The sequence below is a fragment of the Ascaphus truei genome, chromosome 3 (genome assembly GCF_040206685.1).
Source record: "Ascaphus truei isolate aAscTru1 chromosome 3, aAscTru1.hap1, whole genome shotgun sequence".
In the NCBI taxonomy this organism is placed as follows: Eukaryota; Metazoa; Chordata; class Amphibia; order Anura; family Ascaphidae; genus Ascaphus; species Ascaphus truei.
Genome location: NC_134485.1, coordinates 26049907 through 26121995, shown reverse-complemented (window position 1 = coordinate 26121995; position 72089 = coordinate 26049907). Strand labels below are relative to the sequence as shown.

The window sequence follows — 72089 nt, the reverse complement described above, 5'->3', positions numbered from 1 at the left end:
GTTTGTGACTGTTTTCTGCCCGAGTGCATTGAGGTATTTTCCAAGCAGGGATTGAAGCATTTTATTCCCGCTAGCTGCAATACTGCACAGTATATATATATATACTGCATTACAATTCATGAATTTATGCCATCTGGTAGACACGCGAAGCATTGCAGCCTATTAAATCCTAATCATTATCATTTAACAGATCAGCCGCCCATCAGCCAGGCATGAACCCAGGCTGGGAAGGCAAATGCAACGGGGCTTGTCAGAGGTGAGGAGCGGCGCATTCCAGGTATCTGCCAGGTACATACCGGGTATTTGCTCGAATAAAGTGTGTCGGTGCAGTAGGAACGATGATAGCAGGACATGAAGCCAAGTCATGGGAAAAGAACCCCATCAACCTGGTGTATGCACTGTGACATAGTCCAAAGATGTTAGGCAGCTTTCTGCCCCGTTTTAGGTCAGAAAGTGCAGGAATAGTTAAAAATGATCCATTCCACAGCTTCACATTAACTCAGCTTGCTGGTTGGAAAATCCAGACCACAGATTACAATGGGTCTAGTTCTCCCTCACCTGCTCTTCTAATCACTTGCACAGGTATTTAGAGCAGAGAGGTTTGCATTTCAGTCTCTCTCCTTAGAGCCTGGAGGCTGGGGGTATCGCTGCTCCCCAGTATCCAGTTTCGGGGTGGACGGCCCCTCCAAGTATCACAGTACCAGAGGATTTGCCTGGACACTTGGGACCGTGTTCCCACCACGAACAGATAAAACAAAACAAATGTTTATTGCTGTTGCTAAAAGACTGTGCTGTATCTAGTGACCCTAAATGAGAGGGCATTGTTTTAAGCTGGGGAACCAGGTTAGTTGGCCCAGTTAGTTCGCAGTTAGAGGCTGATTCTGATGTGTAGTTAGTTCCCTGAAAGGGATAGGATTTCTTTATATGATTTGGGTTTTTATTTCTTAAAAGTGACACTGTGTGAAATGCTATAACACTGATATGAGTAAACCGCTGAAGGTTAAATGTCTGAGTGCCTCCTGCCTACACATGTTAAAGCTGCAGTAACTTACTTGGATGAAAATAAAGCAGGCAGAAGCCTGAGTTAAGCAACGTAATACTTTGCATGTTCCTGTTTGTTGTATAAATAACCCTAGAAGACTGTGTCGGGAAGAATCCAGACAGACGTCAGCGCTACAAAAGAGGGGCGTTTGTCACAGCACATACATTACCCTAAATACCCAAGTGATACATGATATATAATAACTATGGCTTAGATTTATTCTACATATCCAAATTAGCCGGGATGAAATGAAGGATATGTTTGTTCTATAAATGTCCTTTATTTCCACACTGTCATACTGTATTTCAGGGGTGCGCAAACTTTCTGCACTGCGCCCCCTGCCTGCTGTCCCTCAGTGTCGCGCCCCCCCCCTTACCTTTAATCTGGCGTCAAAAGACGCAGTGGGGTTATGTGACATTATGTCACGTGACTCTGTGGCGTCATTTCACGCCGCGTTGCCATGGTGATGCGTCGCCCGAAGCCGGATTAATTCAAATAAGTGAGTTACAGAGGCCTCGCGCTGAAAAGCATGGGCCCTCTGTAACCACTGCACCCCCCCCCCAAGAAAAATCTTGCGCCCCCCAGTTTGCGCACCCCTGCTGTATATTAAAGAGGATGAAGAGATATAGGTACTACAGTGGTTTTTCAGAAGTCATACATTTATTACTGTGGGATCAATATCTTCATTCTCGATGATACTGGTGATTCCGCATCGTGTGGGACTATTACTGCTGTGCACCCGTGGCGTTTTTATCCTGGTACTGTGAGTCCACCTTTACTGGACTATCATACTATATATTTGTGGCAGGAGGGCCTGTAGGCAAGGTCAGATAATAGTCCTGTAGACGGACGTTCACAGAGGTACACACTTGGAGTAGTTTATAATGTGAAATTATAATAAGGCTTTATTGTGCCTTTTCCTTTTCATCAGGAAATTCAACCAAACACAGGGGGGGGGAACAAAGCTTCTATTCACTTGGGAGTATTTCTAGTGAAACACTATGCAATAATTTACATCTCCCTTAGTCAAGCAGTTCTCGCAGCCCCAAACACATAGCATGCAATATGCAGATATAAGCAGTCTTTTAAGAATGAAAGTCTTATCTGTTCCTTGTGGTTTGGAGGGAAAATCTTCACTGTTCCTGCTTCAGCTCCCTTGTCTCCAGGGTTGGTCAGCATACAGGTTTAGAAGTTTTCCCTGTGTCTTGTAAGCAGCTCTGCTGTTTCTTCTGGCAGACTCAAGACTGTTGTGAGAGTCAAAGACAATCTCTGCTCTCTCTCCCAAGTTCAGCTCTCAGTCACAGCTAAGGAGTTCTCACTTCCTGTTTCAAAAGACAGGCTTTCTAAGCCATCTAATCAGGCAGGTGGTGTTTTGTTAATTGACTACCAGCAGTTAACCACCACACTGCTGGATTAGAGGCACGTTACCTGAACAGGGATAAGTCCCCTGTTACATACCTCCCCTGTTTGTGGGAAGCTCGGGCTTATCACGGCCAAAGCCCATCCTTCCACTCTCATTCGAGATCTTTCTGTGACTTGAATGAGAGTGGATGGAGGAAGAGAACCCTCTGTCCCGCTGGGATTGGAGCCCTTTCTCCAGTTTATTTTTGTCTCCTCCCAAAGGTGCTTGAGATCAGCACTCCTCAGTCGCTCGAGGAGGACTTTTTCCACGTAAAGTCTTTTTATCTCGTGCGCGGTCATGAGATTTCTGTTGCGTCGGGCACTCCTCTTTTTGTAGACAAAGTGTATGGCAACAGTTGTAGGGCCGTTAGGACTAGCCCTTAGAGTTTTCTGCTCTTTAAGCGGTCTCGGTCTTTCTGCAGTTTCTCCACACCACGGAGTCGCCAGTTCAGCTTCTTTGGGACCGAGTTGCACCTCCACCTCCTTTTCCAGAGAACGTCCTATTTTTTCAGCTTCCTCAGCTAAGGACTCTTGTGGTTTTGATTCTGCACTCCTACCTCTGTTTGTTGCCTGTTGGGCAGCTGTAGGTTTGGCTAGTGCTTTCTTAGGTGGCTCAAACTTCGTAATTTTGTTTTGAAGTTGCATGGAGTCCCCAACTCTCACTGTACCCTTGTCCTCACGGGCATTAGTTACTGTGGGATACTGGTGCTTTCTCTGAGTCTGTATCAGAGTCTCCTTCATATTCTGGAGCTCTGTAATTTTTGTTGCCTTGTGGCGCACTATGAACTTCTTTGCTTGGGCCACAGTTACTTGTTTCAGTTTCTGGACCTTCTTGTGCTCCCTCGATTCTAAACTTGGCTTTTAGCGTTGCTTTGGTGATGCTCAGTGTAGCCTTCAGTTTCTCATGCTGCTTTGCGGGGACATACTGGGTCATCAGACGTTCCTGCAGCACTTGAATTTCTTTAGCAGCCTGCAGCTTTTCTTCCTGCAACGTTTGCTGCTTCTCCTCAACATACTGGAGGTGTGTACGCAGACCTTGCAGTTGGTTTTGCAGTCGGTGCTCTGCTTCAAATTTTTCCTTGACTTCTTCTGTCAACTGAAAATTTTCTTCTTTCAGTTTTAAGTTTTCTGTTTTTAATCTTGAATTTTCTCTTTTTTCAGTCTCTGTATTCTTCAGGGCTTCTTTGCAGTCCTCCTTCCATTTACGCACATCTGCTTTGAGAATGACACTCTCCTGGCGTGAGACTTCCTTCTCTAGGTTGAGGGTCTGAAGCTCCTTCTGAGAGACTTTGAGATCTGTATCAAGATTACCAATAGTTTCTTTAGCAATGTCCAGCTCCTCAGTGAGACTGTGTAGTTCCTTTCTGGAAACTTCCAGGTCTGTGCGGCAGCTGTTGGTCTCATGATGTGAGGCATCAAGTGCTCTGCGGAGTGTCTGAACCTCTTTCTGAGATACGTCCACTTCTATCCGGACACTGTTGACCTCCTGTTGTGAGGCATTCAGCTCTATACGAAGTGTGTGAACCTCTTGCTGGAAGACTGTCATCTGCTTCAGTGCCTCCTCATACTTCCGCTTTAGCGTAGCCACCATTTTATCAGATTGGCTCTGCTTTTCATCCATGGCGGAAATAGTAGCCTTTGCAGTATCTAGCTCAGTCTTGAGATCGTCCAATTCTGTCCGCGCCGCAGAGTAAATTGGGAGCACAGTCTTCTGTAGCTCAGCATTATTTTTTCTCTCCCTTTCCAATTCTTCACAGAGCAGATCACAGTCATGCCTGGCAATTTTTAGGGCGTCTTCAGGGCTGGTCAAGGGATCGTCACTCACTGGTTCCGGCTCCACTTCCCTGGGATGACTGGTTGAGGGTTCCTCACTGTTGGCACCGGACAGACACTTCTTTGGGGTACACGATTTCTGCCTTGGGCCCTCTGGATATTCGGTTAACCGTGGGACGAATTCTCCATTTTTTCTAGGCTGCAGGGCAATTCGGTCCCCCTTTTCCTCCACAGGATCTGTGGATGTATCTGTTACTTCCACGGTAAGTGAAGAACCGCTTTTCTTTTTCTTCCTTTTTGATTTGGATGACACCGTGCCTTCAGGGATATTGGGGTCTCCATCTTGGTTTGAAATTTTAGCAGCTTCATTATATACGCCAGGCTTTTCTTGCAGCTGCTTTAGCTGACAGAAATATTCGGTGATCCACTGCTCCCGCTCTTTCTCCTGCTGATCATATTGGTCATCAAAGGGAGCGGTCTTTTCTGTTCGTGCCGAGTTCAGGCACCCCCGCCATTCTTGGGGTGTTTTGTGGGTGTGACTCGGTTCGGGTTCCCCGTAAGAGATGTCTTCCTCTTTATTGGACTGGAAGGGCCACTCTTCCGTGGGGTAGGGTTCATTACAGGAACGCTGCATCTTGTCCTCCATTTTTAGGCTATCAGGTGTAATTTTCTTCCTGACCTCAGGAGGCGTTATTGCAGCTGTTGCCACTGTATTTGCTAGAACCCCCAATTGTGGTAGTCCTACAGATGGGCATATTTTGCTTGTAGAGGTCGTAGCTCTCACAGGCATCTCTGTAGACTTTTCTTTCTTGGATAATTTTTTTCAATATCACCAGTACTATGCATGCATTTTCTTTTATCAGGTATAGAAGTTGTGCAGTTGCTAGGTAAAAAAAAGTCTATTTGCTATACACCATTTACTTGCTGGGTGCAATCCCTCCGCTTCAGCAACATAATTTGGTTTTCTGCCTGAGTTCAGTCATTTTCAGTCTCATCTTTGGGTATTATGGCATTCACACTTCACTCTTTGGGTGTCTGTTTTGCTCCCAAGATAATAGGCATACTTTTTTACTTGCAGAAAAAAAACATTCTTTGCAGTGGACTATTTCTTTCATTCCCGGCAGGGTGACTCAACACTCAGCAATTGGCTTTGAAAAACCTTTTTCCTTTATAGGGCAATTTTACTCTCAGCATTTGTTTGCTAAAAATTCCCCTGCTTCAGCACAGTCTTTGTATCAATTTTCACACTTTTCTGCATATACTCCATTCACAGCTGGTAGCCCTATGCGGTGTGGCAACCTTGATTTGCAAAATCAGTACCCCTCATGGGTCACCATCTGTATTCACTGCTTCAGCGAAACTTTTGGAAACAACAAACACCTATCCCTTTTCAAGAGCTGACTCACTTCTTGAACCCTGACTATGGCTGGAAGGCAAAACCCCTATTTCAATGACCGTATTACACTTTGTGATAGGCAATTAAAGGTTTACCTGCTTCAGCATTCTCTTGGGATTGGGGAAAAGAGTCCATCCGTGGTTTTTGTAAGTCTCAGTGCAGTGTAAGTTTCAGTGGTGTGTACCCCTTTAACTCTGCCTCTGCTGCATGAGAGGTTTTTTTATTTTATTTTTTTCAAGTTGTTTAGACTGTTTGTAGGCAAAAAGCATAACAAAAAATTTCACATAAAAACTCCGGTCCTTTTTAACTACAAAGACACCTCTTGTCCCACCTCGGACACCAAATGTAGACGGACGTTCACAGAGGTACACACTTGGAGTCGTTTATAATGTGAAATTATAATAAGGCTTTATTGTGCCTTTTCCTTTTCATCAGGAAATTCATCCAAACACAGAGGGGGGAACAAAGCTTCTATTCACTTGGGAGTATTTCTAGTGAAACACTATGCAATAATTCACATCTCCCTTAGTTAAGCAGTTCTCGCAGCCCCAAACACATAGCATGCAATATGCAGATATAAGCAGTCTTTTAAGAATGAAAGTCTTATCTGTTCCTCGTGGTTTGGAGGGAAAATCTTCCCTGTTCCTGCTTCAGCTCCCTTGTCTCCAGGGTTGGTCAGCATACAGGTTTAGAAGTTTTCCCTGTGTCTTGTAAGCAGCTCTGCTGTTTCTTCTGGCAGGCTCAAGACTGTTGTGAGAGTCAAAGACAATCTCTGCTCTCTCTCCCAAGTTCAGCTCTCAGTCACAGCTAAGGAGTTCTCACTTCCTGTTTCAAAAGACAGGCTTTCTAAGCCATCTAATCAGGCAGGTGGTGTTTTGTTAATTGACTACCAGCAGTTAACCACCACACTGGTGGATTAGAGGCATATTACCTGAACAGGGATAAGTCCCCTGTTACAAGTCCACACGTGTAGTTTCAGGTTAAAGCAAATATTACGTGGTTTTATTTCTTCACCGCAGAACTAAACATTTGGCACACTTTCCATTTAAGGCAATATAAAACCCATAGGAAACATTGTAGCAAAATAACACCTACTCCACATTGGGAGAACTTACTAACAATCCAAACAGTCAGGAAACAATATTAGAGTTCTTACTGTGTTTTAAACAGAGGGTTGGAACTCCATCTGGCTAGCAGCTTGCATACGACAGCTCTGCAGTCTGAGACAGCCACCTTCCACTAGCATCACATTCCTTATCAAGGGTGCCTGTCAGCTGTCTCTGCTTACTTCCTGATTACCCAACCATTCTTCCTGGGTTAACCCTCTGAGTGCTGGATGAAGGACTCAGATGTAAGTTTCCCAGGCATAACTATTATTAGTACCTGACTTCACCCTGTCACAATATTAAATACATTTTTACGTTTTACTATTGCACATTTTAGGCCTAATTCACAAAAGCAGTGCTAACTTGAGGACAACCCCATTGAAGCGAGTGGGCTTGTCCCTGCCAGCAGTACAGGAGAGTGACCGCCTTTGCATGGGGCTTTCTCTAGACGAAATTAACCTTCATGGTCCTTTTCGTTGGCACTGAACAAATCCCTTGTCACGGATTATGTCATTTTACCTTTCACTGACGGCGAACAGTAATCAGCCATGCTGTTCATACTTGCAGTGTGTTTGGTAATGTTTAAAACAAACACTTATAAGCACTGATAACCTTGAAGTTCTCCTTATTCAGCACTTAAAGTACGTCGTTGCCACACTGTCTTGCAAACAGCTTGGAAAGCATATAGCAAATGAAAGAGTGGCTGTATTAAAAACACATGTAAAGCTTCTGCTTTTCAATCTCTTGTAGAGGAACCTTGCAATTACTGTATGTTCTACAGACAAAACACAGTGATCACAAGAACTGTGCCCTCTAACTGTATAACTCAGTTCAATAGAATATTTAATTATTGGGGTCCAAAGCCCTGATTGGTTTTAAAAGTTTCTAAAATCAAACCTAGCTCATATATTGATCCTTATCAACAAATGTGTCTATTCATTGTAGCACTCCTTGCCTTCACTCCTTGGACATGCCTTCTATGGGGGCAGAACAAAGAAATAGCAGTGGTTCCCAAAGTAGCTGGTTGTCTCCATACTTTGAGGTGAGCAACCTCCGGAAGATGTTGTTGCAGCCACTGACTTTCCTTTATTTCTTCTCTACATGTGCTTTGAAGGAAAATATTCAGCCCAATGTCACCGCCAAGTAGACAGGGCTTGGATGATTACCCAGTGGAATTCCATCGCAGGTGACGTTTAGTTTCTGCATGGCTTTTTGATGGCATAGGTGAAGGGCCGTCACCTGTGTCTTGGTCGGGTTGGCACAAAGCTGGTTCTTATTGTAGATGGTGCTCAGTTGATTATATATGTTGAAAATTGTTGGTGCTAGCATGCTGCCCTGTGGGAGTCCCTTGCATTGTCTCATGCAACTCCTTTTCTTGCAGAGTTTTATGCAAAAATGTTTGTTTTCCAGAAGAGATCAGATGAGTTGTATTACATGGTAGTCATGCTTCACATTGTAGGGTTTGGCAATCAGGACTGTGTTGTAAGCCGCAGATAGGTCTATAAACACAGCAGCTGTTATCATCACTCCCTGAAATCCATCTTCTATATGTGGGATGATATTTAGTATCTGGTCCGTGTAGGACTTTCCTGGTCTAAATGTGACTTGCTCCAGTATTCGATGTTGTTCAAAATGAGGTGAGAGGCGATCGAGCATGAGTTTTTTGGGGTCAAAGGCATCCTTACCTTTTTTGGAGGTTAGTGGCTCCTCCCACCCAGGGTTTAAAGCTCGCCCCTCCCCACTGTCCAAGTATGCAGGTTTTCTTTTCATGCAGCTGGTTGCGACAGGTTCAATGACAGGACCATCCTTCCTCTAATTATAGAGGTAAATAAGGATTTTAATCAGTTAGTGTTAGGACCTGCGATATTATGGTCATGCCTTGAAAGTGTCTCGCAGGCGTATACCCTTTGGCCAAAGGGTTAACTAAATGACCCTTTTTTGAAGAGATATACTGTATAGGTTTTTCACTGTGTATTTTTGTCACATTGGATGTTGCTCTGGACGTCTTTGTTTCTTGTTTTATTAAAGACATCCTTCCCTGGCTTCAAAAGATCCATATAATGGGCTTGTCGCCATAATTTAGGTATTCCATGAGTTAATGAGCAATTGTTAACAAGATGTATTACCCATAACAAAATGAGGTTACATTATAGATGTGCAAATCATCGCAAACTGTTGTGTGTATGGATGGGAATTGGAGTGTACTGGGCTGCCTAAGACATACTGTTTTGCAGACAGCTGGTGCTTGTAGCTGCCATGCTGAGCATCAATTATACCCAGTATGACTGTCTGTAATCATATCTATAACATCAAGATAAAGGACACGCAGGTGCACTGTATGAAGCACAGTTTTATATACAGTTCCTGCCTCACAGGTCAGCATGGGGCTGATGATCATCTCTGAAATCATTAAAGCGGAAATCCCCAGCTTTTTATTGGCTGCCAGATAGATGCTGACGCTGGTGGCCATATTGTTTTTCTGGGACAAGAATTTTCGTCAAGCAATTTGAAAATTAAATATTTCTGGAACTGGGTTCTCCCTGTTGCTTGGGGTATTGCTGTTGAGTTTCGGGGATCTGTTTTTTCAAAAAAGGTAAGAAAACAATACAGGCATACCTCGGTTTAAGGACACTCACTTTAAGTACACTCGCGAGTAAGTACATATCGCTCAATATGAAAATGGCAGATCACGCATGCGCCTGTCAGCACGTCCTGAACAGCAATACCTGCTCCCTACCTGTACTGAAGCTGTGCCCAAGCGGGGAGACTATAGAGCCTGTTACAAATGCATTATTTACATCAGTTATGCACGTATATGACGATTGCAGTACAGTACATGCATCGATAAGTGGAAAAAAGGTAGTGCTTCACTTTAAGTACATTTTCGCTTTACATACATGCTCCGGTCCCATTGTGTACGTTAATGCGGGGTATGCCTGTATATACTGTATGTAAAAAAAAAAATCAAAAGGCTAGCAGCGTAAATTGCTGTTTTAACACATTGTCGAGGAGAATCCTGAACAACAAGCATCATCCTCTCTGAGTGTGCAACAGGCCTCATCCTCGCTGGGTGTGCAACAGGCCTCATCCTCGCTGGGTGTGCAACAGGCCTCATCCTTGCTGAGTGTGCAACAGGCCTCATCCTCGCTGAGTGTGCAACAGGCCTCATCCTCGCTGAGTGTGCAACAGGCCTCATCCTCGCTGAGTGTGCAACAGGCCCCATCCTCTCTGAATGTGCAACATGCTTCATCCCCTCTGAGTGTGCAACAGGCCTCATCTCGCTGAGTGTGCAACAGGCCTCATCCTCTCTGAGTGTGCAACATGCCTCATCCTCTCTGAGTGTGCAACAGGCTTCATCCCCTCTGAGTGTGCAACAGGCCTCATCCTCTCTGAGTGTGCAACAGGCCTCACCCTCTCTGAGTGTGCAATGGGCCTCATCCCTCTGATTGCCCAAGCCGGGCTGATCGGGCCTTGCTACTTCTACCCAGTACTTGTCCATTCTACTATTAGGTTTGTAGCATTGGAGGAGGCGAATCCTGTACAACAGGCCCTCAGCCCCTCTAAGTGCAATGGTACTAGAGTACGCAAAGGATAGTCCAGCACCACCTGTTACACTTACAGGGTGTCTGAGAGAACCATCAGAACCCTCCAGCATTGCAGACAGGGATAGTTGCTGAGCAGGGATACTACAGTATAGGGTCATATTTGCAAACGTTTGGCAAAAATCGCAAACGGGAGAACATTTTTTGCTTTATAAATCTTCGCAAACACTTTCGCAAATATGCAAATGTATTGAAAATAGAAACAAAGATTTTGTTAAAGCTCTCGCTCTTGTTCTGCTTACATACAGTACATGTTGTATGAAATTAGGTCCACAGAGCACTGACCCAATGTTTAAGAAACGTAGATTTTATTTTAAAATGAGGCCACGTACCCCTGTTTCTTCGAGCTAATTCCACCTCTGTTTTCTTATGTGCATGTTCAGCGGTGTATCTAACCACACGTACAGCTACTCTGTATCTTTTATACAGACCGTACCATTCAGGAGACGGGAATACATGAAGGTTGCTCCGTCTGTGCCTCAAATATTGCAATGGAACTGCATGTGAACAAAATGTGACCGCTGGAATATCGCTGTAATAGAAAGGCACAAATGTAAATGTTATGTCGACTTGCCCATAGCAACTGAACATGTTCTGATAACCTGCCTATAGCAAAATAATTTCACAAGATATTATCTCACATCGGCATAACATTTTTAAATATACCTATTGTATCACCAGAGGATTCTTTAACAGGGCTCTAATATGATATATGATGTGTGATGTTGTGTTTTATTGTAATAATAAGCATTTTGTCACTTTTTTATTTTATGTGTAGCGCACTTTCCCCCACCCCCTGGGAGATGTGGCGGCTACTGTGTGTGGTGCGTTACCTGTGGCTCACAGGAGGCCTGAACCTCCGCAGCTGGGAGCCTGGGGTGTACCTGATCCGTCTGGTGAAAGCGCCTCCACTCTGCGCATGCGCAAGGTGCACCAAGATGGCCGCCGCAACATAGAACCTGCACTGCGCATGCACGACTGTACTGTGCATGCGCGGCCACAATGCAGATGGCGGCACCCTGCAAAGGGAGCCGCTGGGAACCTCCGGCGATGCAGTCGTGCGTGGCTAGGAGGTGTGGCTATGATGTCAGAGTGTTAAGCCGCATTGTAATTGGCTCACAGCATCACGTGGCGCAGCAACAGCGCAAAAATACAAATTTCTTGTATTTCCTCAGAGCTGCCGCTCCAACGCTCACGGCCGTGCGCGCGCATCTCCAATATAGCAACGTCAGGCTCACACAAGCAATTATCATTGATGTGCGTGTGCACAGTAGCGCATGTGTGTGCACTATATTACATTATAGTGCATATAATCCATTATCCGTTTATTAGATTGCGCCGGAAAAAAAATTCTATATACAGTATGTATGTATGTCTTTATTTATATAGCGCGATTAATGTACATAGCAGTATTCTGACTCCTGCACGCTGTGGTAAGTGGTAGAGGCAGGTAGTTCACTCACTCCCTTTAGATGTACACTGAGTCCTTCTTTCTTTCTGTTCTTTATTGTAAAGGCAAAACAATATTAACAAATGAGGGGAACGGTGGGTAAGTGGCATAAGTGGGGGAGAGGTGAATTAACATGGATTCTACCAGGAGATGGGATACAGACTAATGGCTGCTGGCTCCAAAAGCAAGCACACTTTTCTGTGGGCAGGCAGGAAGAAGCAGAGGACTAATGAACTGTCAAAATATAACAGGGGAGTAAAGCCAAACCAAGATAGGTTTGTTTTTACTTTTTTTTTTAGCACTGGGGGGGCAGTTGCCAGGGAAACAGGCTGGGAGCAATGGGAGAAAGCAACAATGTTGCAACTTACACTGAGGAACTATGGCTGCCTCAGAACAGGGAAACTGAACATGCAGAGAGGTTCCAGGACATACAGGGTGTACTGGACACTGCTAGCGCTATCTACTGTATAAGAAAAACATTATTAGTTTATTGATGTCCTGGGTTGGTTTCCCTAATTTCCTCACTTGAATACTTCATATGACAGAGGATAATTTGATACATGTTTTTAGTGACCTCAGGCTCTATTGCAGTCTCTCTTCATCAAAACCTGCACTAGGTCTTGGGTTGCCATCTATTGTTACCTACTAGGCATGGGCGGAACAGTCCGAATCCGTTCCCTGGATATTTTAGGCCAAATCCGTCCCCCCCACCAAAAACCGCCCACGAATTTGACATAAAAAAAATCCGAGCAGATTATTAATAATCCGGACTGACTCGAAAATCCTGTAAAAATATATATATATATGTTTGAAGCAGGGGGTCTTCGGACCTGAACCCTATTAATTTCAGCTCCGGGAGCCACTGCTTCCTGAGATACAGACCTCGGAGGTAGGGGGTGCTGTTATCTCTCTTCAGTTTAAATGTCCTGTTCACGTGGGCCAATAGAAACCGTGACAGGGACATTTAAGCTGCAGAGATACCAGCAGCCCACATGGAGGTCTGTATCTTCGAAAGCAGGGGGTCCCCAGAGCTGAAATTAATGGGGTTCAGCAATGGAGACCCCCTGCTCCAAATCTATTTTTTTTTTAAGTTTGATATTTTATCACTTAGTCCAGACTGGCATAGCCCTGTCTTTTATTTTTTATATATTGGGATATATAAAGGTGTCACATTGGAAGTAGCTTTGGGCATTTCTGTTTTTTGTTGTGTACCTCTGGTAGCAACACCTGGGATGTTGTCTGGGGCTAGGTATTTAGGATATATAATGGTAAGAAATCTACAGTATTTCAAATGTAAATAATGATACCTAATGTTATTATTCCTTCTATCTATCTATCTATCTATCTATCTATCTATCTATCTATCTATCTATCTATCTATCTATCTATCTATCTATCTATCTATCTGCTTCTGTGAAATATTCTCCTACAATGACAAATGGGGAGAGAGGGAAGTTGAAGGATAAAGTGACTGAGGGTAAATTCCCTAATGTTATCAATATTGTTGTTGGGTGATTTTCTGATGATGACCCAATGTGTTAAAGAGATGTCCCAGTTTAGTGCCTGGCAGCAGATTATTTGTTTTCAAGCCAAAATGATTTAAAAAAACAAAACAAAAACAAAACCAGGATATTGGCAAAGTAATCGGATAGTAACTGGCTACCTTTGATCTCTGATGGTAACTCGCCACATGCAGTAGGTTATGTTTTCAGGGTAACCCACCATCTGCAAAACCTGGACTATTCTCTGATGGTAATAACAAAAGTTTACCTAAAACTGAAAACTTATCATATATAGGAAGGATTATCCCTGAAGAGACAGCTCTGTGTGACTTTCAGAAAATTACTCCATCTCCCTATGTCTCAGATACTAAAATCTGGAAGTATGTCAAGATACAGCGTCAGTGTATGTTAGTGCATATATTATTACAGCTGCAAGTGCTATCAAGAAAAAAAAAATCAAAACGGTGATGGGATTCATTTTTTCCACACCACTTAGATTGTAAGCTCTTCGGGGCAGGGACTCCCTTTCCTTATGTTACTTTTATGTCTGAAGCGCTTATTCCCATTACGCGTTCTATTATTATGTCATGTGTATTACCGCTTTGAAGCGCTATGTACATGGATGGCGCTGTATATATATATATACAGTGGTTGACAAATCACCAAAAAATCTACTCGCCACACAAAAAAATCTACTCGCCACCTAGTACCAAACGTGGGGCGAGCAAATGTATAACGTGGGGCGAGCAAATGTACACCATGTGATCAACAATACAATATATTGAAATAGTAAAAACAATCTACTTCTCCAATCAAATGGATTAATGCTTATCAGGTGTTTTTGAAATGACCTACAGCACAGTATATGGAGAGACATAGAATTCCTCTCTTAACTTGTGGTACCAGTAGGAGGGGACAGAGCAGGGTGTGGTGAGCTCCCTGCAGGATACTGAAGTTGGGGTTGGGGAAGTAAATTGGCTGAGGAAAAGAACAGAGCCAAGCACAGAACTGCACAGACTTAGAGGATTTGGCTTTGGAGTTAACGTGCAGAGAGCTCTGACTGAAAAGCACTAATCCTTCACTTATCCAGGTCGTCGTCGCCATAGTCACTGGGGGGAAGCAGACAGGCACAGGACGCTGGTGACAGCAAAGCGTTTTAGTTAGGGGGGGAAAAGACAAGAAAACTGTTACATTTGTCTTGACACATAGAGGGAGAAGCATGGCAGAGACAGCAGGTGAGCAGCTTGGAGTGACAGTGATAGAGGAAAAGGCTGTGGGAGACATAGAGAGTGCCAAACAAGTGGAGGAGGAAAAGACCCCCCTGGCAGAAGGGACACAAATAGAGGAGGGAAAAGGAGAGGGGGAGAAAAACAAGGAGACCAACAATACTGGGTTAAACCCTGAACAATCTGAGGCAGCAGCAGGTGAAATGGGAGGAAATCCCACAGAGAGTGAAGAGGCTGCAGGAATAAACCCTGAGGTGAAAAAAGACGAAGAGGAAGAGACTGATGTGCTAAGCCCTGGTGTACAAAAGGAAGAAGAAGCAGCAGCAGCAGCAGCAGAGAGGACGCCAGACCCTGAAAGGGATGAGGGACTTGCAGAGTCCCAACCTAAGGAAGCAGGTATGGAGCAGGAAGATCCAGAGACTGGGGGTTGTGCTAGTAAAATTACCCAAGAGGAAGCCAAGGAAAAAGAAGGGGGGAAGGATTCCAGTAGTGAGAGTAGTGGGGACAGTGAGAGCAGTGAAGGGTCCAGCAGCGATGAGGAGGAGGAGGTGAAGGCAGAGGGGGGAGAGAAAGCTGAAAAGCGGGAAGGGGCAGATGAAGAAGACGCAGGTGAAAGTCAAGAAGTGGGGCACAAAGAGGAAGAGGAGGGCACCGGTGAGCAGGTGAAACCAGACAATGGTGATGGAAAGGGGGCAAGTGCTGAAGAAGCTGATGGGAACCCAGAAGCAAAAGAGGAAGTCAAAGACAGCCAGGTGGAAAAAGCTGGAGGCGAAGGAGAGGATAACTTGGAAGGAAACCACACTGGGGGAAAAGAGGGAAGTGTGGAGAGAAAGACAGAGGAGGGTGAAAGCAAGGAGGTGAATGTGGAAGAGCCACCCCAAGCCAGAGAACATATTGCAGATGCTCCACAGGATGAAAATGTGAAAGTGGAAGGATCCTGTGAAGAAAGTGCAAATACTGCAGATGTCCCATCAAAGAGAAGTGAGAGGATGGAAGAAAGTGCTGCTGAGGTGGAAGGAACATCTGCAGGAACATCTGGGGAGGACACTGTCAGGACTGAGGAGAGCATAGGAGAGGAAGAAGCTGCCCTGACATTTGAAGAAACAGTGGGAAGTGAAAGCAGTGCTGAGAAGAGCCTGGAGAGCGGTCCTCAGCCTGATGGAGAAGCCGAGGAGGCAGGAGAAATTATTCAGGAAAATGGCATGGAGAAGGAAGACATGGAGAGTCCCATCACCAGCCCAGAGACACCATTAGAGTCCACTGAAGTGCTTCAAGAACATGACATATCACTATTTATCAAGGTAGGACTGTTGCTGATTATCTTTATACTAGCATTTTCTGCCACTGAGAGTTTACAAATGACGCCGTGATGCCAATTTTTTTTGTTAATCCGTGGTCTAAGTGTAATGGTATTGATGTCAGGTCCATTACATTTTATTTATGTTAGTACCGCTACTTTATTTATTTAACCCATTCGCTGCCGGTTGGTGCAATGCATCGTGGCACCCTCTAGCAGCGAAAGAATTCAGCATTTATGTATTTAAATACATCCAAATTTATATACACATATATACATATACACGTTTTGTATATGTTTTTAAAATTGAATTACCTAACTGAATGAATAATTTTGCATCAAAATAGTGTCAGCATTTAATAGCTCGGGACAGTAGTATGTATAACGTAATTTACTATAGTCTTTCAGCCCTAAACTCACATTACTGCCCTTCTCTTATCTTCGGTTAAGTATGAGGTGATAGGAGAAGCATTAGGTATATTAGTAGAAGCATTAGGTACAGATATTGTAGCATGCAGCCAATGTCACCTCACCTTTGAGAGCACTTCAGGTAGTTATAATATATATATATATATATATATTGATAGATAGATATATCTATATCTATCTATCTATCTATCTATATCTATATCAGAAAGTGAATCCCTGCACTTTCCTATTGGGCTAACAATATCTGGTGAAAATATATACAGGCGGTCTTGAAACGTTGTAAAGTAAGTCCCATGTTAATTTTCGGTGTTGAAAAACTGCCTATTGGGTTGCATTGTAAAGCGTTGGATATGCCATTCTTTGTAAAGTGAAACGTTGGATAGGGAGGACTACCTGTACATAGTGAAACCTAAGGGCTTGACCCCGCTGCCTACTACAGCGTCCGCTGTGGCGGACGCTGCACGCACGAGAGCCCTCCCCTCAATGGCGCCGGGCCCGCTGCGAGGGGGGGCCGCAGCGCTGAGGCGAGAGCTGCTGCTACTCTCAATAGAATTGAGAGCAGGACTCGCGTCGAGCGATACGGCACGCCCCCCGGCGGTTCAGCCAATGAGGGCGAACCTGCCGGGTGACGTCATGGCCGCGCCCCCGTCACTCCCCCGCCACGCCTCCCGCGGTCTCTCTTCCTGCAGCTCCCTGCAGACCAGGTAATCGACTGCACGCGCCGCCAATCTCGCGGGCGCGCGTTGCAGCTGATTTACCGGGGCCTTAGCCTAAGGCTGCGGTCCCGCTGCATCCGACGGCGGCCGCGTGCGCGTCACTCACCTGCTCATGACTTCCTCCCGAGTCAGCCCCAGTTTCTCCTCACTGTAAGGCTCACTACGCGCTGTGACGCGTCAGCCAGCAGGGGATTCAACAGGGCTGTGTTCCCGTGAGGCGACGCGTCACATGGTGCGCGAGGGAGCCAATCACAGACTGGATCCCATCAACCAATGATAAGCTAGCTAGTGCTAGCAAATGGGAGTACCCCCGACCCGTTTTGGCCACGCCCCCCCACGCCTTAAAAAATGCTCCCTACGGACCGCAGATAGAGGGGAAGTGCCTCTCCACGCGCCGCCTGTATGCAGTGCGGGCGCGCTGTCGGATGCAGTGGGGCCTCGGCCTGTCTGTATGACAAAGGAGACTTTTGGTTGCATCTTTTGATCAAATCATGACAAGTCTGCTAACCAAGAGGGGATCTGGTAAGGGGGACTGCTGCTTTAAAGTAACAGCACATTGAAAGGGTTAAAGGGCTCTTAAAGCTCAGTATCGGTACTTACTAAATCACAGGCAAACATCTATGTGGATGACATCATGTTAATTAAGTGCAGCTTTTGACTGATCTAATGAGAAAAAAGAAGAAAGCAGACTCGCAAGGCGCTCAGTGATTCAACAACGTCCTCTCAGCTCTGTCCGCGTACTTATTTTATTGTTAATTTTACTATTGCGACTGCAGCAGGGTACCCTCCCTTGCCTCCTCCCTGGCAGTGGTCCCGTCGCGTGCGAGGGTATGAGTGAGCTGCGTCGACCATGTTGTGGTTGGCCACATACATAGGGGCTGTGTGCAAGGCAGCGTCCATCTTGAGTTTGGCGCTGCAGGAAGAGGAGGTTCTGTCGTTCAGGATTTCCTCCGCGGACTGCAGGCGGCGTGTTCAGTCCTGACGAAGCCGGCGAAGGGAGAAGTAGTGTCCGGGGAGCTAGTCAAGCCCCCTGGACTAGACCAGACCCGTAGGCCCCAGCTAGTTTCCCCGACACCGTAGTGGAGTACTGTAGGGCTGGCCAATAGTATGGGACTTGCCCCTTAGTGTGCGGAAGATCTAGTGGAGCAGATGGAACCGCAGTGGGGATTCCCCAGGCCTGGTGGAACGGCCGCGCTGTGCTACCGGACGTAAGGCGAGAAGGGATTGTGCCAGAGGCCCTGCATTGTGGGATCACGGATGCAGCTTGTCTGAGCATACCCTGGTGTACCAGAGTACTCAGGAAGGTAACCACATGCACCAACACCACACGGGGAGGATAGCGCTGCCCTTACATATATCCCTGGGTGAGATTGTTCTGCCGGACACCGGATTCTAGGTGCCCAGGGCACCCTCAGTACTTTTGGGGGGGACAATTGGGTTGTTGTTACCTACTGGAGATTGTTTGTGTGTATATTGCAGTGATTCCCAACCTTTTTTTGTTTGGAGGAGCCCTTGAAGTATTTTGAAAAACCTCGGGGAACCCCTATCTGGCTGACACATTAGGCCGCGCTAATAATGCTGGCGACGTCGCGTCAAAACAAATGTATTGACGCCGTCGCTTGCGCTTATAGTAGGAGCGACAGGACGGCGCAACGGCTTGGTCGCGATCACTGGAAGTCACTTCAATTTGATTTTTCCTGCAACCGCAGCATGACGTCAGTGTCGCCGCACTATAAGCGCGGCCTTAGGTTAATTTCACACCTCAGGAGCCCCCTCTATTTCCCACCATCTACCCATGTATTTCTCTCTCCCCTCAGTCTCACTCACTCTCCCCCCTCCCGCCTCGCATGTATTTATCTCACCTGCATCTCACTCTTACTCCCTCTTTTCCTCACTCACTCCCCCCCCTCCTCTCACTCGCCACTACCTTCCGTCAATTACCCCACTCACTCAATCCACCCAACAAAAAACATACCAAAAAACCCAACATACATGTAACCCCACCCGCGATGCATAATAAAAATACCCGCCCCGCCAATACATATTAAAAAGACCCGAGCCGCCCCTATACATTTTTAAATTGACCCCGCCGCCCCAATACATTTTAAAAAGACCCCCACCACCTCACTACATTTTAAAAGACCCCCACCACTTCAGTATATTTTTAAAAGACCCCCATCCCACCCACCCCCCCAATATATATATATATATATATATATATATTTAAAAAAATCGGGCCGCACGGGTAAAATCATCATCATATCTCCCCAGTACCCCTCATCATCATTCTCATATCTCCCCCAGCACCTCTCATCATCATCTTCATATCTCCCCCACACCCTTCATCATCATTCTCATATCTCCCCCAGCACCCCTCATCATCATCTTCATATCTCCCCCACACCCTTCATCATCCTCATATATCTCCCCCAGCACCCATCATCATCCTCATATCTCCCCCACCACCCTTCATCATCATTCCCTCCCATCTCCTAAAACCTCTTGCTCCTTCTATAATCCCTATGCTCACACAGATTTTTAACTCTTCCTTCTACTCTGGTACCTTTCCATTCTCCTTCAAGCATGCAACCGTTATGCCATTACTCAAAAACAGCAAGCTTGACCCTACCTGTCCTTCTAACTATTGACCTGTCCCCCTCCTGCCTTTTGCCTCCAAACTCCTTGAACGTCTTGTATTCTCTTGATTGCTACACTTTCTCTACACCTATTCTCTTTTAGACCCTCTACAATCTGGCTTCCGCACTGCTCACTCCACGGAAACAGCCCTCACTAAAATAACTGACAACCTCCATGCTGCCAAAGACAGAGTCATTACACTCTGCTCATAATGCTCGACCTCTCTGTAGCATTTGACACCATGGACCACCCTCTTCTCCTTCACATTCTCCATACTCTCAGTATTCGGAACAAAGCTCTATCCTGGATCTCCTCTTACCTCTCCCATCATACTTTCAGTGTCTCTTTTGCTAACACCACCTCCTCCTCTATCGACCTCTCTGTGGGGGTACCCCAGGGCTCTGTCCTGGGACCCCTTCTCTCTTCTCTTTACACACTCTCTCTAGGTGACCTAATCACATGTTTTGGGTTTAAATATCACCTCTATGCTGATGACACACAAATTTACCTTTCAACCCCTGACCTTACACCTGCTATACAGACCAAAGTTTCTGAATGTCTCTCTGGAATATCATCCTGGTTGGCCATCTGCCGACTTAAACTTAACATGGCAAAAACAGAGTTCCTTATACTTCCTCCCAAACCTGGCCCTACTACCTCCTTCCACATTACTGTTGGAAATACGATCATTCACTCAGTAGCCCAAGCACGCTGCCTAGGGGTCACACTCGATTCCTCTCTCACATTCTCCTCTCACATTCAAAATGTTTCTAAAACTTGTTGCCTTTTCCTCCGCAATATCACAAAGATACGCCCTTTCCTCTGTTACTCGACTGCTAAAACTCTGACTCAGACCCTCATTCTCTCCCGTCTCGATTACTGTAACCTCCTTCTGCCCGGCCTTCCTGCCTCTCACCTGTCTCCCCTACAATCTATCCTAAACGCTGCTGAGAGAATCACTCTACTCTTTCCTAAATCTGTCTCCGCGTCTCCCCTGCTGAAATCACTCTCCTGGCTTCCGATCAAATCCCGCATCTCACACTCAATTCTCCTCCTCACTTCTAAAGCTTTACACTCTTCTGCCCCTCCTTACATCTCAGCCCTAATTTCTCGCTATGCACAATCCCGACTCTTGTGTTCTTCTCAAGGATGTCTTCTTTCTACCCCCTTTGTATCTAAAGCCCTCTCCCGCCTTAAACCTTTCTCACTGACTGCCCCGCACCTCTGGAATGCCCTTCCCCTCAATACCCGACTAGCACCCTCTCTATCCACCTTTAAGACCCAACTTAAGACACACTTGCTTAAAGAAGCATATGAATAGCACTGTGGATAATCCTGGACACATGATACATAAAGCTTGGCCCCCTGCAGACGCACTTACCAGAATTCCCTCCTACTGTCTCTATACGTTCCCCTACCTACCAATTAGATTGTAAGCTCCTCGGAGCAGGGACTCCTCTTCCTTAATGTTACTTTTGTCTGAAGCACTTATTCCCATGACCTGTTATTTATATTATTTGTTAGTTATATGATTACCACGTGTATTACTACTGTGAAGCACTATGTACATTTATGGCGCTATATAAATAAAGACATACAATACAATATCTCCCCCATCACCCTTCATCATCATCTCCCCCAGCACCCTTCATCATCACCCTCATATACCCCCCCTTCATCTCCCATCTCCCTCATATCACCCCCCGCATCTCCCTCATATCACCCCCCCCCCGCATCTCCCATCTCCCTCATATCACCCCCACCCTGCATCTCCCATATATCCCCCCTCCCTGCATCTCCCATCTCCCTCTCTCCCCCCATACCTCAGGCGGCGGCATGCAGGATGCGGTTGCGGGCAGGAGGAGGCGGCGGCGAGGACTGCACACATGAACGCGCTCGCTAGCAGCAGGCACCGGAAGTGCCGCACTGATAGAGCGCGGCTGTGAGCGGGCTCTTTGAGCGAGCCAGGGGGAGAGCCAGGAAGCTGCTGCGGGCATGTAGGCGGAACCCCTGGGACTGCTCCACTGAGCCCCAGGGTTCCACAGAACCCTGGTTGAGAATCACTGGTATATTGTTTTGCGGGGAGTACTATGGGACCATAGTAAATTGTGTTGCATATACATTGTTTGGATTGTGGTTATTTGAGGTATACCCTATAGGTATCCAGTAGCAAAAAAGAAAGAAAGCAGCGCACTGCCGGGAGCCAGGTGGTATAAAAATATAAAAATAGTAATCTTTATTCAATAATAAACATCATTAGCCATTTCCTAACTTGAATTTTTTTTTTGCATTTAATTATGATGACATTTAGTCACTGATTAAAAGGTGTAATGTTTTACAAGTAATTAAATGCTACAGTATATCATTGCTCTCCCTTTACTCTCTCACCTACCCCTCTCCCCTTCCTTTTCCCCTTCCTTTTCCCCTTCCTTCCCCCCCACCCCTTTTTCCTCATGAATCCTGTTAATGTAATTGTATAAACAAGATTTATTTAATGTTTATAATTACTATACCTGAATTATTTTATATTATGATGCATTTATCCAGAAACCCTGCATTTTAATTTGCACCCTGGAAGGTTGTTTATATTGACAGTTGAAGTTTGTTTTAATTATATTTTTTCATATATATATATTCTGTTTTTGTAGTTATTATCTATGCTTATTCACACTTTTCATCTTCTTGTATTGTTGTGAAGACTGTTATTTAAGTAATAATCCCCGAAGAACAGGGCATTACTGGCCAATAATGCCCTGGCTGGAAGAGTTGAAGGCCCGAGGCGAAGCCGAGGGACTTTAACCCAGCCAGGGCATTATTGGCCAGTAATGCCCTGCTCTGAGTAATGCCCTGCTCTGAGTAATGCCCTGTTCTGTCCTTAATACTAGGATCAAAAGTAAGAGTATTTTGGTATGTTTGACCCATAACTTTGGGTAGCCGCCGAACAAATGTTCGTGAAAACGTGTGGGGTTTTTTTTCACCTAGCTCCTCAAGGAATTATTTTAGGGAAGCTATTGTTAGAAAATATATATATTTTGAACTCTCCCTACTTTGGGCACCCCTCCCCCCGCTAGTTTATTACGTTTCATCCATTTGACTAGTGTTTCTGGGTATGAGAAGCTCATGGCGCTCGGTCCTGGCGGTTTTATTGACGTATAGAAGTTGGAGGGAGAAAAGGAAAGCAGGACGCTCAGAAACAGATACATCCCACAGTCACCTGGATGTCAAATAACTCCTCAATCTGATAGCGTGTAGGAGGTGTGACAGAGAGAGGGCAGGATTGCAGAAAGCTGCCCCTTGTAGCTCAAGGGTCTTTAACTACTGTAGTTATAGAAAGGGAACAGATGAGAAAACATTAAGCATTAGAAAGGCCACATTTTTTTTAAATTATAATAATTTTACATACATTGAAACACTATATTTCAACATTTTGCATGCATGTATAACATATGTACTATATATACCATATATACATCAGCTTATCTTACAAGTGACTTTTAGTTTGAAAAACTACACTTAGTGGCTGCCTAAGCAACTAGTATGCATTTAGTAGGAGCAGAGTCCAAAGGCGCCACATCAAGGCCCCTTGATGTAGCATTTTTCTTTTTTTACTCTGTGGGTTATTTATGTGTTATGTATGTGCTCAAAAAAAAGCCTGCAGAGATTTGTGGTATATTGGCAAACCTTAACCTGTGGGACACAATCCACACAAAATGCTTTCATTTTTCTAACTGTAACCCCTCTACTTTTAGCTCTCAGACTTATAACTATAGCTGAGGCTGCGGCCTGAGTCCCTGTCTATAACTTACTGGGCCACATGTGGCCTACGGTCAGACGGCAGGAAGAATACAGACACAGAATGGGTGATACAGCTAGTTGACTTATATCTTACTGACTGTTACCTTGTGATCCTCGGGTGAGGATCACTACACACAGTATACAGGTTATTACACAATCCCCAGTAACACTGTGTGGGTGTGAGTCTGTGTCAGTGGTGTAGTAGTCACCCAATCCTGGGTATGTTAGCATGTGATGGTGCCGGCACCCCGTGGGAGCACGTTGTGTACAGAGCCTGTTGCAGGTCTGTTCTTGGAAAAAGGTGCTTCGGTACCACTGTGCTTTCATAGCTGTTGAGGGTCTCCTCCGTCAGCGCTTGATCTCTCTTCCACGCCTGGAACTGTAGCTCTCTGCTGCTGCTGCTCCTCCTTGTTTTGTGTCAGGACTTTTTTTGAAGTGAAACTTCTTTAGTGGCACCTAGTCAATTTTGATGGAACAAAACGCCTTCATGGAGACGAAAATGTGACACAGGAATGACGTCACGCTCCTAACGGCCGCCGCTCCCCCCACACGCCCGCTGACAAATGCCGCGCATGTGCAGTAGTGATGGCGCCGCTGATGGACGCCACGCATGTGCAGAAGCGGCTGGCATCGCTCAGTTCTCCGGCGCGCATGCGCAGAGGCTTCTGGAGCTCGGCAGTGCGTCGCGCATGGGCAGCAGAGGAGAAGAGGACACGGAGCGCAGCCCACTAAAAAACTTAGCATACCCCCATGGATGCTACAGCAGCGTTAATGCAAGCGATGCAAGTAAGTGTTAACTCAAAGAAAGCCGCCTTAGTGCTGGCGATGCAATTGTGACACTATTCAGGCACCGAAGGGAGTAACATCTTATACTATATTTGTGAAAGCACTGTATGCCTGTCTGAATGTCCTGTGTCCCTAGGGGAAATCTCATTGGTCCCTTGGCCCGCCCGCCCCCGCACACCTCTCATTGGCCTGAGGCGGAGTGACGGGCCAAAGGAGAGACACACACACACACGCCCGCTCAACCCTAGAGACGCTGATGAGACGCTCACCAGGACACCAAAAGTAAGTACAACACTCCCCCCCCCCCCCCACTATCACCCCTCTGGCCCTCCTCAACGGCTAGCCGCCCTTGACCACCCACCCTCCGCCCTTCCCAGCGCTGAACCACCCCCTATCACCACTACGGCCCCTTTGCTACGCTCTTACCCCACACGGCACTTTCCGCCGCGTGTCCTCGAAAACGAGCAAGATCTCCCCCCCCCCCCAACAACACCCTCGATCAGCACACTTACCCTACACCGCCAACGCCGGACCTCAAACACGACGCTAACACCCCCCCTCTCGCCACTCCACTTGCCGCTGCGGGCCAGACCGAGCAGCCGCTCACACCCCCAACCCCCTCTCGCCACTCCGCATGCCGCCGCGGGCCAGACCAAAAAGACCACTCCCCACTGTCAGCAATCCTGCACACACGAAATCAGTTTACTGCACAAATCACAACATGCTCAACGTGGAACAGCTTTCACCCCCACTCCTCTCTTTGCCCCCCCCCACCCCTCTCTTTGCCCACCCCCACCCCTCTCTTTGCCCCCCCACCCCTCTCTTTGCCCCCTCCCTGCCCTTTGCCCCCTCCCTGCCCTTTGCCCCCCCTGCCCTTTGCCCCCCCTGCCCTTTGCCCCACCTGCCCCCCCACCCCTCCCTGCCCTTTGCCCCCCCTGCCCCTCCCTGCCCTTTGCCCCCCCTGCCCCTCCCTGCCCTTTGCCCCCCTTGCCCCTCCCTGCCCTTTGCCCCCCTGCCTCTCCCTGCCCTTTGCCCCCCCTGCCCCTCCCTGCCCTTTGCCCCCCTGCCCCTCCCTGCCCTTTGCCCCCCCGCCCCTCCCTGTCCTTTGCCCCCCCGCCCCTCCCTGCCCTTTGCCCCCCCACCCCTCCCTGCCCTTTGCCCCCCCGCCCCTCCCTGCCCTTTGCCCCCCCTGCCCCTCCCTGCCCTTTGCCCCCCTGCCCCTCCCTGCCCTTTGCCCCCCCGCCCCTCCCTGCCATTTGCCCCCCCGCCCCTCCCTGCCCTTTGCCCCCCCGCCCCTCCCTGCCCTTTGCCCCCCGCCCCTCCCTGCCCTTTGCCCCTCCCTGCCCTTTGCCCCTCCTTGCCCTTTGCCCCTCCCTGCCCTTTGCCCCTCCCTGCCCTCTGCCCCTCCCTGCCCTTCCACGCCCCCCGCCTTTCCACGCCCCCCGCCTTTCCACGCCCCCCGCCTTTCCACGCCCCCCCGCCTTTCCACGCCCCCGCACCTTTCCACACCCCCTGCCTTTTCACGCCCCCCGCCTTTCCACGCCCCCCCCGCCTTTCCACGCCCCCCCGCCTTTCCACGCCCCCGCACCTTTCCACGCCCCCCGCCTTTCCACGCCCCCCCGCCTTTCCACGCCCCCCGCCTTTCCACGACCCCCGCCTTTCCACGCCCCCCCGCCTTTCCACGCCCCCGCACCTTTCCACGCCCCCCCGCCTTTCCACGCCCCCCCTCGCCTTTCCACGCCCCCCCCTGCCTTTCCACGCCCCATGCTCCTTGCCCTTCCACGCCCGGGCAACGCCGGGTATATCAGCTAGTATAACATAAATGCCCAACAAATAAAACACAAAACGCATAACATCCATACTGTATGTTCAAATATTCAAAACCTTTAGCCGGCTACTTGGGCTTCTAAGAGGTTCACATATTAATAAATTCACACTTTGCTAATAATATATATTTGTATCATCTATTCTAGGTGGGCTTGTCTGAGTGTACGGTAGCATTATATACATAGGCGAGATTGGCTGAACGCCGGCCTGGGATAATGAGTCTAGGGAACATCAAGTGAATCAGTAATTATCCTTTAATTCCTCATTTGCATACATTTACATAGGCTGCCATATCCCGGTGGTAAAAAGCCGTTCATGGCTTTATTGCTTGCGACATCGCTTTAATGAATAGTGAAATACACACAACTGTCCGATAACGTCAATTTGTTAATTTGATCGACCTTTATTAATCTCCCTCATAGTGGAGTCCTGTTTCCATGGAAAACTGGCACGAGAACCTGCAAAACATTATGACGGTAATGAGTACTATACCAGGGCCGGCTGGGATGTTTGTGGGGCTCGGAACCTGTGCGGGGCCTCGGCTCTTACCTTCTCCGTCGGCATCATCTGGCGTCATCTCCTCCCAGCATCTCACCCTGCATGGTCCATCATCATGACTTTGCAACGTCAAATGGCATCGTTTTGCCATGACAACGGGAGATCACGTGACGTTGTGGCGCCATGAGGAGTCCCGTTGTCATGTCAACGCGGCGCCACGGGGTATTCCATTGTCATGGCAATGTGACGCCATTGGACTTGGGGGGCCATGATGAAAGGACATGCAGGAGGAGATGCCAGGAGATGCTCCCGGTGAAGATAATAGAGTTACATAGGCCCCCACGCTCTCCCTCGGCAGTCAGTGTAATTGTCGTTGGCGAGAGCGCAGGGCCTCTGTAACCGCGGGCTTGGTGCATTAGCACCGATGGCACCACCATCATGCAGGCCCTGAGTATTATTCAGGCTGTCCTGGCACCAAAGGGGTAAACAAGAGCCCCTCAATCTTCTTTTTTTAGTAGGTCCACATGCCTAAAATAAATACTGTGTACTTGCCAGCAACATCTAAAAGCAGATGGTCGTGAAGCATTATATACAATTATGTAGCTCACACCCTTTTTGAGCTATTTTAGTTCCCATCCTTAATGCCTGACCAAAATCAACTCTTCTCCTTGTGGTGGTCGCACAATGCCATACAACTGGGCTACCCAGTGCGGCAAGTGAGTGCCCATGTGGGTTATATTAGTGGTGAGTCACGCTCAAACCTATGTGTGCCCTTCAACATTGCTTCAACATAAGCAGTAATGCAGTATAAAGTCTGTTTTTTGCTTCCCTTTGTTGTTAATTAATTTTAATTCTTCCCTTTCTGCATATCAGAATCTTGAACAAACATCACCCACAAGGTTCTCCTCCTTACCTTTAAGGCTCTACACTCATCTGCTCCTCCCTACATATCGGCTCTGATCTCTCGCTATGCCGCTGCTCATGTCCTGCGCTCTACCCATAACTGTCTCCTCTCCACCCCTTTCACCTCTACTGCTCTCTCACCTTAAACCTTTTTCCCTCGCTGCCCCTTACCTGTGTAACTCTCACTCAGTACACGCCAAGCACCTTCTCACCCCATCTTTATATAAAAGCTTAAAACTCGCCTCTTAAATGAAGCATTTCAATAGCCCAGACTAATGACTACTGTCCCACACCCACAGTCGCTCCTACCAACCATTGTGACCAAGCACTGCCACCTACTGCACTTATTCCCACGCCTGCTGTCTCTGTGACTCTCCCAACATACCACTTAGGCTAAGGCCCCGCTCCCTCAGTCAGCGCGCCCGCACTGCATGCAGGCAGCGCGCTCAGAGGCAATTGACCGCTACCTGCGGTCTGTAGGGAGCGGGGGGGGGGGGGGGCTTGGTTTGAGCGGAGGGCTCTCGTGCTGTCGTATACCCTCCCCCCCCCCCCCCCTCATCCGTCGGTCCCTCTCTCACTCCCGGAGCCCCTCGCACTCTGAAGCCAGGTTTCCCAGGGGCGAACAGCACAGAGGGAAGGACACACACAGGCACTCCTACACACACAGGCAAATACACACGGGGGGGGAATCGGAACGGGGGGATCGGAGGAGCAGAAGGGAGAAATCGGAGGGGGGGATCGGAGCAAAGGGGGGAATCGGATTGGCTGCTGGGATCCAATCCGTGATTGGTTCCCTTGCGTGTCACGTGACGCGACACTCGCCGAAACCACAAGCTCCTTGTAGCTCCGGCTGGCTGAGGCCTCTGGCATAGACACTTCGCCCGTGCGGAGGCGCGCTGAGGCTCTGGGAAAGCGGTGCTTTCCCTGGCCTTAGAGCGCTCGCTGTCCGTGGGTGTGTCTGGGGGCGGGCCAGTGACGTCACGGAGCTGGTTCGCCCTCATTGGGCGAACCGCTCACGTGACCGGCCCTGCGCTACGGCAAGCTCCAAAACTTAACATTTGTTAAGACACACGCTTCCGCAGGCGTGCGGAAGCGTGCGCGAGCCCCTGCTAAAGCCGCTCTCATTGCGGCTGCAGGGGCTCAGTGCCGAGCGTGAGCGCACCTCAGCACGGGTCAGTGCCTAAGCGCTGACCATGCCCGAGGCGTGACACGTCACAGCACGCAGTCAGCCACACCGGAAGGAGCCAGCGGGGGCCTCCAGACTGGAGGAAAGGGGCTTGTGGCCCGTGGCCCGCGGCCGCGCGTACTGCCGGACGCAGCGGGACCAAAGCCTTGGGGCTGTTATATACTGTGTGCGGCCGTGCGCGCGCGTGCCTGTGCGTAGGCGCATGCACGTGCCGCACACGTTTTATGTGTATACTGTGCGCGAGTGTATGACTGTGTGTGTATGTGTATGTATATGTGTGTGTAGGTGTATGTATATATATGTGTGTGTGTATGTACAGTATGTGTGTGTGTTTAAATAAGTTTTCAAATAAATAAATAAATCCTTTAATAATTTTTTAATAACATTGTACATACATACACACATATACACACATATACACACATATACACACATATACACACATATACACACATATACACACATATACACACATATACTTAAATTTTCAGCGGAGGTAGTGGGGCAAATTCTTTCTTTTACTCATCTTTCCCCCTGTCGGCCGGTTTCACTCTCCCTGCCGTGCGCGCGCGGCACCATTATAGAATGGCTGACTAACCTCAGCCAACTAAAACTGCCGGGCGCGCGCACAGCGTAGGGCACGCGCACAGCGTGGCACGCGCCCGCACTATAGAACCAGCCTTAGATTGCAAGCTCTACGGGGCAGGGATTTCCTTTCCTATTGTATGATCTTGTTGGCACTGATTGTATTCTAATTTCCTCTACTGTATTGTCTCTTTTGTAAAGTGCTGAGTACATTGTGGGCGCTATATAAATAAAGATATACATATATACAGTGGAATTTACACGTTACAATGCAATATGCAACAGCTATCTTAGAGCATTTACAGCACAATGTTTAGGGTAAGCGATTTTTTTTAAACACTCCTGAAATGCTGAACTGTAGAGTGGTACTGAGTTTGCACTAGGTGCAAATAATATGTACTGTACTAAGAAAACATTATCATGTGTGCCAAAAAAATGTTTGTTCCTGTATCAATATCCTCAACCCTAAAAAGTCTGTTCATATTGTTGGCGTAGAATTAGGTTTCTATGTATCAGCCAAAAAATGTATTTGACGCAACGCAGATGCTCACTACTTATAGCAACAAAACGGGCTTTTGCCACTAAATTAACGTTGAGAGTAAAGATGTCAACATCCAGCCACCAAAATCTGTGGGTTCTTGACAAGAAGTGGCATTTTGATGGAAAAGCAAGAATCCGTCAGAGTCTGGAAAACTGCTAAAAAAAATCAGGGTATAAATGGACCAAGTCAGATTGTTTCAAGAAAATCTGTGGGAGTTGACTTGTTTATTTATATTACTAGCTGAGAGACCCGGCGTTGCCCGGGATGTAATGTTCCCGCTCCTCTCTCTCTCCTCCCCCCTCTCTGTTTGTCCCCCATTCACATCAATCCAGTCCCCCCCCTCCCTCCTTTACAGCTTCATGCAGCGTGTGTGCGTCAGTCACTGTGCGCGCGCGCGCGCCAGTGAGTCTGAGGCAGAAACACAAACACACACAGACTGACTGACGCACACACAGTCAGTGTGTGCGTGCGGCAGTGAGTGTGTGTGTGGGGGTGTGTGTGCGCGCGTCAGTCGGTGTGTGTGTGCGGCAGTCAGTGTGTGTGTGGGGGTGTGTGTGCGCGCGTCAGTCGGTGTGTGTGTGTCAGTCGGTGTGTGTGTGTCAGTCGGTGTGTGTGTGTCAGTCGGTGTGTGTGTGTCAGTCGGTAGATTGATTCAAGAAAATCTGTGGGAGTTGACTTGTTTATTTATATTATTACACTTATTATTACACTTTATTATTATTATTATTATTATTATTATTATTATGTGAGTGATGTTTGCCAGACCGATCACTGGTGGGAGGATAGGCGGTTCACCCCTGAGCAAGAGGCTAAAATTATGCGGGAGTGTTGCGCCAAGATGGAGATCAGCCTTTTCTCTTCTCAGGGGGAGAGGAACCGATTAGTGAGCTCCTCTCATAGGACACAAAGGTGCTACATATAATCTAAAATTGATCCCTCAAAATAAATCAGCAGACAGCACTCAGAGATGATGAACAAAAAATTGTATTGGGAACATGTCACACACAAAACCTACGTTTCGGTCCAACAGGAGGACCTTACTCAGGGAGGTGCACCGCGGCTTCCTATTAGCTCACGTGATGCAGGAGTTTTAAAGACCAGAGAGATACTGGCACACCCTACGGAGATAAGTATCTCGAGAAGCAGGGGGTCCCCGGAGCTGAAATGTACGCGGTTCAGCTCTGGAGACCCCAAGCTTCAAACCTATTTAAGTAAGCCTTACATTTATGGCCTCTTTCCTAAAATAGAAGTCTCTGTAATTGCATACTGTAAGATACTGTATTATTTTATTCCTTGCTTCTTGAAAAATATGTTTTGAAATGTAACCCTTAGGCCGCGTACATAGTAAAAGCGACATCGCGCTCGCCAAAATAAAAATGCCGGAAGGCCATGCTCACGGCCATAGAGCGTGCGTGCACGAGAGCGCCGGGGCGGTCGATACTTTGCGAGACAAATTTGTTTGAATTTGCCACGCAACAGCCGGGTCACACGTGGTTCAGCCAATAAGTGCGAACCGCTCACGTGACGTCAAGGGCACACTCTCACCACCACTGCGCAATCCTGCAGGCCATGGATCTCTTCTAGTACAGGCACGCGGGACCTCATGCGCTCCGTCACGCGCCTATACTAAAGTATATCTCCAAGGCCTTAGCCGCAACTGTATGTATATTAGAGCAGCATTGCCCATTTTTAAAAAAATATACAGAACTTGAATTGGTGTGGCCCCTGGAGCTGAACAACGGACCCCCCTACCTACTGGGACACCCACTGGTTCCCGAGATATTTGTAAAAAAATAATTGTGCCAGTGTGATGCATAAAACCTGCAAATGTGGCAGCAGCAGGGTTGCCACCTCTCCGGGTTTGTGGTGTCCAAAGCCCATAATAACGTGTATTCTAAGCTAAAAAGCTGTGGGTCTCTTTATTACATTCTCTACTACAGGCATACCCCGGTTTAAGGACACTCACTTTAAGTACACTCACGAGTAAGGACATATCGCCCAATAGGCAAACGGCAGCTCGCGCATGCGCCTGTCATCACATCCTGAACAGCAATACCGGCTCCCTACCTGTACCGAAGCTGTGCGCAAGCGGGGAGACTATAGAGCCTGTTACAAATGTGTTATTTATATCAGTTATGCACGTATATGACGATTGCAGTACAGTACATGTATCAATAAGTGGGGAAAAGGTAGTGCTTCACTTTAAGTATATTTTCGCTTTACATACATGCTCTGGTCCCATTGCGTACGTTAATGCGGGGTATGCCTGTATTGCAAAAATGGGACAAAAAAAAAACGTTGATAAATCTGATCCTGTTATCTTGGTATTATGTTACAGCTGGGATGCATTGTTAAATGGGCCCATGTTGGTTCTGAAAGCCTCAACTATGTTAAAAAGAAATACAATTTTAGATTGCCTTTTGTTTGACGTCTGAAAAGTGTATGGGGCACATGTAACAGACGGCGTTTTTGGTGTCAAAATGGCGTAAGTCAAAGTCAATTTGAAATGCGTGTTTGTGCGCCTGCTGTATGTACTAAGCCCAAATTTCTCCATCTGCGCAGCTGTATGAAAAATGATTTTTTTTTTTTAGTTTGTTTTGGTGCACAGAAATGGACCACACCAGGAATACAGATGTTAATGGTAATGTACTAACAAAGAATATTTCTGTGTGCGAAAAAATCCATGAAAAGTGCATCAAAATCGCCCGCCAAGTTCAACATGACGCGTTCGCTAAAAAGACGTTTTAATACTGTTAGCGCAGAATTGCCAATGCCAGTTGCTACAGTATGTATTTGACGCGTACACAGATGTCTTATTATATAGATATTATCTTCACAGTACTGTATGGCTATTATAAATAATAACACAGAAACATTTTTTTTAAAATGGTTATAAAATAATTTAAACCAACAAATTCTTTACACAGACGACGCACATTTTTTAAAGGTTTACTTTTTAAGCTCTGAAACTTTTTATACCAATTTGTGTTTTACAAGAAATCTTGGTACATAGCGGCTCCTGTAGGTTTTAATACACAAGCCTCCCCCACCGAGAAAACGAGCAAATAGCATGACGTAGCTACTCCACCATGGGGCGCACAGAATTCCGGATCGCTTTACTTGGAAGCCATGGAGCACCCAAGGGGTTTAGCAAATGTTCGGGCCGTGCTTTAGAAGTATTACCACAAAGGAAGAGTAGTTGAAAAAACTAAAATCGTATTCCTTTATTTTTATAAATGTATTTTTATATGAACGTATATTTTGTTTTATGTGTAAGGTCAGGATGTTATTCATATACTGTACGTTTCTAAGGAAGTGATTGGAATACGTGGTATCCCTGTCTTTGTGTCTCAGGCTGCGCTTATAGTGCCTTGAGACGGCGACGCAACGTCGCTCCGCAACAAATCTATTGACTCCGTCGTAAGGGCGACGGAGCGACCAAAAATTTTGAAGCCGGGTCAATTTGATTTTTTAGAGACAGTCGCCACATGTGACTGTCTCTAAACCAATCAGAGACCGCGGCCTTGTCGCCAGCGACGTTGCTTAAAACGTAAGTTTATCTTTTGCTAGTGGCGACGGCGACATCATCGGTCGCGTCGCCGGCACTATAAACGCAGCCATAGATTTGCTATTGTAGTTATCCATATAAAATACTTTCAGCCACTTTAATGCTTTGGCTGGAGTGTTCGCTTGTTAGCCATCCTCTGGTTATTGCAAAAATACATTCTGCTTTATCTGGAATACTTTACAATTGGTGTTGATATTATGCGGTTAACGTGAGCTATGTGATGCCAGATTTCATGTCATATGATTTCATGTCAACATAAAACTAACCAGAGTGTTTTAAAGAACGGGTGCAGTGAATAAGTGCGTCCCATATCCTTGAGGCCGTTCCAAGTGCTCTGGGCCTAAAATTTGTGGTTAAAAATCCTATATAGTATTTTTGTTCGTGGCTAAACTTTATAAAAGCACCAGAGTTATTTCTGTAGTTTAATTTGAAGGCATGCAAACGTATAAAGAAAAACGTCAACTGGTGGGAAAATGTAAAACTATTTAATTTTTATATTCAAGTAGAAATACAAGTATTTAGAAAACCCTAACTGACGAAAATTGAACATCCAATTACAACTTAATTAGAGAGTGTTTCTCTGTCACGGGGTCCTTTCTGAAAAATAGGCATCCATTTACTGCCTGATGAACTTACTACAGTACACAGCAGTAATTTGAGACCGCATGAAAGTCTGCATTTATATGTAACCCTGTTCCCCCCCCTCCCTCCGCCCCCCCCAATCTCATCTGGGGTCGGTAGTGGGAAAGTCTACTCTGGTTACTCATCTTAGTGTGGTGCATACCTGCTGGTAACAGGGGGCTTTGAGTCTCCCACATGGTGTTATAGGGGAGGTCAGGACAGGCTTCTGGGGTATTACCCGAATCGTACTCACGGTGACAGCGCCTCCATCTCTTGCAGCCCCTAGAGATGTGGGGAGAAATCTCTGCAGGAGAACTACCTCTTCTTCTTCCTGATAGATTTCAGTCTCGGGCAAGAAGAATGTGGAAACAGATGATCTTTATTCTGGTTGGTCCCTCACACAATCAAGGATAGTGTACAGCTTACACCGAATCAATTCTTAGCAATCAGGTCTTCACCTTTAGTATGTCCCTGGACCTACACTCCTGGCCACTGGCCTCCAGTAGCAGTCCTTGCTCTTCCCTTACCCCCTGGTAGGGTAAGGGGAATAGTCTTCCACCTTTCCCCGCAGGGAAGGCACCCAGTAAGCAAAGCCCTGCTACACTAGGTTGGATAGACTACACTTCTCTCATGGTAGAGGCAACTGGCTAAATAGAGGAAGTGCAGCTCCTTAAGTCAGTTCCAGTAAGAACCATCCCCCTGATTGGATAACAGGCCTGATTGCACTACCTTCTCTGACTCACTGAGCTGCAAGGTGTGGGGGAAACCCATGATTACTCCTGGCAACCTACCCTAACTAGAGATTACTGCCAGGAGGAGGGCAGACTTATAGCCCCAAACCAGCCAGGGCTACATATGAAAACATAGACCAACAAGCCAGGAAAAAAATCTCAGCTTCCCATACGAAATTACATTTCTGTCAATTCCTCCACTTGTACAGAAGCAGCTCTGGTCCTGATCCAGTGCTGTTTATTATAGTTAGTAGGATCTCACGCAGAGGCGCTACTAGGTACTTTTGTGCCCGGGCATGTTCCCCTAACTGTGCTCCTCGCCACCTCTCAATTTACAGAACCCCCTCTTTCTTTCCCTCTCATTCTACCTTTCTTGCCCCTTCTCTCTCCCCCTTCTTTGTCTCCTCCCCCTTTTATCTCTCTCTCACCCCTTCTCTCTCTCCTCCCCCCTTTCTCACTCTCCTCCCATTCCCCCCTTTTTTCTCTCTTTTTCCCTCTTCTCTCTCTTCCCTCTGCTCTCTCTCCCCCCCCCCCTCTATCCGTCACAGCCCCGGGACAGATGTCCCCGCTCTCCAGGCCTGTCTTCTATAGGTGGATATCTGTGCCAATTTTGCGCCCCCTATCAGACTGCGACCGCGGCAGCTGCCCTTCGCTCGCCCCGCCTCTGATCTCACGTCTTTAACTTGTTGATGAAAAGTTACAACCTGCGTTAGGAGGTGAGAGGACCTGTGCCCTGTAAACTGGGGGGAGACTTGACCTATAAGAAGAGAGGTGAAATAATACACCTCAAATGTAAAATCTTCAACACAATATAAATATAATGTATAACCCTGTCCATTTAATGTAACCATGTATTGTTATCATCACTCGGCGCCCAGGACATGCCTGAAAACGAGAGGTAACTCTCATCCTGGTAAAACATTTAAATTAATAGATGAGGAAAGGGTTTTATTGACGGAGGGTAACTTAGGATGGGGCATGGGAAGTTTAACTTGATCCTCATTAAAAAAATAATAATACTGTAATCAGATGTCTGGGGCAACTACCAGGAACCGTCCTCAAAACCCCAATGCTGTGGTTAATCAAAATGATGGCGTATTTCAAAAGAAAGAGAAGTGTTAGAACAAGACCTAAAGCCAGAGGCCGGCAGGCTCAGGGTCAATGCGAGGAAGCACTTCTCCATGCAAAGGAAGGTGGAGTCGTGGAATAGCTTCCCAACAGATGGGCCAAGTGGTCCTTATCTGCCGTCACATTCTATGTTTCCGTGATTGATGTCAGTATGGTATACAGTCATTGTGAGTTCCCAGTGCCCCAGGACGTTGGCAGTGCATTTCTCCTGGACTTGGATGATGGTGGAAGTCTCCTCTGAGATCCTCCACTTCAGGTGTAAAATCGATGCCAGGAAGTCTTAAATCTAATAGCGCTTGTGTGCGCCTATGAACTTACCCGATTTTTTACCAAATGGGTTCAGTCAAATATTAGTAGTATACTGTAGTATACAGACGCTAATAGTCGTTATTAAAGGGAGAAAGTGCGTCAAGATCGATCCCCATGTTGAACCCGTAAATCCGAAAAAGTATTTTGTTTTATTGTTAGCGCAGAATTAAGTTGCTATGCATCAACCTAAGAATGTATTCGACACAGCATGGGTGTTTCATTATGTTGGTTGGCAACATGTATTTTTTTACAGTATGGCTATTATAAATAATATTACACTATTTACTTACACAAGCCTCATATCTAATCATTTCAATTAATTTAAATTGTATCAACAAGGTATTAAACATGACGCAATAAATCAAACTTCATACATACAACGCACATTTATGAAGGTTTGTGCTACTTTAGTGCTAACATTTTGAAGCACAATAAAAATTCAGATATGATCTCAGTACAGAGGCCACTTTACGTTATTCACTATCGTCACCTGTGTGAATACCTGGCGCAAATACAGTAAACAGTACCAGGTTTATTCAAGTACAAACATCCTATTCCTTACAATGGGGGGTCACTGTTGTTTTTGCTCTACTTTTGCATTAGGGGGCGTATAAATGGCCCCTTCTTTATATTTTAAAGCAGTGGTGGCCAACTCGTGGCAACCTGCGTGGTACTCTGGGATCAGCCGCTCCTCAGCTGTCCTTCACATATGCAATTAGATATACTATTAAAACACTTAAACCATATTAATTTCTTTCCTTTCGCTAAACAGAACAATACCACAGGATTAGGCATGGCATAGCACTAATAACACATTTGACATGAAACAGTTTTCAGATATAATACAAATACAATCACAGGGACATAACACAGGCAAGAGAGTTGGTGCCGGGACTGTGGGGCACAATACTGGTTAGACCGGGGTCATTGGTGATCAGTAGTATACAATTCTACACTAGGGCACTGGGCAGGTGACATGACACTGATCTCTATATCAGAGGTGCTCCCTTAGAAGTAATGGGTGGGATCAGGCTTCTTAATGATTTCCCCTCCCCCTCCCTTTCCATCGGGAACCTCCACGAAAGGGATCCTCTTACACTCTGTATTGTCCACATATTCAACCCAGTGTTTGTAGATACTATGGCCAATTTGCCATATCTGCACCGGAGTGTCCAGTCACTCTTTCCTTGTGGCATGGCCATAGCAGGTGATATACACTTTCACGTCACACTCGATCAACTGACCCTGGAAAATATCCACAACGTTCATCACCCCCACAGGTATATAAGGATACTTGTACCCCCAAGTGTCTCAAACTCTGTCACATACCATCCTGTCGGCTCGGCTCAGCCATGTCAGATGTCTGCAGTACGAGGCCCCTGGTAGAGCCAAAACGAATGGCTCCTTTTTAGGGGTTTCTGCCAAATGCCATGTCCCACAGCACACCCTCGCTATAGAATATTCGCTTATCTATGGAATTAAGGCGAGTTTGTTAGGCCTCCTCTTCTGGAGGAGTTAAACACCCTCCCATGAGTGCACCACTTTACCCCACAGTGAAGCGGTCATCCTGGTCATCTAGATTTTAGGTTGATGCTTCACCACCACACCACTTCCCTTGGGTGAGCCAAGCAGAAAAAAAGGGGCAGAACTTGTATCCACCATCCGGTTGTCCCCCAAGCATGCTGGTCGGGAGACATATGTATCAGCAGATTCTGGCTCTGCACCTTTATCACAGCTCCGCTAGGGCCGAAATTGCTGAGACGTCCTCATTGACCTCTGACACCGTCTCCTTCGCAGGTGCATTAACTGGAGCAATTTCCGTGGCTCGTTCTTCGTCGTGGGATATCGTGGGGTCTTTGCACCCATTCACCCGGCTGTGAACATCTGGAGTAGGTCTCACTTTTCCACTCTCCTCTGCGGTCGCAGCTCACCGGCAGTATGGAGGAAGCAGTTCCATATTAGCTTCTGGCAAGCGGGAGGAGACGTCCGTCTCATTGGAACTCCCGCTACTCAATGCAGCAGAAACCTCATTAGGGACATTTGTGGGAATCTGTAGACTTTTTGTCCTGTAGATCAGGGGTGCGCAAACTGGGATGCGCAAGATTTCTTTTTTTGGGGGGGGAGGGGGCGCGGTGGTTGCAGAGGCCCCACGCTCTTCCCCAAGTCATTTAAATTAAATACTGGGGGATCGCACGAGGCCTCTGCAACTCCACTTGCCGTGATTCAGCCAGCTTTGGGAGATGCACCGCCATGGCAACGCGGTGTAAAATTATGCCGCGGGTCATGTGATGTCACATGACTGCAGCGTCATTTGACACCGCACTAAGGAAAGGGGGGGGGGCGCGAGCACATGTGGAGAGCAGGCAGGAGGGCGCAGCAACAAAGTTTGTGCACCCCTGCTGTAGATGGCGAGTGCCACACTCATCACACCTGGCACCGCATGGCAATTCTCCTACAGGGCGCCGGCAAATGTCACACTCAGCCTTGGAGAATTTTTTGCCTTGAACTGAAATCACAAAGACCACTCCTGGTATCTCATAATATGTGACTGTCACTGCAGGCACATCAGGTTCCATCTCGAACTGAGGTAGAAACTGTGTATTTAGTTTTCTTTTAGGTTGAATACGGAAAGAGATACTGCAGTCTGCCCATAGTCTGCAATGACTCACTCAGAGACGGAAACAAGAAAAACAGACAAGCACAGCCTGTATAAATATGTGTATTAAACACCAAATAAAACAATCACTGCTCACTTACATGTGAGTAAGACTCAATGGGTGTAGTGGAGTGCGAGCGTGGGAACCTCAATGGTAGGCTGGTTCTCCGGCATGCTGGAAGAACTTGCTCGTCTGCTGCTCCGTAGCCGGTGACCTGCACCGGTTCCCGGAAGTCCAGAAATCTTGCGAGTGTTCGCCTCCGTCACTTCCGTGCTACTTACAGAAGGCTTCACTGCTATCCAGTTCCCCACCTCTCCTTCGCATCCGGCGTCTGCCGGTAGAGTAGGTGGCTGGTTTGTTAAAGACACCGTGCTCCATGCTTTGCTGCTGCAACCATTAACCCTACGCGTTTCGCTGTCAGGGGCTTCATCCGGGGGTTGTTCTATTCCTTCTCACCTTCTAAATACCCTTACTAACTGCCAGTTCTAATTGACATACACCTCTAAAAATCAATTTGATAATACTAGATCATTCTCAGTCATCTCATTAAGCAAATATACACATCTTTAATTTATCCCCCCAAAAAATATATAGAACAAAAGATGTGATAGCTCCAATAAGGATCTAGGCAATAATGTCCTTTTAGGTCTATACAGTGGATTATGACTTGGAATATATGATATATAAATTGGGAACAAGTGACTGAAAAATGTCTAGAGTACATAGTTAACATACATATACAATTACAATTAAAACGTTATACAACAAAGGGAAAGTTATAACGCGATCCCGGTTATAACGCAGTCTCATTAAGTGGACCGAGCACCGTGTTATAACGGGGTTCAGCTGTATATGTGTATATATATATATATATATATACACACTTTTATATTACAGTAAGATATTTACCAACCTTTTTGAATTATTAAATTAAAAAATGTGTCAAAATAAAGTTATTGGTCCCTGAATAATAAAATCTCAGCCAGTACCAAATTTGGACTAGGGGACCCCCTGGTAGCCTCTCAAGGTTTGCTATGAACCTTCTGTTGGATGAAGTACTCTAAGATCTGGGCTTGTTAGTGATGTCATGGTGGTGCGCTGCCATGTTAAATGCATGACAATAATCCAGTTTTGGTTTTGTATTCCCATTCGCTAGTCTATTTGCAACTTTGGTGTAAAAACAGAAGAAAGACCAGTATGGGTCATTATGAAACTGCTGGAGTTGGGTGATCGTTAGGATTTATGCTTATTTAGATGTTGGTGTATTTTGCAGCGTTTCTGTACCTATCTTTGCTCTTCGAACAAATCAATGAATGCTCCAAAAAGTTGACATAAAAAGTCAATGAATTCACAGTAATCAAATCAAGTTTGGGTACGAATTACAATGAAGTATTATAACAGAAAGGGGAACTAAATCAGGGGTGGCCAACTCCCAGTCCTCAGGGGCCGCCAACAGGTCAAGTTTTCAGGATATCCCTATTTCAGCGCAGATAGCTCAATTGTTGACTGAGCCACTGATTGAGCACCTGTGCTGAAGCAGGGGTATCATGAAAACCTGACCTGTTGGTGGGCCTTGAGGACTGGAGTTGGCCACCCCTGATTCATTATATGGTCCGTTTGCAAAATCAGGTTTGGGTACAAATTAAAAAGACATGCTCAGCAACACTTTGAGAGCGCTAAAACAGGACACATACTTAAAATGCCAGCTTCTAATCTTTTACTCTGAGCTGCCGTGTTTGAGAACAAAGTCCCCTTTTATGTTCATAATTGCTCCTAAGAAATTAAAAAGGATATAGGATTGTTGTATTTATATTGAATGTTTGGCTGGTATTCCATCCAGTTATTAAAACGGGATTATAAATAGCAGGGAGTTTTTTTAAGGCCATAATACGCAAAATAGGATAAAGAGCCGATAGAATGTAGTTAGGTGTTTATGCACTTGTGACACTAATCTGTTCAACTCAACATAAAATGCTGTTGGACCTTAATCAGCTGCCAGAAAGTATTGTGAAAAGGAGTTTTAACCCCCTGAAGTGCATTGAGTTGATGAATGATGCCCTTTAATAGGGTTTTCTGAAACGTGGTGGTATTACGTGTGGATCAGGATATGCCCTCCCATTCTACTGGCGGCCTCTAATTCACCTTGCTTTTCTCCTGGTTGGTGTCCTTACATAGAACAGTAGTACGTACTTATGTGGATGCTATCATGAAACCAAACGGGGAGGAGGAACCCATTCATTAAAAAAAAAACATTTCAACATTTTTGGGTCCACGGCATTTCTAGATACAAAAATGTGTAATTTATGCTTTAAAGGCGACTACATTTTACTTAGGAAAATCAACGACAGCCGTAAGTGCCCCAAGCCCCGGATTCTCTGTTGCTTGAAGATTCTTCAGTTGTAAGTATCTCTTATCTTCTTTTCTTCGTCAAAGCCGTCTTCTGTCTTCTTCTTTAATCCCAAGCCACCAGATGTGCCCCCCCCACAATGACTTCAGGTCTTCTGCGAGTGCCCTGGCCTTTTATAGTGGCTTCGGGCATCGTAGAAGATCTGTCATAGGGCAGGGGTGCGCAAACTGGGGAGGCGCGCCCCCCTGAGATTTTTTTTGGGGGGGGCAGCGGTTACAGAGGCACCGTGCTCTTCCCTCAAAGCATTTAAATTAAATGCTGGGGGACTGCGCGAGGCCTCTGTAAGTTCTCTTACCTTGTCTCTAACGGTGCGTCGCCATGGCAACGTGGCATCAAATGATCCCAGAGACAAGGTAACAGGGGGCATGAGCAGAGGGGGAGATCAGGAAGGGGGAAAGTTTGCGCACCCCTGTCATAGGGTATAGCCGGGGTGCACGAACTGAAGGGGTCGGGAGATTTGTCTTGGGGGGCGCGGGCTGTTGCAGAGGTCCCGCGCTCTTCCCCACGGCATTTAAATTAAATGGCGTGAGGCCTCTGCAAGAGGAAAACTTACCGAGTATCAGAAGCTGTGGCGCGTCTCCATGGCAACGCGGCGTCAAAGGACACCGCGGGGTCATGTGACCTAACGTCACAGGCGTCAAATGACGAGTTCTTCTTGGAAATTATAGTGTCCAGAGTTTCTAAAAACCCTTCAGGGTTCTTCTCCAAATCTACTTTGAACTTTAATTGTATGTAGTGGTGTTCCCCTCCCCCCTTGTACCTCCGCTGCGGGGGAATCGCGGGTGCTGTCAGGGACGAACGGCAGACCCGCTGGCATTTCTGGAGGGTGGGGGCCGAGCATAGAGCGCTCCGGTGCTCCTGAGGCTCCGTGGCGGCCCGACTGTACAGGGCGCCGCCATGTTGTCCCTCGCGCATGCGCAGGGCAGAGAGATGCGGCGGCCATTAGAGTGATAGCGCATGCGCAGTGATAGCGCGCGGAGCACTAGCCAACCAGGGAAGGCTCTTGGAAGGGACTACATGTCCCATGAGCCTCAGGAGCGCACCACATGATGCCAGGAATCCTATAGGGCTGCAATATCTCCCTGCTCTGAGGAGATAGATACATTTTGCGCGCTGTGAGACAGGCAGTCGGCGCCATGAGAGTCTATGGGAAGGAGGTGAGGGTGCAGGGGTCAGTGACTCACTGCACTAGGCCAGCAGCCCCTAGGCCCCAGTTAGCCCCTGAGCCACTCATTAAGATTGTGGTGTTTCAGGGACAGGCCCTAGGTTAGGGACCCTGCCCCATTAGTACTGTATATACCTTGACAGTTAGGGACACAGCGGACGCTGCCCTTCCTACCCAGAGGCTTGGGATCAGAGAGCGGAACTATACCCAGGGACTGCCTGACCGATCATCACGCTGGTGAAACCGGACGTCATCCAGGTGGTCGTCGGATCCTTTTCGAAGATCCTTTGAAAACCCAGGTGCCGTCACACTGGGCAGGCATTGTTACGCACGTGCACCACCTACAGAGTACTCACACATAGTGGCAGCGCTGACCACGGGACAAGGCTTTTACTGTGGACACGGTGTGGGGGTACACGGTGGTGGGCAAAGGGGTATACACTCATAAGTGGGAGTGAATGACTTTGGGACTTATAGAGTATAAGAGTTATATATGCATGTTCAGAAAAGATTATTCTTGTTTGTTCATACCAAGTGTGTGTCATTGCTTTGAGTCCTGTGAGGGGCCCCTCCCGCCCTGGGGCCCCTCCCGCCCTGTCGGGATCCCTCCCAGGTGGAGGCGTTGCACCACAAGATAGAGATATATATACAGTGTTCGACAAACCTATACATTTGCACGCCCCGGGCGAGTGGATTTAACATCGTGGCGAGCTCCTATTGGCCCAAGCAGCACACGTGTGGTACTAGGTGGCGAGTAGATTTTTTTGTTCGGCAAGTAGATTTTTTGGTGATTTGTCGACCACTGTATATATATATATGTACCCCAGGTTCCCTGTGGCGGAAGTTCAGCCCTAATGGTTGCCAAACAGGTACAGCACCACACTGATAAGTAGTCAGATACACCTACCCACCCCAGTCTCACTTAGTGTGGGGGTAAGAGGGCTACATGTAAAACCATAGAAACATAGAATCTGACGGACGATAAGAACCACTTGACCCACTTGCCCATTTCCCTACCTGCTGTAAGACCTCAGACCCAATTTGATCCCTGGCTTTCTTTCATATTTAGCACAGTCTTATGTCTATCCCAAGCATGTTTGAATTCTCTTACTGTATTAGTCCCTACCACCTCTGCTGGGAGGCTCTTCCCTGAATCCACCACCCTTTCTGTAAAGAAGTACTTCCTGACATTTCCCCTGAGCCTGACACCCTCCGGCTTCAGAGAGTGGCCTCTTGTTCTAGCCCTTACTCTGAAATATACTTCCCTCCTATACTTTGTTGAATTCCTTTATATATTTGAAAGTTTCGATTATATGCCCCCCCCCCCTCACCCCCGTACCCGGCATCATGTGTAGAGCAGGATGTTCCCTCCACTGGGGGCCCTCTAATTCAGGGGTGCTCAAGTCCCCCCTAACAGGTCAGGTTTTCAGGATATCCCAGCTTCAGCACAGGTGGATCAATAAGGCTGCGTCCACTACAGCCGTGCGGAGGTGCGCGGAGGCTGAATGGCCTCCGTTCGCGCGCCGTCTATGGGCGGGCCAGTGACGTCACGGAGTTGGTTCGCCATCATTGGGCGAACCGCTCACGTGACCACCCTGTCGCGCAAGAAATCAGTTTTGACTGATTCCACGCGCATCGCGCGCCCCCTCCCGCTTCCGCGTGCACCCTCCCGCTTCCGCGCGCACGTGCCCGCATGCTGTGTAGACACGATCACTGCCTATAGGCAGTCTGATCGCTCAGCGTGCGGACTCCTCCGCGCGGTCTGCCCCTGTATGGACGCCGCCTCAGAGGCTCGGTTGAAGACTGAGGGTCTGATTGAGCCACCTGTGCTGGCGCAGGAATATCCGGAAAACCTGACCTGTTGGGGGGGGCTTGAGGACTGGAGTTGCTGTAACGCATCTGGCTTTTCTCCTGGTTGGTGCCCTTACATAGAACAGTAATACATACTTATGTGGATGCTCTCATGGAGCCAAAATGGGACGAGGAATCAATTCATTAAAAAACACTCAACATTTTAGGGTCCATGGTAAAAGTTTCTACATTATCATACACAAAAAAAGTATCATTTCTGCTTTAAAGCAGCAAAACATGTAGCACTGCGCCATTTACTTTATAAAAAAATATATTTTTGCATGTTTGAAGCAGGGGGTCTCCAGAGCTGAAGTGGGTTCATTTCAGTTCTGGGACCCCATGCTTCCAGAGATACTTACCTCCTTGGTGGGTGCCAGTATCTCATTTATGTTAAAATGTCCAGGTCACGCGGGACAATAGGAAGCCGCCAGGGATGACGTCACTTTTTTTTTAAGTCGCCATTTCGTTAGGCACACAGTTTTCCTGGCTGCAGATACTGGCACCTCTACAGAGGTAAGTATCTCTGGAAGCAGGGTGTCACCAGGCCTGAAATTAATGGGGGTAAGCTCCGGAGACCCCCTGCTTCAATCCTGTAATAAAGAAATTAAAAAAAATATTCAAATGCGCAGTGCTACATGTTCTGATGCTTTAAGGATGAATACATTTCCTCAGGAAAATCAATGGCAGCAGTAAGGGATTTACAGAAGTATGTTTTGTGAGACTAGCACATGGCCATTCAAATCTATCATTGGGAATTGGTTAATAGAGAGAGGGTATGAATAACATAATACTGTTATCATCCAACGTGGCTTTATTTACCATCACACTTATTCCATAGCAAAGGGGAGACTACAATGTAGCGCGGTTAACTATTACACGAGACCTCTGTAACTTTCTCCAGCCGTGTCTTCGGCGACGCGTCGCCATGGTAACCCGGCATCAAATGACGCCTTGTTGTCACGTGACGTCACAGGACTTTGCGGTGACGTTTGACGCAGGAGCCTGGGGGATTGGGCTCAAGCAGGGGAAGGGTGCAGGGAGAAAACTTTGCGCACCCCTGATCTGCAGTATATGGCAAGCATAGTAACTTGGCAAGTATGGTTTATATATGTTTTGATGTAAGTACAATCAATGCATGAGGTCCATGCAAGTGACAGGTGCCGCCAGGTCGCAGGCAGCTTGTTACATCGAGTAGTGTGGAGCCCAGTATAATGCATCCATGTTTTATTATATCTGTGTTTTACGCATGCTGTGGTCCTATATCAATAGAACTGAAACACTGACACAATAAAACATTGGTCGATTTGCTTAATGCTCTTTTTTAACAGACTGGGTATCTGGGTTGCAGACTTGTGGAGCAAGTACACCTTTGTTTTGCTAGGGTACAGCCAGCCAAACATGGATGCACAGGCTGAATAATTCAACTTTGCACATGTGGGTGCCACTGAGATCAGTCAGACGTGCCCCTGTTACCATACTGAGATTTTACACAGGTTCTGGGGGGAAACATAGAAAAGTAAATAATTGAAAAATAGTGGCTCATATTCAAATAGGGAACAAGGCAAGCCCCATTCATCCTTACAGTTCTAATTTAGAGGTTTTTTTCAGGGGGAATAAACACGAGAAGAAATGGTATTACAGTGCTTGACACATTTTTCATTCTGTTGTAAAGCACGGGTGCCGTGATGTGATATCTGTTGTCATTCTATATGATGCCACTAGATGGCAGGATGCAGAACAGAAATGCTCCATTACTTGCAGGTGGTGATACCTTTTGGGGGACCAACATGAGAATTCTTCATAAAATGTTGGTGTGCAGGGCATGTAAAACTCCACAGGTTTCTCCTTCACGTGCACTTTGAGCTTTAATTGTAAAAACATGGCATTTGACAGCAGATAAGAACCACTTGGCCATTTTCCTACCTGCTCTGGAACCTCAGACCCGATTTGATCCCTGGCTTTCTTTCATACAGTATGTAAGACAGTCTTATTTCTATCCCATGTATGTTTGAATCCCCTTACTGTATTAGCCCCTACCAACTCTGCTGGGAAGCTCTTCCACAAAACTACCACCCTTTCCACCAAGACGTACTTTGTCTCATTTCCCCTTAGCTGCCACCCTCCAGCTCCAGAAACTGACCTCTTATTCTAGTATTCCTGCACTCCTTTTTCTTTGGAATATGCTTCCTTTCTGTCACTTGTTAAGTCCCTTTATATATTTGAAAGGTTCTATCATACCCCCCCTCTCCCTTCTATCTTCTAAGGTTGCGTCAAAACAAATGCATTGTCGCCGGCGCTTGCAGTGCACGTGACGGTGCGACGGAGTGACAGCGCTACAAAAATTCTTGTAGTCAGTAGAATTTTATTTTTGCAGAGTAGGTCTCCAAATGTGACTGCCTATAAGCCAATCAGAGAGCTTCTATTCTTGTCTCCACCCCTCTGCCTTCCCCCTTGCTGACATCACTGGCCTTGTAACCAGCGACGTCTCCAAAACATAAATGTTAACTTTTGTAATGGCGACGGGTGACGTCATCGGTCGTCTCGCCGTTGCTATAAGTGCAGCCTAAGCCAGGGGAGCGCAATCTTTTATTCCCTGCGCCCCCCTTCCCGGCTGTCCCCCTCTCCTCTTGCCACCCCCCTGCTTACCTTGAGTCTGACGTCCTGGCGTCATGACGTCACGCTGCCATGGCAACGCTATGTCACATGACACCGCGGCGTCACTTGACGCTACTTTGCCATGGCGACGCGTCACCAGGAGCTGTCTGAACCAAGGTAAGGAGAAGTTTACAGAGGCCTAGCAGCTCTAATTTATATCCCTTCGGGAGGCGCACGGGGCCTCTGTAAACCCCGCCCCCCCCCCCCCCCACAAAGCGAATCTCTGTTCTAAGCTGTACAGATTAAGTCCCTGTTGTGTTTCCCCATAGGTTTTATGCTGTAGATCAGGGGTGCACAAACTTTTTTTGCTGCGCTCCCCGCGCTTGCTCTCCTCCGTTGTTGCGCCACCCCCTTACCTCGCGCAGCGTCAAGTGACGCCACGTTGCCATGGTCACGCGCCCTGAAGCCGGCTGAACCTCGGCAAGTAGAGGTTGCAGAGGCATCGCACGGTCCCCCGGCATTTAATTTAAATGCCTTGGGGAAGAGCGCGGGACCTCTGCAACAGCCCGCGCCCCCCCGAAAAAATCTTGCGCCCCCTGTTTGTGCACCGCTGCTGTAGATCATGCACCATCTTAGTATGTATGTATATCTTTAAAAAAGCACCCATAGTGTACTCGGCGCTTTACAAAGACAATATAGTACAGGGATTTATAATACAATAAACGCAGACAATAGAAAAGGAAATCCCTGCCCCGGAGAGCTTACAATCTAAGTGGTTTGTTAAGAGACTTACAGAGACAGCTTATGAGAGAATAAATGCAGTAGATGGCAGTGCTTGGCCACAATGGTTGGTAGAAGTGTCTGTGGTGTGGGGCAATAGCCATGAGTCCAGGCTATTAAGATGATCCATTTGGGTTTTAAGGTTGGTCTTGAAGGTGCTTGGCGTATACTGAATGTCAGGGAGTTCTACAGGTAAGGTGCAGTGAGGGAAAAGGGTTTAAGGTAAGGGTAAGGAAGTTAACTTATTCTAGCAGTCGAATTTTGGATTGATTGCAAAGGAGAAAGTTGTGAGGAAGGGAGGCCTGGTAGCAGTACGTTACAATAATCCAGACAGGAGAGGATAAGGGCATGCATTCGAGTTTTAGCAGTAGTATGACAGAGGAAAGGGTGGATCTTGGCAATATTATGGAGGAAGAAGCGACACATTTTGGTTATGCCGTGAATGTTAATGGAAAAGGAAAGAGTGAAATGTAAATCCAAGGCAAGATGCTTTGGCGACAGGATAGATGTTAGTACCATTTACTGCGATGGAAAAGGGGGGTATTAGGCCAGATTTAGGGGAAAATATATGGAGCTCAGTTTTAGACATATTAAGTTTAAGGCGGTGGAGCGCCATCCACAAGGATATATCAAGGAGGCAATCAGAGACTTGGGACTGGGTTGCAGGAGTGTGGGTAGGGCGGGGGGGGGGGGGGGAGAGATATATCTGCTTGTCTGCATAGAGGTGATACCTTAGGCCAAAAGAGTTGATGAGGTCACCAAGTGATAGTGTGTAGAGAGAGAAAAGGCGAGGTCCCAGAGCCGTGAGATACACTAACAGACAGATCAACAGAAGATGAAGACATGTTATGAACAGAGACAGAAAATGGGTGATAAGAGAGGTTAGATAAGAGCTAGGATAGCGCTTTGTTGCAGATACCAAGACAGTTTAGAATATGCAGGGGAAGGGAGTGATCAACAGTATCAAAAGCAGCAGAGGGATCGAGCAGAATTAGTAGGGAAAAGTGGCCTTGCGTTTTAGCTTCATGTAGATCAACTTTAGTAAGGATAGTCTCAGGTGAGTCAGCTGTATGAAAGCCAGATTGTAAGGGGTCCAGGAGAGCATAGGAATTAAGAAAGTTGATACAGGAGAACATTGCATGCTTAAAGGAAGAGGGGAACGTGCCAGAGGTATGGGAGCAATTGAAGATCTCAGTGAGAGTCGGGACTAAGACAGAAATAAGAGATTTGATTACGTGTGAGGGGATGGGTTTGAGAGGGCATGTGGTAGAGGGAGAAGAGAAGATCAAGTTAGATACTGTAATTCCAATTCTGTAACCGGATAAAAGCAGTCAAGAGTGGAAGAAGGAGGTTTAGGTAGAAGCAGAGAGGAGGGGAAGGAACAGAAGGAATCTCCTTGTGAATAGCATCCACCTTGCCTTTAAAGTAGTTGGTGAATGCTTGAGGAGAAGTGAAGGAAAGATGGGAAGTGGGAGGAGAAGGACAGAGGAGGGGGTCTCAAATACAGAGAAAAGACAGTGGGTCTTCTGGAACCAGGATCACATGTGGGATGTGAGTGAGTCCAGTGGTTTAACTCATCCCCTTTTGAGAGCACACAGAGCCCTTTTATTTTCTTCAACTTTAATAGGGGAGTCAAAAAACAAATATAAAGGGTACTTGCAGATGGTAATGTGTGGTGACAGAGTGCTTCTCTATGGGAAGGTGCTCTGTTAAGGGGGGGATGGTAAAAAATGATGGCCTTGCAGGGTTGTAATGGAGGAAGCATGTACTCACTAAGCCAGCTAGTTAGATCTAAAGCACATGTTCTGTGACAAGCAGGAAGGGTCTAAGGGCCAAAGTAACTAGTATAAAGGTAGGGGAGTAGTTTTGAACCAATCTTCTATCTATGAGGATTGGAGGGTTGCCAGGGCAACCAACTAGAACTGTGTGAAAGGGCAAATGTAGCAATAATGTTACTTTACACATGCAGCTAGCTGCTGGATCAGGCAGAATTACAGGCAGCTGAACAAGGGAGACAGTAAATGTGTAATCCTGTTCCAGGGCAGTGTGGATTGGATTTATGAGTGTTGATGAGTGAGGAAAAGTGGCGATGTTTTGCTTTAGAAACAGCAGACAGGAGAGGAGAAATGTATAGTGCAGAAAATCAGTGTGAGATTTCCTCCATAGGCATTCAGAGGAGTGAGAACAAGTGTGAAGGGAGCGTGTTTGTGAATTTAGCCAAGGACGTGGGTTAGAGGGACGGGAGTGCCGGAGCTGAGAAGTGGCATATAGATCAAGTGAGGAGGAGAGGATAGCGTTGTAAGAGTTGACAAGTTTGTACGTTTCAGAGGAAGGAGAGAGCGAAAAGAGGTTAGTATTTAGGGTAGATGGTAAAGCAGAGAGGTCTCGAGAGTAGGACAGATAGGAGGGGGGGTGCAGGGAATGAATGGCCCCTTAATGCACAATCTCTCATTTACTTATGTCCTGCTGGAGATATGGTCTCTAAAATTGAACAGCGTATTCTAGGTGAGGTCTCTGGGAACAATGAGGATGATGACAGGACTCCGGAAGAAAATGATAACAACCAAGGTTTAACTAAGGCAGAGACCAGGAATCCTGAGTAAACAGGATAACAGGACTGGGAAACAGGGATAGGACTGGCCGGGCATGGGCAAGAAACAGGGATGTGGGCGGGCGAAAAAAACAAAGTTGAAACGGAAGGACTAAACATAAACTGGAAACGTATAAAGACAGGGATACAGACAGAAGACAGCTGCAGAATGGAGCCTAAATAGAACCAAGAGGAAACAGGAGAAGGGGGTGCCAGTGAAGGCCGAAGCAGTAGCACACTCGGAGGACATGCAAGAGAACTGTGAACAGCGTGAGAGCTACAGTATGTAGATATGTTAGGCTGCGGTCCCAGTGTGTTCTGTAGTGCGCGCGCTCGGAGGGTGGGGGGGACGTCGCGTGCACAGCGCTTCACTGCGGATCGTGTTCCTGGGAGAGAGGGAGAGTTTGCGATGGGAGGGGGCGTGGCTATGACCTGACGCAGCTGGTTTGCCCTCATTGGCTGGACCGCCGGCGGAGTGTGGCCACGCCTCCGTCGCAAGTTGCAGACATTTTTTTTTTTGTATGTGAGAGAACTTGCAGTGCAGCGCAACTGCTAAATGCGCGCCGACACATGTACTTGGCCCGGATAAATTGAGGGGTGGTGCAAAAAATGGAAATCTCCTCCCACGCGTTTTACGCTAAGAGCGCTTTCTCAAGGAGCATCTTTGAGAAAGTGCTCTGCCTCAATAACCATTTTTAACATGGTTCCCTATAGGCTTAAGCTTGCTGCATGGTCACAGCTTTGAGCACAGCCAGGGTTAAGGTGCATACCCAGAAAACCACCCACAGACAGCTGTTTCGACCTTGATGGGTCTCATCAGTGTGGGGTTGATTTTACTGGGAATGCAAGAGAGGCTTATGGGATAGGCCAAACCATAATACTGAGTTAAGTTATGGTGAGTAAAAAAAGTGACAAAAACCCTCCACAGGAAAGCAAATATGCAAATATAGCTGTATGCTCATCTGCATGTCTTAGGCAGGTCTGCAACCCCGCCTTTCCCCATTATCACCCAGCATACAGCACTTCCACTGCAGCAAGGGATTCTGGGAAATGACATGCAAATGAGCACACAGTGTCACTTTTTGCCTCAATAACCATTTTTAACATGGTTCCCTATAGGCTTAAGCTTGCTGCATGGTCACAGCTTTGAGCACAGCCAGGGTTAAGGTGCATACCCAGAAAACCACCCACAGACAGCTGTTTCGACCTTGATGGGTCTCATCAGTGTGGGGTTGATTTTACTGGGAATGCAAGAGAGGCTTATGGGATAGGCCAAACCATAATACTGAGTTAAGTTATGGTGAGTAAAAAAAGTGACAAAAACCCTCCACAGGAAAGCAAATATGCAAATATAGCTGTATGCTCATCTGCACGTCTTAGGCAGGTCTGCAACCCCGCCTTTCCCCATTATCACCCAGCATACAGCACTTCCACATATATATATATATATATGTAGAAGATTGACCTAGGCGCAAATAAGACAGGGAAGAGAAGAAACACAAAAAAGGAATCATAGGGCAGTATATCTGGTTATAATCAGACTATATTATGGTGAGGGATGCGCTTACACAGGTAAATGAATTCAAAGCCTTTAATCCTCTATGGCAGGGGTGAGCAAACTTTTTATGCCGATCCCCCCTTTTCATCCATGAAATTTCTCGGGCCCCCCCTGCCTGATGTAATCAAAATCACATGACGTCAGCGCACGTGAGCTGGTTCAGCCATTGAGGGCGAACCAGCTTTGTAACGCCCCAGCCACGCGTCTACAAAAAAAGTATTTATAGCACAAATTACATAACTTAAAAATAAATATTATAATATTTGTCTAATAGCGTTCCCATTTCTGCTGTATTATTAATCTCTCTCTTCCCGCCACATTAGAACACCTCAGGACCTCTCTAACCTCTTCCAGTCTCTCCCTGTATTTCTCACTCCCCCTCCAGTCCCTCTCTATTCCTCCCCTCCGTGTCTCCCCCTCCCCCCCCTACTCTCTTTCCCTCCCCCCAGTGTGTGTCTCTTTCTCCCTCCCCCCATTGTCTCTCACTCTCTCCCCTCTTCCAGTCTCACACTCCTCTTCCAGTCTCTCCAACTCCCTGTATTTCTCACTCCCCCTCCAGTCCCTCTCTATCCCTCCCCTCAGTGTCTCCCCCCACTCTCTTTCCCTCCCCCTGTGTGTCTCTCTCTCTTTCTCCCTCCCCCTAGTGTTTCCCTCCCTCCATTGTCTCTCACTCTCCTTCCAGCCATTGCCTCTCCCTCCCCCCAGTGTCTCTCTTGCACTCTCCAACCAGCTATTGTTTCTCCCTCCACCCGGTGTCTCTCTCACACTCTCCCTCCAGCCATTGTGTGTCTCTCTCCCTCCTGCCAGTGTCTCCCTCCCTCCCACCAATGTCTCTCTCATCCCCATCCCCATGTAGCTCTTTCACCCCCCCCTCCCCATGTCACACTCACTCTCACCCCCCTCCCCATCTCACACTCTCACCCCCCTCATGTCACTCACACCCTCCCCATGCCTCAGTCTCACACTCACTCCCCCATGTCCCAGTCTCACACTCACTCCCCCATGTCCCAGTCTCACACTCACTCCCCCATGTCCCAGTCTCACTCTCCCACCCCCCCATGTCCCAGTCTCACTCCCCCCATGTCCCAGTCTCACTAGCCCCATGTCCCAGTCTCACTCCCCCCCATGTCCCAGTCTCACTCCCCCCCCCATGTCCCAGTCTCACTCCCCCCCATGTCCCAGTCTCACTCCCCCCCCATGTCCCAGTCTCACTCCCCCCCATGTCCCAGTCTCACCCCCCCCCCATGAGCCAGTCTCACTCCCCCCCAATGTGCCAGTCTCACTCCCCCCCAATGTGCCAGTCTCACTCCCCCATGTGCCAGTCTCACTCCCCCATGTCCCAGTCTCACTCCCCCCCATGTCCCAGTCTCACTCCCCCCCATGTCCCAGTCTCACTCCCCCCCATGTCCCAGTCTCACTCCCCCCCATGTCCCAGTCTCACTCCCCCCCATGTCCCAGTCGCACTCCCCCCCATGTCCCAGTCTCACCCCCCATGTCCCAGTCTCACCCCCCATGTCCCAGTCTCACCCCCCCATGTCCCAGTCTCACTCCCCCATGTGCCAGTCTCACTCCCCCATGTCCCAGTCTCACTCACCCCATGTGCCAGTCTCACTCACCCATGTCCCAGTCCCACTCCCCCATGTCCCAGTCTCACTCCCCCCCATGTCCCAGTCTCACTCCCCCATGTCCCAGTCTCACTCCCCCATGTCCCAGTCTCACTCCCCCATGTCCCAGTCTCACTCCCCCATGTCCCAGTCTCACTTCCCCATGTCCCAGTCTCACTCCCCCCCATGTCCCAGTCTCACTCCCCCATGTCCCAGTCTCACTCCCCCATGTCCCAGTCTCACTCCCCCATGTCCCAGTCTCACTCCCCCATGTGCCAGTCTCACTCCCCCCCATGTCCCAGTCTCACTCCCCCCCATGTCCCAGTCTCACTCCCCCCCATGTCCCAGTCTCACTCCCCCCCATGTCCCAGTCTCACTCCCCCATGTGCCAGTCTCACTCCCCCCCATGTCCCAGTCTCACTCCCCCATGTCCCAGTCTCACTCCCCCATGTCCCAGTCTCACTCCCCCATGTGCCAGTCTCACTCCCCCATGTCCCAGTCTCACTCCCCCATGTGCCAGTCTCACTCCCCCATGTGCCAGTCTCACTCCCCCATGTGCCAGTCTCACTCCCCCATGTGCCAGTCTCACTCCCCCATGTGCCAGTCTCACTCCCCGATGTGCCAGTCTTACTCACCCCCTCTCCCCATGTCACAAACGCTGATGCAGGAAGCAACGAGATGCTGCTGTGTACTGTAGCACAGTGCAGCGCCACCTAATGGCCAAAAGAAAAATTGCAGCTGCAGACGGCTTTTTTCCCTCTGCTCCTGGCAAAATCGCCGCTGCTTCCTGCGCCCCCCCTAAACAATCTTGCGCCCCCCCAGGGGGGCGCGCCCCCCAGTTTGCGCACCGCTGCTCTATGGGACTCACGAACACAGCTACTGCAGCTCTTCTCCTTGGCCTCTGGATCTTCCGAATACTTGTCCACGGGACTCAGCTGCGGCTGCAGCAATCACGGATGGTCTTTTGAAACCACTTGTCTCTGTGGATGGATCTCACAAGGGGGGGGGGTGGGAAGGGAATACAAGGAGGACCAAATATGTGTAAAACCTTTTTAATAAAACATACGAACAGTAAAAACAGGTAGTCAACTCACATTCTGTGAGTGAATTTCGGGCAGTAGAGAGTGATTTAGCGAGTCTCTCACACTCGTGTACAGAGGCGCCGATTACCAGTCCTCCTCGCGTCCACGGTTACTTCCGTATCACGTGATGTGACGCGGCTCGGCTCTGGCGGGAATTGGTATCTGTCAGTGCAGGGAATCACTGCCGTAGCTCCTTGAGAATGTCTCTCTGCTTGGTGCCTCGGCGTATCTCTTTCTGCTCCAAAAAACGCTGGCCCTACGCGTTTCTCCACTTGGGCTTCGTCAGGGGCTGCTAATTGTTACCTAATCCCTACCAGGGTATTTAAATGTACCTCCCTAAAGTGATTGGCTAATACATAATTGAATAATAAAACAGCATAAAAACAACATAAAACGTATTCAGGACCATATACATGTGATTTTCATATGGAAGAGAGAAAGACTATGCAAGTCAATATATCATTATATACACACTGCAGTATAATATTTCACATGTATACATAATGTAATGGGACACTGTTATTTATGTAATACCACATATAGTCACTATTACATTGTTTAGGGCCTTGTAAGAATATTCTTGATCAGTGTGCATCTTAATCGTTAAATTCATATGTGAATCACAGATTATGATTGATAATGAACTATAAATAAAAGGACTCATATGATAAGATATTATTTGTGCTTGTACTTAAATTCCCTAATACCCATAGGATTTAATGGTGGGGACTGTGCACAATTTGTGTATAGAAATATAATTATTTGTACCCTTACACAAAATCAAATCCATATTTGGTGTTCACCTAGATTCAGACTTTATTTAACTGTAATAAAAGTATATATACTTAAAGGGGACTTTAATTAGTATGTGGATGGTTCAGATATCGGGTCAATAACATCGATAGTGTTATATAACAGGACTAGAATATAGTGATCTTTGTATGAGGGAGAGAGATTACCCAGCTGTATAGGGAAGGGAGAACATATTATGTATTCATATATACACCATATCTATACTAGTAGAATTATGTGTGTGTATATACAAAACTCAACCAGTTGGTTACATAATTAGATATATAACAATAGAGATAGTATCTTATACTATATTAGTGAAAGCACTGTATGCATGCATGCCTGCCTGCCTGCCTGGATGTCCGGTGTCCCTAGGGGAAATCTGATTGGTCCCTTGGCCCGCCTCCGCACACCTCTCATTGGCCTGAGGCGGAGTGATGGGCCAAAGGACACAGGGACACAAACACACACACAGGGACACACACAGGGACACACACAGGTACACACACAGGGACACACAGGGACACACACAGGGACACACACACACACACACAGGGACACACACACACAGGAACACACACACACAGGGACACACACACACACACAGGGACACACACACACACAGTAGGGGGGGGGTGTACATTAGCAGCATGTATAACCCGGGGGGTGGGGCTCACATACCCACCGGTCCCGGAGCCTCCGCCTCTTCCTCCCCGAACATCAGCCTCCACACCCGCGCGCACCTCCTCCTCTCCCCGTGTTTCCCGCGCTTTCAGCCCCCCCCTCCTCCCCCCGGTGCCGCTACAGTCAGCGGGGGAGCGAGTGCCCGGGACACAGCGGGGGAGCGGCCACAACAAGCTGCCTGCCGCCTCAGATCCACGTGGGACCTTCCGGACGGGTGAGTGAGCGGCCTTCACCTCCCCTCACCCCCCTTCACCCAACCCTCACCCCCTTCACCTCCCCTCACCCTCCCCTCACCCCCTCCACCCCCTCCCCCCCCCCGGCACCGCTACAGTCAGCGGAGGAGCGAGTGCCCGGGACACAGCGGGGGAGCGGCCACAACAAGCTGCCTCCCGCCTCAGATTCACGTGGGACCTTCCGGACGGCTGAGGGAGCGGCCGGACGGCTGAGGGAGCGGCCGGACGGCTGAGGGAGCGGGCGGGTGAGGGAACGGCCGGACGGGTGAGTGAGCGGCCTTCACCTCCCCTCACCCACCCCTCACCTCCCCTCACCCACCCCTCACCTCCCCTTCACCCCCCTTCACCCACCCCTCACCTCCCCTTCACCCCCCTTCACCTCCCCTCCACCCCCCCTTCACCTCCCCTCCACCCCCCCCTTCACCTCCCCTCCACCCCCCCCTTCACCTCCCCTCCACACCCCCCCCTTCACCTCCCCTCCACCCCCCCTTTACCTCCCCTTCACCCTCCCCTCCACCCCCCCCCTTCACCTCCCCTCCACACACCCCCCTTCACCTCCCCTCCCCCTTCACCTCCCCTCCACCTCCCCTCCACCCCCCCCTTCACCTCCCCTCCACCCCCCCCTTCACCTCCCCTCCACCCCCACCCCCTTCACCTCCCCTCCACCTACACCCCCTAACAACCACCTCCCCCCCTTCCCACCACCTCCCCCCTTCCCACCACCCCCCCCCCTTCCCACCACCCCACCACCTCCTTCCCACCACCTCCCCCCCTTCCCCCCTCCTCCCCACCACCTCCCCCCTCCTCCCCCCTTCCCACCACCTCCCCCCCCTTCCCACCACCTCCCCCCCCTTCCCACCACCTCCCCCCCTTCCCCCCTCCTCCCCACCACCTCCCCCCCTTCCCCCCCACCACCTCCCCCCCCTTCCCCCCCTTCCCCCCTCCTCCCCCCCCTTCCCCCTTCCTCCCCACCACCTCCCCCCCCCTTCCCACCACCTCCCCCCTCCAACCCCCCTTCCCACCACCTCCACCCCCCCTTCCCACCACCTCCCCCGCCCTCCCCTCCCCCTCCCTTCCTTCCCCTCCCTCCCTCCCCCCCCTTCCCCTCCCTGAAAACCTGACCTGTTGATGACTCTTGAGGACTGGAGTTGTTCACCCCTGCCCTATAGTATGCGCTATGAAGAACGCTTCCCATTCTGTAACAAAATGATTGTCTTGTGCTGCTTGTCATGGTAACTTGTACGTTCCTATGTACGTGCTATTATTCCGCATTATGGAAAATTACACTGACCTGCAGGAAATCCTCTTACTTCTGAATGAGAGAAACCTGCTGTTGCCAGGACAATGTGGTACAAATGAGTAAAACAGGCTTTTCCCATGCACTTCTTCTCCAGCAGTAAAATGTGTTTTACAGCCAAGCTCCTGTACTGTAAATGTATCTGCTCCTGAACAGAAAGTTCACTTACCCAGGGTCACAGTTGCCTCCAGGCTGAGCCTGCTCTCTGTTTGTTATGGAGCTGGTCCAGCAGTTGAACACATCAAGTGAAAGCTGAGATTCATATTTTCTTTTGTTATAAAAGGGCAACGCTATCGTGTTCAGATTGTGATGCTTTTCATTGGGTTCAGCATACATTGAAAAGGCCCTCAGCGACGTTGTTTTATTAGAGATGAACGATGATGTCTCAAAAGACTTCTGCGTTCTCAACAATCCTATATCAACAAAATGTATAAATACATTCAATGTTGGTCCAGGTAAAGTCATCAATACCTGCAGCAAATAGAATGTGTTAGGACCAACTTGCGTACCAAACATTCTTTTACATAATAGATTTCTGTGACAATCATGCAACACGAATTAAAATATCCACCGCAAATGGTGACCGGTTACATTTTTGTTGCATTATGCGTTGTGACAATCTTTCTCCTTCATTTCCTTGGTGAGTATTTAATGCAGTTGTTCCCCGTGTACGATTTTGTGTTGTAACACCCCCCCCCCTGTTTTGTTTTATTTGCCTGGATAGGAACCAGAGGGTCCCGCGAAAGCTGAAATGCTTTATTCTCCGATGCAGGACCCCCTGGATTGCAAGATACTTACACACGAAATGTGGTGGTAGTTTAATCATAAGGAACAGCACGATCTGTACACTGGCGGATTTTCAGTGTGTCCGTCCATACGAAATGACCCCAGGCCGCCGCCGCCTCCTGCAACACGTGACGTCGCGTTGTCATGGTAACGAGTCGCTATGCTGCGTTGTAGCGTCATTTGATGCTGCAGAAGGAGTAGGGCGGCATGAAGGAGAAGGCTTTTACAGGGGCAAAATGTGTATATAACTTATCAAATAGTGGCGCTCAGTGTATATGGTTTAAATCAACGTCAGATAAACCCACAGTGTTATACATAAAATAAGAAAATAAATAGTGATACTTATACAACCACGTGTGATAAATGCTGCTGTGACTTGATGCAGGACTGCTCTTTCAATCCTCGTGGATAAGTGAAGGGTGAAAATCATCAAGAAGCGCAAATCATGTGGAAAACAAAAGAAGACAACAAACTTATGGTGCAGTATTTACAGGGGCCCCACACTCTCCCCCGGCAATCAGTGGGGAAGAGAGAGGGGCCTCTGTATGCCGCCCCCAAATTTTGCCGCCCTAGACCCGGGCCTAATAGGAAATCCGCCACTGGAGATGTAGAGAACACTTGCTCCGTCGCACTTGCGTTTAGGGTTTCGATGTAAAGATATACCTGTCAACAGGGGAACAATATAGCTATGGGTACGGCCCCTAAATCTGGGAATCAACTATTTAGTATTATAACATTATATTAAGCTGGGAATAACACTGCAACTGATTGGTCTCAGCAGCAACATAGTACCCTATGATTGGTTGTACATATTGTAGGTGATATTACTGCTAACATCAGGCAGTGTGGCCACTAGAAGAATATTCTTTGCACCTTCGTTGCTATATGTGGCTCACACAATATTAACCCCTCACCGGGGTGTTCCTACCTTTTGCAGCAGGGGAGTCCTGTGATACACATGCCCTATTTCCTTGTACATTTTGCACTGATGCTAGGATATATTTGGCAACAGAGGAACAATATGGCTTGGATACACTCCCCAAATCCTGGGATTAATTATTTTGGGAGCAACATTGTATCCTTCATCCTCTGCAGAGACACAGTATCGCAGGCCGCGATTATAGTGGCAGCGACACGCGGTGCGAATAACAGACCTCTTCTCTATGAGGCTGTTTAATAGGTAGATGTAGCGGATTGACACATACACACATTTTATATATATATATATATATATATATATATTTTTTTTTTTACTTTTAATATTTCCATGGTAGATTTTACAGTGTTCAGGCAAATGATCTTATCACCAAAACACATTTATCAGTTCTGAATATTGTTCGCTAAGCCCTTTGTTTCCAAATAATTGTGAACAATCATCAGATCATCAGTTATACAGCTAAACATTAAGTTGCTGATTATATTTGAATCCAGTGTTCCCAAAAAACAAACAATACCTTTTTAATCTTTCACAAGACAGAAATACAGTAAGGCCGTTGTGATGGACGATTTAATCTTTTCTTGGAAGCCAATTACACAAATAAGTAGATTTTTTTTTAATTGACCCTCTAAATTAAGTCCCTTTAAAACGGATGCAGGAAAAGCATCGCTTTCAGCGGGATTCTTGGCTTTGATAAATCCAATATTGTTTTTCTTCCAGTTTTGTAGCTGCAGGCTTTGATAAAATAGCTTTAATTGGCTTTTTTAATTTTTTTTTAACTACATTGGATCATCTGCTCTAATACAGCAATCTCACCTAAAACCACCATTTATTTTTGTTACATCGTTGGAACCGGGGGTCTTCCGGTGCTGAGCCATGTAGCCCCGGAGAGCCCCCAGTTCATGAGATTCTTACTGGTTTAGTTACCCGTGTTCCTCCATGGACATTTAAATGGCCACCCAATAGGAAGTTGCAACTTTCCCTTCCCTCCCCCGATGACGTGGCGACTTCCTATTGGGCCTCAGTAAAGACGTGATTTCCCTAAAGTGGCGGAAAATACCAGCAACTAAACCGGTAAGTATCTTGGGGACCACGGGATCCCCTGAACTAAAAACAGCGGGGATCCGCTCCAGACGGTACCCCAGTTCAAATTATGTGGGGGAAAAAAAATACAGTTACAAAAATAATCGGGTAGGCGGGATTGTTGTTTTAATGATTGTTAGTGATCAGGGTTTGAGTGATCATTAAACTATTAGTATGGCTCAAATTCTCAGTCAAAACAACAAATATGACCTCACAGAGAACGTGTAGATCATTGTACAGTATGTTGTAAATATGGCAAGTCCTGAATGGATGAAGGCACAAACATGTTTTTCATCTAAATATAAAACTGTCGTTTATCAGTTCAACACATAAAAATACCACGTGTGAGCACAGACACATGTCTCAGACAGGTCTGCAAACCTGCCTTTCCCCATTATCTCTCAGCATAGCATGCTTCCACTGCAGCCAGGGATTCTGGGAAATGACATGCGAATGAGCACTCCGTGTGTCACCTTTTGCTTCTTGTCCATTTTAACGCGGATCACTATGCGCTTTTACCTGCCGCATTACACAGCTTTTCAGCACAGCCTGGGTTAATGAAGTGCAGAGCCAATAACCCTCCTCACAGACAGCTTTTTTGACCCTTTGGGTCTCATCAGTGTGAGAATGGTTAATCGCTTTTCAATGTGAAGCTGGAATAAGATATGGTGAATAAAAAAGTGACAAACGCCCTCACTGTACTGTGTGCAGCAAATAAAAAATACCACGTCAGCACACTTGCATGTCTCAGACAGCTCTGCAAATTATTAATGGGGAGGTAAGCTCCAGGTTTAAATGCAATGGTGATCTAACTTCTTCCCAGGGTGCTGAGTTCTTTGCCAAGCTTGTAGGCCCTTCCCCCCCCCCCCCCCCTTTTTATATGGTTTGCTAATGCGATATATGCGTGTTATATTCAGCCAAAACATGCCTGGGGCAAAATAATCCAATTGAATGAATAGCAGTAACCAATGCAGGGTTTCAATGATAAAGAAAAACGTCATTTATTTTTATCCATGAGTGATTGTACTTGATTTAAGAAACCAAATCCAATATGAAGTGGTTTACAAAATTGTATTTTCGGAGGGGACTGCTCTTTAAGCGTTTAGAGCAACAACTGAAACATGTATGTACCCAGCAATAAGGCTCCGTGGTGGAAGGGAATGTGGTGTGATTAGGATGATTGAGCTGTGTCATCTCTTTGTGTTTAGATAGACGGGAAACTATGTAATCCGTTGTTTTACTTCACACATCAATATGGCTTCATTCGTAGGAGCATATCCTAGGAGGTGTTATGAGCTTTTTTTTTATATATATATCTGCTTATGCGGACAATCAGGTTGTTTTCGGAAGAAATTGGTCGCTTGGGTGAATATAGAATAAGCTTCTTAGAAGGAAGAGGTGAGAATATATTCGGTAAGACCACGCAAAGGGGGAAATGCTATAGAGAGAAAATTAGCAAAGCTCCCCACAATAACTAAAGGCTGCAGCTGAAGTGAAATTGAATGTTATTCTGGAGAATTCAGGGGCCTGGATTGTAACAGAAAGGTGTATTTTTTTTTGGGCTGGTTGCTTTTAAAACAAACTGATTCTGGCAAAAGAAGCAGAACGCCTGAATGTTTTCAACCTGTTAGAACTATTCTTCCGAGACGTCATAATAATCCTCACACAGAACCCGATGATCGTGGGGAATTCTCTGTTATCGTTCGAAAGAAAAACTGTAAACCATGGAAACAACATGACTAATTCCCAAAATGAAAAAGCAATAAAGCAGGGAAATGAGGAGCTCTGCTCACGAGTTTTAGTGCAGTCTCTTCCATTTATTAAAGAGCAGTGAAGAATGCAACGTTTCCTGTCCCGTACGGACCATTCATCACAAGATGACCATAGAATCATATAACTGTATGTATATGTTTCAGATACAAAGTAAAAGGGGTACAGCAATGTGTAAAAGTAATGTTGAGAGCAGGTCCTGTTGAACATGCAGTGACATCATGCAAAAATGTTGTAACTAAAGATTTTAAACCTTAAACGAGTACAATGTGGTCTCATTTTGGTCCGCGGTGGGACTGCACCTTTAGATGAACATGCATACTTGTTGTTTATGACTCATTGAGTATAATAAGCTGACTGAGAAACTGAAACACGTCTTGGCTTCTCTATTTCGTGCGTGCACACACAGCAATGTTGGGTAAGTCACAAATAAAGGGAAGTTTCTTTAGTTATTGCAACTGTGATAGATTAATATCTGTATACTAAAAAAAAAAATCCTTGGAAACCAACTTTTTTCTCTGAGCATCTGTTTGTGTCTATTTCAGGCTGGCAGCGATGGTGAAAACATTGGAAACTGCCCCTTTTCTCAACGTTTATTTATGATCCTTTGGCTGAAAGGTCTCATATTTAATGTCACCACAGTGGATCTAAAGAGGTAAATATAAAGTAGTTAATTCGACAACTGTTTCATTGAATCAATTTGTCAAAATGGTAACATGCGGTAAATAATAATAGCATGTTCTTCATTTTGAGTTTTACGTAGCGCTTTACAGAGACATTTTGCAGGCACACGTCCCTGCCCCATGGGGCTTACAATCTATATATTTTTTTGTGGCTGAGGCACAGGAAGTGACTTGCCCAAGGTCACAAGGAGCTGACGCCAGGAATTGAACCAGGCTCCTCTGCTTCAAACTTAGTGCCAGTCAGTGTCTTTACTCACTGAGCCACTCCTTCTCCCTCTAGGATAATTGATCCTCACATAATCAGTTTGATAGATGCAAAGTTTCAGGCATGTCGTAAATCAGACATAAAAATATGTTTTTGTAACTCTGTGTGTTGTTCAATATGTATGTAGGAAACCCGCAGATCTGCAAAACCTGGCACCGGGGACAAACCCCCCTTTTATGACGTTTGATGGAGAAGTGAAAACAGATGTAAATAAAATTGAAGAGTTCCTGGAAGAAAGGTTAACAGTGCCAAGGTATTTTACTAATCTATCTTTGACGAGGTTGAATTGGTGGTGTTAATTAACAGGGTTAATTAAATGAACGCCTTTACTGCACAACTGGGTCAATAGTGAGGCAAAACGAAAAAGCAACTGATTTTTTTTTTTTTTTTAAACTACATTTTGGGGCATGCGAATAAAGAATAACAAAGCAGAATCAGATTTATCAAAGAAAGAAGTCTGCTTCCTATTAAAATGTCCATAATAACATGGACAAGTAGTTCTCCTTACTACAGTATCAATGTTATTACACACATTAGCCTCTTAGCACTGGTCTGTTATCTAAATCTCTTTGTGCTTCTTCTAGTCTGCTCCACGCTGTCACTTTTCTACTGCACCTGTATCTATTCTCTACTACCCTCTTATGCTTGGACCTTGTCTCTCTTACTATCCTGTACCTGTGGAATTCCATGTCCACGAAGCATCTTCCACCCTCACCATCCAGTCCCTTTTGAGAACCCGCTTACTTGATGACACATTTTTCAGTAGCTTTAAATCAGGGCTTTACGACCCTCTCCAAAACCACTTTGCATCATGTACAGTACCAACACATACTGTGTATCCCAGCACCGTCCATTAGTCTCCAAAAATAGCCGGTGCACCATGTCCCAACATAAGGGAGAATACACGGTGCTCTAATAATGGATATCAGAGCTGGATCGATGGTGACTATCATTCAAGTCAATGGCATTTAACATAGATCCACCTCTGATACTCAGTATGAGAATTTAGTTAATCCACCCCATGGGCCGTAAGCATTTTGGTTCAGGGAAATGCATTATAAGTTAACGACTTATTTATTTTTAAATTGTATACGTATTTCAGTTTGATACATGCAAATTACATATGCACTTAATATATCACTTATGGATTATATTTCTTTGGTATCATCTGTAGTCCACCAAATACAGTTCTGTTTATGTTTAATATTTTTGGAAGGTATCCCAAACTTGGAACAAAGCACCCCGAGTCTAATTCAGCAGGAAATGATGTGTTTGCAAAATTCTCAGCCTACATTAAAAACCCAAGAAAAGATCTACATGAAAGTAAGTACGATTTAGATCTCGATTCACTCCTTTTATTCAAAATATATTGGTATCTCATACTACATACAATGGGCCATATCTCTGAGCGCTGTTACGTGTACAAACAGAAAGAAAATCCAATTGGGAGGACATATAAAGGGCAATATTGAAGCTTGGCTGACACAAAGTATCGTTTTCATCGTACATTTTTAGGGTCAACGTATAAAGGCATTTTGCTGTACCTTTTCTTGTTATGTGTCCGCTTGGGATTTGCAGAATAACAATAGGAGTATTTAGAGAGCAGTTAAAAGGTGCACATGTTATATTAGGAATATTATATTAGGATGCATCAAATTCTAGATCAATGCATAATTTTGTCTCCCTTTTACTAGGGTATTAAAATGACACGGTTCCTGGCGAACAATAGGCATCATATCTAAAATAACACACTTATTTGACGGTGCAGTTCATCAATATAAAATGGAATATATATTGTCACATCACCCGTTTCGTGGTTTGTCACATGAAACAACGACGTTTGAAGGCTGACCAAATTGTGCCCTTTACTAAGGGGGTTATTTGCTAAAGTCGTCTGGCAGCAAAATTGGGGCAAACCTTCTATTGCTGGGATTATTATTCTTTAATAAATACAGTACAGTGCTACATCCAATGGCTTCGCCCCAGTTTTGCAGCTAGCAAACTTTGGCAAATAAACCCCTAAGTACCAGTTGATTGGAGCCCTTGATATATGTTATACTGCATTGAACGAATTCATTATTGGTGCACATTTGAAGAATAGAAAAATGGCCCCTGTCCTTTAAAAAAAAATTCTGTTTCATACATTGCATGCTGTCGTGGTAAACAGTATGGAAAACCCCAAAAATGAGTATCAAAGCTCAAATACTCAGAGATAACAAATCAACTTCTTACTTTGATATGGTATACAGTATGTCATATTTATGTGTGTATATATTTCACATGCACACACATATATATATATATCCCCCTGTGTATGGCAAGCAACCCATACAAACGGCCCCCTAAGACTAAGGCCCCAGTACCTCCGCTGCACGTGCGCCCGCGAGGCTGGCGTCGCGTGCAGCCGATTCCCCGGTCTGCAGAGAGCTGCAGGAAGAGAGACCGGGGGGGGGGGGGCGTGACGGGGGCGCTGTTATTACGTCACCCGGCAGGTTTGTCCCTCATTGGCTGAACCGCCGGGGGGCGTGGCCTAGCGCTCCGTCGCGAGTCCTGCTCTCAATTCTATTGAGAGCAGGAGAAACTCTCGCCACAGCGCTGCGGCCCCCCCTCGCAGCGGGCCCGGCGCCATTGAGGGGGGGGCTCTCGTCTCTGCAGCGTCCGCCACAGCGGGCGCTGCAGAAGCATGCGGGGACAAACCCTAACAGGTTTCTCCCCAATGAACATGTGACTGTGATGAGCCAGTAGAGAGGCTGGTGAAGAAGGAGGGACTAAGAGGGAGAGGAGTTGTTAAAAGGGGGCGGCCATGACAGTTGCAGGCAGATCTGTGCCGGCCTGGACGAGTGGGGCTCGAGCGAGAGTAACCTGTGTGATGGGACCTGCACATGTCTCGCGTGCGTGAGACTGCAGATCGGCTGAGAAGACAGAGAGCATCCTAAAGAACCGGACAGCCCAGCAGCGGAGATTCGGAAGTGTTACAGACTGCGTGTACTATAGAGAGTGTACTAAGTGTTACAGATGGGGCCTGTACTATAGAGAGTGTACTAAGTGTTACAGATGGGGCCTGTACTATTACTGTGCTGTTGTGCGTGGCGTGCGCTCCGCAGCGGCCACTGGGGACCTGGCCTAAGACATGTGAATGTGCTCACAAGTGATATTTTTATTTGCTATACTATAACCCAGATTTACTGCTTATATTCACTTGTTTATTGCTGTATTGGTGGATAGAAGTTGAGTTAATAATTTTACTGCAAGCTAACCATGAAATTCTGTATTTGTTTCCTTCACTATAGATTTAGAAAAAACCTTGCTAAAGTCCTTAAAGAAACTGAATGACTTCCTGAATTCACCTCTGCCTGAGGAGATTGATGCCTATAGCACAGAGGACAACACTGGTTCCAGCAGGAAGTTCCTGGATGGCAATGAGCTGACGTTGGCTGATTGTAACCTCTTACCAAAACTCCATATTATTCAGGTGCGTCCTAGTCCTAAAGAAGGTGTAGATATTTTATTGGAGAGTATAAAAATGTCAAAGATCATGGGATCGATTTGAGTAAATATACCCTATAGGCCGTTATTCAGCATGCTGGAATGCTGCTTCGGAAAAGGAGCGGCTCAGGAAGTAAAGGCACCGACACTGTAAACAATAGCAATTAGTTTGAATCAGGGGAGCCTGGTTCAATTCCTGCTGTGAGCTCCTTGTGACCTTGGGCAAGTCACTTTATCTCCCTGTGCCTCAGACATCAAATCATTGATTGTAAGCTCCACGGGGCAGGGACCGTGTCTGTAACATTTCTATGTGCTGCATACCGTGCACTATACTGTAATTGTGAAGCGCTTTGGGTCCCATTGAGAGAAAAGGGCTATATGATATAAAGTTATTATTATTTTAATGATTAAGGGCTATAATGAGTAAAAAAGGCAGTCCCCGGGGGAGGATGTTTGGGCAAATGTAATTTTTTATATACAGGGTTGAAGCAGGGGATCTCCGGAGCTTAACCCCGTTAATTTAATCTCCAGGGACCCATTGCTTCCAGAGATACTTCTAAACTGGATCTCATTGCAAACTTTTAAGAGGGTAGTTACCGTGGAGTGTTTAGGCGAAAGCCAGAATTGGCTAGGGAAATTTGTCTTGGTCTAGTAATCGCTTAATTGGGAGTGAACACATTTTCCCATGACTTTGCATATTTTTGGGAGAAGAGCGATTGGCCTGCAGTTGTCCCCACTTTTGAAGATTGGGACAACTCTGGCAATTTTCCAGATCTTAGGGATATGGCCTGCAGACAGGATAGAGTTGATTAGGGAAGAAAGCGGTTTGGAAAAGGCTGGGGCATCAAGTCGTAGGAACTTCGATTGCATTAGGTCAGGTCCACATTGGCTGCTTAGTTTTAATTTGAGGAGCGCTGGTGTAATCTCCTCTTCAGGTACTAGGACAAATTGAAAATTGTGGACAGTGTCCCAAATGAGGTTCCCAAACTCCCAAAATTAGGTTCATGTATGTGTTTCGGGTTGTGTTTCGCTAATAAGTTAGTAGCACACCCACAAAGTATTCATAAAATGCATTTGCAATGTCAGTGGGATTTGCCAGAGTAATATCCTCCTTAATGATATTACATTGATGGCTAGAAGGCTGGGATATATTGATGATAACCTTCCAGAAGTTAGTTGGATTTGATGTATTCTGATAAAGATTGTCAGAGTAATATTGTGCTTTTATGTGTCTTGTTTGCCTTTGCACATATTCCGCAGGCATCTGTAGTTATTAAGATCCTTTGTAGTGCCAGTTACTTTGTAGCTTTTCCACAACCCATCCCTAATGTTGGTTGTTACCCATGGAAGGTGGGACCCCTGTACACTTATTCTGTGTAGTGGAGCATGGGTGTCACAGAGTTTTAAGAACTCTAAATTGGAAATAGTCGGGTGCGGAATCGGGGTCAGAAATTAAGTCGATTCTGTACCAAGGGTAGCTGGTAAGATCAGCCAGAAACTGTTGTGGGTTAAAGTTTCTAAACGTTCTAGTGAGGAGAACTTTAGGGCTTGATTGGGGTGGTTTAATTTTCCTTACACAGTACACTATTACATGGTCACTGAAAAGTAGGATGCCAGAGGATTGGATTCTGCTGGGACTAGTGGAGAGAATCCAGTATAGCAAGGAATGGTTGTGAGATTTCATGTTTGTCCGTGTAAGTTGGGGAATTAGTTGTGTTAGGTTAAGTAACTTGAGTTGTACAGTATCTGGATTTTTTTGTTTTTAGGGTCGAGCCAATTGTACAGTAGTTGAAATCTCCAAGAACTAGCAGCTCACTCTTCTCATTCAGAGAGTTAATTGAGCCAAGAAACTGGGTGATATCAGCCAGGGGTTGTAGTGGGGCTTTAGGGGGGGTGGGGGAGGGAGGGTAAATGCCAGCAATAAGAACGGGCTTAAAAAAGGGGAGGCAGATTTTGCCAGCTAGGATTTCAAAAGAGGGTAGGCTTGGGGGGCAATTTAGGAGCATAAATTGTAAGGTGTCTGCAATATAAAATAACACCCTTCCTCCTCTGTTTGACCTATCTTTCCTAGAAATATAGTATCCCGGAATAGCGATAGTTGCATTGAGGGTTTTAGGAGTTAGCCATGATCCTGTGAGAATGATGACTATGGGTTTATGCAGAAGGCACCATGCCCTTAGTTTTCCAGTTTGGTCAGCAGGCTCTGGATATTAATATGGGCGACAGATAGACCTTTTTGGAATTTGAAAGTGGTATTCTTAGGTGTATGGGACAGAGTTGAAAAGTGAGAGCCTGGGTTACATTCAATATTACCTGCTAAAGAGAGTAACTGTATAAATAGACAATTGAGTAGTTGTTTGCAAGTTGTAAATTTGTGATGTTTGCCATTGGAATGAGTAGTGGTCAGTGTGCTGGTTTTCAGAGTTCTCCACCAACATGCAATACATAATACAAGGCTTTTGAGTAATCCAGGGTGTATGTTGATATTGGGTGTGGGCCAGGAGGGAGGCGTTTGTAATGGATAGATAGAGTAACATTTCCATGTGGTCACAAAAAAGGACAGAGTTGAAATAAGTAGCAAGTTCATGATCACAAAAGTAGGTAACTTTGCATGAAGCTGTTGTGAGCCGAGTGTGTGCAGAGTAAATAGCAGAGGTGGGCCTTTCTCCTTGGCAAAATGTTTTGCTGCATTTGCAATGCTAGGGTCTGTTCAAGGTATGCAGAAGTATTTGGGTGGGGGGGATGGGAGAGGCAGTTGTGTGCAGTCAAGTGTTGGAAGAGGCTGCAGTAAATAAAGTGTACAGGGGGGATTAATTGTGCAGGCTAACAAGCATGGGCTAATAGTGTGGTCAGATAAGATCACCATTTGTTGCCTTGTGTAGATGAGTTTGCAGAAAGTTCCAGCTTCCAGTCCACCTCGTCCAACTACTGTCTAACTACATTATTCACTTAAAAAGGCCCACTTTAAAATGCAACACTCTTAAAATGCAATGCTCACCCCTGCATTATGGTGCCTTGATTCTTAGTTTAGCAATATTACACGTATAGCTCACAAATGTAGGGGTCTAAAGTGTCATGTGTCACATTTGTCACGCCTCGAAGATTCTGTATATCTTTTATTTGAAGCCTGTCTCACCCCTTTTTATTTATCTTATATCTGGATATGTATCCAGAAGGGCTATTAAATTGACTAGCAGGCTTCACTGGAACACTCAGTCCCTGATCCCCTATACCCCACACTACCTCTGTCTGCCACGTGGGCCCCTCAGCTGGGCAAGGATCATGCTGTCTGGGTGCGTGATCAATCCTGGCTCCAGCAGCCCTTTTTTTAAATGCCCCGTTAATGGGGGCTGACCCCTGCACTTCGAGGAACCCCACAGCCCTGTATGTAATGTAGATTTGTAGATTTTATTTTAAAATGAGGCCCAGTATCCCTGTTTTTTTTATAGCTATTTCAACCTGTTATTACTAGTTATGTATTGCTTTGAAATATCCTTTTGGTTTCTCTACCTGCAACTTACTTTTTTTTCCCCATTTGCCTCTTTTCAAGGTTGTAGCCAAAAAGTACCGAAATTTTGAATTCCCCGCTGAAATGACTGGAATCTGGAGATACCTAAACAATGCGTACGCCAGAGATGAATTCACCAACACATGCCCGGCCGATTCCGAGATAGAATTTGCTTATTTAGATGTCGCCAAAAGAATGAAGTAATTGTATCAAGATCTCCTGTATGCAAAATAGGTACATTGGGGGGTTATATATCAGTCTCTTGCCACAGCCCCTCTGGCACTTCGCGATCACGTGATGGCGTCGTCACAGATGATGGATCGGAAGAGGAGAAGTCTTCCTCCGTTCCTCAGCCGTCCAAAGATCCCATTTAGCACGTCCCAGGAGCACCCAATCTCCCCTAGAAAGAGTAGCAACTAGTACAGGGAGTGGCCAACTCCAGTCCTCAAGGGCCATCAGCAGGTCAAGTTTTAAGGATATCCCTGCTTCAGCACACCTGATTGAGCCACCTGTGCTGAAGCAAGGATATCCTGAAAACTGACCTGTTGGAGGTTCTTGAGGACTGGAGTTGAGCACAGCTGGTTTAAGCAATGAATGCAGTTTATGTTCAATGTGTTACGCAGACCTCAGACACATAATTCAGTGCATCTGCTGTTTTGCTTGTCCATGTGTTACCTCCTTTGCCACTGCAGGCGGGCTCTGTAGAAATACTTTCCTATGCAAGTTCTCGTAGGTCTCACCGCATGACCAGAAAAATTAGTCTATTTTAGGGATTCAAGTTGCCGTTTGCAATCACTAATGTTACATGCGGTGGCTTAAAAAAAAAAAAAAAAAAAAAAAATGATGGTACCTCTGTGTGTATTTTCTTTTGACATGCCTTAAAGATTTATAATTAAATAATTGAATTTAAAAAAAAAAAAGAAATTTGTTGCCCAATGATTTTCTAACAGATACATTTTTTTTTTAAATCGATGACTAAAACATTTATTGATGCTTCTCTTTGCCTGATAAGGAATGAGGCCACTTTTCAACTGCAGATCAGTAACGTGAGACATAGTGTATGTGTATCAAAGGAGGCATAAGCAATCTTTTTTAGGACTGTAAAACATATTCCAAGGACTGTCAAAAATCTCTTCCTAACCCTATGTAGTCATGCTTAACAATGCCTACTGTCATCTCTCCTGCTGGCAGCAAGACCTGGTAAGTTACAGGAGTGCCAGCAGTAATTATGGAGGTTTGCCCTCACACCCTGGTGAGGTGCCCTATGTATGGATGGGAGTGGCTACATGTTCTGAGTCCATTGTTAGTGACCTCAGAGATGTGCCTGCCTCCTGAGGTATATAAGGCACTACACTGCCTAAAGTTAGTGTGTGCGTGCGTAGAAATGGAAGGTTGAAGTCACAAGTGTACGGTGCCCCCTAGTGTCGTAACTAGTGGTACCAACTAATCTTTAAGTTAGCTAAGGCCAACTGTGTCCAGGGACCTGGCACAGGGGTGATCTCCCTACGGGGAGAGGGAATCCCACTCCATTGGGAGGGCGTACCTTTTGAAGGGAATCACGGAGAATGTGCGGCTGAGACGATTTACTGCGAAGGGCAGCTCGCCCACCTCTGGTACAATAAAGATGACTTGTGCAAAGAGAATCCCCTGGTGTGAGTTTGCAATTACTCTCCTGGGGCCTCACCACCAAGAAGGAGTTCCTCATCAGGACAATCTACCTGCATATGCATAGATCCCGATGAGGTGGAGGCGCTGCACATGATGTAAGTAGGACTTGTCACCCACTACCTCAGATACCTGTCTTGACTTGACATCCCCCAATACCATCAAGCGGGAGACTCAGGAGTCCTGTTGCCTACAGGTGCACCACCATACACAGACATGTAACGGGGCTGGATAGACCACAGGGGCCAATGTGAGATTGGGTGGGTCAGACCAGACACGAACACCCGTTACACCTACAAAAAACTATTTCCGATCGGCGCTGTGCATTGTATCCTACTTGTTCTTTATCTCTTTTTTTCCCCTCCACTCTCCGCCCCATTTCTTCTCTGCCCTGAATCTCATATCAGAGCTCGATCGACTGCCATTGACTTGAATGTTAGTTAACACCAAGCAAGCTCCGAAACCCGTTATTAGAGCTTGATGAATCCCCTACGGCAGGAAACCAACTCCGGTCCTCGCGGCCCAGCAACAGGTCAGGTTTGAAGGATATCTCCGC

The 72089-nt window shown here is 46.8% G+C and overlaps 1 protein-coding gene across 2 annotated transcripts; it reads left to right on the top strand.

Moving 5' to 3' along the window:
* The first annotated feature begins 14250 nt into the window (after nucleotides 1–14250).
* On the top strand, nucleotides 14251–70762 carry CLIC6 (chloride intracellular channel 6). Of its 2 annotated transcripts, none has more exons than XM_075593811.1 (6): nucleotides 14251–15799; nucleotides 62472–62581; nucleotides 63002–63127; nucleotides 64091–64197; nucleotides 66165–66346; nucleotides 69911–70761. In XM_075593811.1, the coding sequence occupies exons 1-6, from the start codon at nucleotides 14492–14494 to the stop codon at nucleotides 70070–70072; spliced, it is 1995 nt and encodes a 664-aa protein (XP_075449926.1). In that variant the 5' UTR covers nucleotides 14251–14491; the 3' UTR covers nucleotides 70073–70761. The 2 variants fall into 2 exon arrangements, with proteins under 2 accessions (XP_075449926.1, XP_075449928.1); XM_075593813.1 differs by lacking the exon at nucleotides 14251–15799 and adding an exon at nucleotides 62038–62055 and having other exon boundaries at nucleotides 69911–70762.
* The last annotated feature ends 1327 nt before the right edge of the window (nucleotides 70763–72089 follow it).

Excerpts from the sequence above, each read along its gene's own strand:
- CLIC6 (XM_075593811.1), top strand. The coding sequence starts at position 14,492 with ATGGCAGAGACAGCAGGTGAGCAGCTTGGAGTGACAGTGATAGAGGAA. Across the intron at positions 15,800-62,471 it reads ACATATCACTATTTATCAAG|GCTGGCAGCGATGGTGAAAA; the intron begins GTAGGACTGTTG and ends TGTCTATTTCAG. Across the intron at positions 63,128-64,090 it reads GAAAGGTTAACAGTGCCAAG|GTATCCCAAACTTGGAACAA; the intron begins GTATTTTACTAA and ends TATTTTTGGAAG.